This window comes from Megascapheus bottae, unplaced genomic scaffold (assembly GCF_031878675.1).
Source record: "Megascapheus bottae isolate mThoBot1 unplaced genomic scaffold, mThoBot2.hap1 HAP1_SCAFFOLD_53, whole genome shotgun sequence".
NCBI lineage: Eukaryota > Metazoa > Chordata > Mammalia > Rodentia > Geomyidae > Megascapheus > Megascapheus bottae.
In genome coordinates, this window is record NW_028327559.1 from 1,739,842 (window position 1) to 1,803,023 (window position 63,182).

Sequence of the window (63,182 nt, forward strand, 5' to 3'; positions counted from 1 at the left end):
CGTCCCTAGCAAGAGGCACGTGCTGCCGTCTTCAGTGGGGCTGTCTCCTCCTGAACTTTAATTCAGTCCCTGGGGCAGAGTCGCTGCTCAGTAACAACTCCTGCCATCCCAGTTGGGGAAGCTGAGCTGCGGTCCTGAGCTCGGCCTCTCAGGCTCTTCCCTGGACGCCAGCGCCCTCCACCCCGGGCCTTGGCCCCGCTGCTGATGTTTCTCCGGGTTAGACTCCCACAGACATCAGGGCCCGGGCTGGTTTCAGAGCCGCCTGCGGGGTGTGGGGTGCAGTGCCTGTGGATCTCCGTGAGGACAGCGGGGTGCCGGGGGAGCAGGAAGTGGTGAGTGCAGAAGCTGGTCTGCGGTCAGGATCCTGGGCGGGGTGGGGGGCGGATCTGGAAGGCAGGGCCTCAGCTGGGTCTGGTAGGCCCTAGGGGGCCGGGTAGTGAAGAGCTCCTCCAGGTAGTGAAGGGCTCCTCAGCCCTCCAAGGCCTAAAAGAAGGGCTGGGGCGGGGCGGGGCTGGCAGCGGGCACCTGAGTCCTAGGAGTCCTGCCACCCGGTCCTGGCCATCCTGTCTGCTCCAGAGGAGGTGAAGTCACCACAGGCTGTGTGGGGTGGAGGAATTTATTATTTGTAAGAAGGAGCAGGGGGAATGTGGTGTCCCCAGTCATCTGTCCTTTCTCCTGGTTTTCCTAAGAGACTTTTCAGGGCCAAGGGAAGCAGGGTTTAAATCCTCGGACCATTCTGAGTGCTCCCAAGATAAATAATGTGAATTTTCACCTGTCTCCTAAATTACAAAACACATTGGAGATGGAGATCCATATGCACATCTGGTGGTCGTGGATGTTGGAGAGATCTGTTGTCCTCTCTGACATGTGACTGATTTCAGGTTTGTTTTATGATGACGATGTGTTTGTGTTCATGTATGAGTCTGGGCACTAAATTCAGGGCCTGAGCTTTTTCACTCAGGCTGGTGCTCTACCACTTGTGCCACAGCTCCCCTTCCTGCTTTCTGGTGGATAATTGGAGATAAGAGTCTCACAGATGTTCCTGCCCAGTGTAGCTTTCAAATCTCATCCTCCTGAGTAGCCAGGATTATACAGGGTACTTCTGCCCCTGGCAACAGGATGAATGTTGACTTTTAATGGTTACTTTTTTGGGGGAAGGGGGGTCATGAGTCTTGAACTCGGCCTGGGTCCTGTCCCTGAGCTCTTCAGCTCAAGGTGACTGCCCTACCCCCGAGCCACAACCTCACTTCTCATTTTTTAGTGATTAATTGGAGATAAGAGCCTCACAGCTTTTTAGTGCCCAGAGCCACAACCTCACTTCTCATTTTTTAGTGATTAATTGGAGATAAGAGCCTCACAGCTTTTTAGTGCCCAAGCTGGCTTTGAACCCTGTTCCTCAGATCTCAGCCTCCTGAGTAGCTAGGATTACAGACATGAGCTTCTGTGCCAGGCTTTGTGCTTCCATTTCTGTGTCTTCCCGTTAGCCCCTGGAATTCATTTAGATAAATATAATATAGGATCAGAGTAGATGTTGATTTTCCTTCTTTGAACCTTGAGTCATAATTAATTGTTCTTTCAACAAGAGGTGAACTGTTTAAAATTAAAAAATCACAGTTCTGTGTTACTTTTAACACTATTTAAATATTTCAATTAAGAGATACAATGCATTAAAACCAATATCAAAGTGTGTGTCTACAGGAAAACTCTTTAACTATTGTAAATATAATGAATTTTAGAGTAGAAGAGATGGAGTTGACAAAGTCAAAGTATTAAAATTTTCAGTACTATTCCAATAATGGTGGCTCACATCTGTAAATCCATGCTACTGGAGTGTGAGATTTAAGAATCACAATTCCAAGCCTGTTTGGAAGAAAAGTCCATGAGATTCTTATTTCCAATTAACTACCGAAAATAAGAAGTAGAGCCTTGGCTTAAGTGGTAGAATGCCAGACCTGAGCAGAAAAACCCAGGGATGTTGTTCAGGACTGAGTTCAAATCCCAGGACCTGCACCAAAAAACAAAAACAAAAAAGGTGGGGGGAGCGGGCAAAATACTTTCAAAATAACATGCTGAGTTGATGTGTTGAGTTGAAAACTCACTCTTTAAATTAAAAATGTGTGTGTGTGTGTGTGTGTGCGTGTGCATGCATGCACGCGAGCATATGCATGCACATGCACATGGATGCATTCTCAGGCACACACGCGCTTGGGTTCCTGCATTCGTGAGTGTTTATGCCTAATAGCTAGGATAATCGTAGCCGAGGCTATGTGCCCAGCTTGAAGAGCTTCTTTTTTCCTTTTCTTTTTTTGTAGGTCATGGGGCTTGAACTCCAGGCCTGTCCCTGAGCTCTTCAGCTCAAGTCTACTGCCTTGCCCCTTGAGCCACAGCCCCACTTCCAGTTTTCTAGAGATTAATTGGAGATAAGAGTCTCAGACTCTTCAAACTTAATAGCTTCTTTCTGGAAAATAGGCTCCCAAACTGTACATCAGGGATTAATAATACCCCTGGATAACCCCGTGGTGCTATGAGGCCTGAATGTGTTAATTAGTATAAAAAGTGCTTAGAACAATGCCTGGCAGATAGAAAGCCCTCAATAACTCATATTACTTTGATCTTGAAATCACAGGGATCTTGTTTGTGATAGGACAGCCTGGCTGACTTTGTGGTGACCGAGTATCTCTCACCATGGAGGATCAGAGAGATGAGCCAAGAATTGCCTGTCAACCTGGCTTCTTCTGCAGTACGTTTGCTTGTGGCTAATGGAGGTATTCTCTTAAAAAAAAACATCCTTGAGGATTTCAAATTGCTGGCTAACACATTGGTCCTAAAAGTTGATTGAGTTGTGAATAGGTATAAAAAATGAAAACAACTCAGAGGGCTCATATTCTCTTTACTATGCTGAAGTTAGATCTAAAATGCAGTGGGATATGACAAATGATAAAGGAATTCTAGCTACTCACATACAGGGAGACCAGAAGAGAATTCTCTTGAAAGAATCACAAAGGTGCAATACCTGAATACCTTTTCATATTTATATAAAATAATATATGTACTGAAATTAACTCCAAGATATAAAAACAATGGACTTTTTTTTTCCTTTTTTGCCAGTCCTGGGGCTTGCCCTCAGGGCCTGAGCACTGTCCTTGGGTTTTTTTCGCAAGGGCTAGCACTCTGCCACTTGAGCCATGGTATCATTTCTGGCTTTTTCTGTGTATGTGGTACTGAGGAATTGAACTCGGGTCTTTGTGCATGCTAGGCAAGCACTCACTACAGCCAGGTTCCTAGCCTGGTCTATTTTTGTCTGAAAACTTGACACTACTGTCAGCATTAACATCACCACCTAGTGCAGGAATAGGGTCAAATACTGACTGCGTGTAAGTTAATGTTGCACGATCTGTTCACAGGGCAATGACAGGAGGTATAGCTTCTTCATCCCCATCTTCTCTGTTGTTGCTGATGTTTCTGATCCTTTGGAATTCAGTGCTTAGTGTACTGGAAAGGAAGTCATTTTTCTCAGGAGGAATCAAACATATATGTTTCTGCTTCACAGTGTTAAGAGTTTTAGAACTAGAAGACATTCAGCACAACCTACAGATTCTTCTACTACTCTAGTTTTGTGATATTTTGAGGTCTGAATTGGCCAAGCCCACTGTTGTTGTGGCCTGCCAGTAAATTCTTCATTACCATCATCAAAGCCAACATGAATGTTGTGCTCAAAATCAGATGAAGGAGAAATCTTTTTACCTTTTTTTGTTAGTTTTGGTCATGGGACTTGAACTCTGGGCGTGACTGCTGCCCCTTAGCTCTTCAGCTCAAGGCTACCCCCCTACCCATTTAGTTACAGCACCATTTCTGGGTTTTTGGTGGTTAAGTGGAGATAAGAGTCTCATGGACTTTAGTGCCCAGGCTGGCTTTGAACCAAGATCCTCAAATCTCAGCTTCCTGAGTAGCTAGAATTTCAAGTGTGAGCCATCGAGCCCAGGTTTTTACTTTCTTTTTCAGTGCTGGAGAAATGTGAACATAGTTATTCCTGGTTTTTACAAAGAATGGGAGGTGGGGCAGATGTTTCAAATTGATTCACTGATAAAGGATTTTGGATTCACTGATGAAGGATTTTTGCCTCTAGTGCCAAATATAACTGCTCCTCAGGAGGTGTGGTGGTGCTGGAGGCTGGTCTCCCAATTTTCTATTATCAGACATGATTCAGAATTTTGAAAAGATCATAAAAGCCAGCTATCATACTGCTTGATATTTATTTAAATAGGCTGAAGACACTGCATATAAAATTGTTTACAAGAGTCTGTCATCCCAGCCACTTGGGACTCTGATGTGGAAGAATCTCTTGTGCCTAGGACTTTGATGCCATCTTGGGCATTATTAGGACAAGCAGGTGGCAGAGGAGGAAATATCTCTAGTTCCAGCCCTGTTGAAGAGCTCCAGAGGGCCTGGGAAGCTGCCAGAAGAGGAGCAGCATTGGAGCACGGCTGGAACAGCAGCTATACCCCAAGGACCAGATAGGACAGGTCTGGGCCAGAGTGGAAGTAAGACAGCCACTACTGCAAGTGGTCACAACTGTGAGAGCAGTGACCAGATGTTAATTATTCTTCCTCCTCCCCTCGCCCTCTCCCTGTCCCTCCCTATCTCCCTCCTCTTCCTCCTCCCTCGCTTCCTCCTCCTCCTTCTTCTTTTGTCAGCCATGGGGCTTGGACTATGGGCCTGGACATTGTCCCTGAGCTCTTCAGCTCAAGGCTACCACCCTACCTCTTGAGCCACAGCTAGTGGTTAACTGGAGATAAGAGTTTTACAGACTTTAGTGCCTGGGCTGGCTTTGAACCGTGATTCTCATATGTCAGCCTTGTGAGTAGCTATGATTACAAGTGTGAGCTTCCAGGGCCTGGCCAGATGTTGATTCTTAAGTGAAAGGCTGATTAACATCTGACCATGATGGGTCAGATGTTTTCCGGTTTCTGGGTTTATTGATAGAAGGAAACCCAGAAACATAACATTTACATGGATAGGGAGAAAAGAGCTTTGCTTTCTAAAGAAGGCAAAAATAGAATAGAATTGTAGAGAAGGGATGAGAAAAGAGCAAAATTGGTTCTTACTCTAGAAATCCTTTGTGTATTTTGGATACCGAGGTCAGGACTTGGATTTAGGCATTGTCTCTTAGTTTTTCACTAAAGGTGAGCACTCTACCACTTGAGCTACACCTGTATATCCAACTATTTTTTACTACTTTATTGGGAAATAAGAGTCTTACAGTTGGGGATGGTAGTTTGGCCTAGTGGTAGAGTGTTTGCTTAGCATGCATGAAGACCTGGATTCAATCCCTTGGTACCACATACATAGAAAAAGCTGGAAGTGGTGCTGTGGCTCAAGTGGTAGAGCTCTAGCCTTGAGAAAGCCCAATGACAGTGTTCAGGCCCTGAATTCAAGCCCCAGAACTGGCCAAAAAAAAAAAGAAAAGAAAAAAAAATGTAACAGTGGCCCACACTGGCTTTGAAACTTGATCTTGAGATTTGGACTGATTCCAAATTTTTTTAGATTGTGCAAAGCCCGAGCGGTATGAAAAGTGAACTGGACATCTAGTTGGGGTTGGATAACCAACTCATTGGTGTTGTAAACAACACATAATAGTTATCAAAAGTCATGACAAACTCCTATAGTACAGGTTATTGCCTTCAAAGAACAAACACAAGTGGTGTAACAAAAGCCATAAAAAACCTAAAGGACAGCATCTAGGCCCTGAGTTCAAAGCCCCCAAAGAAGTTGAGAACATACAAAGTTATTCCTGGTACAGAGATCCTAAAATATCTTGAAATCTGATAACCAATTGGAGTGTCTTTGATTCTTTTCATAAGCTGTTTTCAAATATTGTCTGAATGCATGGGAACATGAACTCTGCCAGAGTGCTGCCTCTCTGTAGCATTGGCAGGCTGGGGACTGGCAGCCTGGCACCCCTGACTCACCCCTCTTAAACTGTCAATACTCAGGAAGCTCAGTTTGAAGCTCTCTTTGGCATGAAAGTCCATATCTCCAATTAATCACCAAAAAGGCAGAAGTGGAGTCATGACTCAAGTAGTAGAATGCCAGGCCTGCACAAAACAACTTAAGGAGCCGGCCGAGGTGGCTCACACCTGTAATCCTAGCTACTCAGGAGGCTGAGATCTGAGGATCACAGTTGAAAGCCAGCCCTGGCACTAAAGACCATGAGACTCTTATCGCCAATTAACCACTAGAAAAGTGGAAGTGGTGCTATGGCTCAAGGGGTAGGGTGGTAGCCTTGAGCTGAAGAGCTCAGGAACAGGGCTCAGGCCCAGAGTCCAAGCCCTACAATGACAAAACAAAAACAAAAACAGCTTAAAAGGGATAACACTAGGCTGAGTTCAAGACCCACAGGACTGGCTATCTGGTAGGGAAAACATGTTATAGATTGGCCCCTTTAGTGGATAGTGACTATATAGTGAGATGGATTGGGATAAGCCTGAATGCTGTTACAACTGAATTGTCAGCTGCTGGATAATTAAATAATGTTCCCAAACCACAACATATTAGTTGTCACAAGTGATAACAGATAAGTAGAACACAAGTCACAGCCTTCCCAGGTTGTAGGGAGTGTTTCATGACTGGTTGATTTTAGGCCTCTGGAAAAATCTTTCATGGTGGTAAGAGTGGAATAGAAGGCGGTGTAGAGGAACCAGAGTTCCATATCCTGGCTGCTAAAGTTTTCCTCAGTGTCCCATAGAATGACCTGTGCTGTGTTGTACCAGCCCAGTGCTAGTGGTCTCTAAGGCCTTGAAGCATTGCCGTGTTGGTTTCCATCAAACCATGAGCCACTGAGGCAGCTTCTCCCACCCCCTTTTCTTTGTCTTTTTAGTATTTTGTTTTTGTCAGTGTATATGTGTGTATACTAGTCCCGAGGCTTAAACTCAAGACCTGGGCACTGTCTCTTACCATTTTTGCTCTAGACTAGTGTTCTACCACTCAGCCATAGCTTCAACTTTTTTTTGATGATTGAGATATAAGCCTTAATGGACTTTTGTATCTTGTCTAGACTGGTTTCAGATCTCACACCTCAGCCTCTTGACCAGGTAGGATTATAGGCATGAGCCACTGGAACTCAACTGAAATGCTCTTTTGCATCTCCATTTCAGTAGGTTCTATTATGATGTGAGTGGAAGATGGAAAATTTCTTATTCAGGACTTGAGAGTATAGGATGAAATAGATTTCTTCAAATAAATTAGTTGTTTATTTCGGGCTAAATTTACATAATAGAAACAAGTGTGGATTTACTGTGTAGGTGAATACTAGTCCATGCTCACTCTGGTGTGTCTTTATAATCTTTTTCTGTATCCACACTTGCCAAAAGATGAATTACGTAGACATTCTTTATATATATAAATAGTTCTGTTCTGTTTTTGTGGTATCTTTGTTCAGTTTGGCTATCAGACTAATACTGGCTTCACAGAATGTGTGGCAAAGTTCTTTCCTTTTCCATTTTATGGAACATTCTTGATTCTTCTTTAAAGGACTGGGAGAATTCAGTAGTGAGCACATTTATTCCTGGGCTTTTCATTACAGTGAGACTATTACTGTTGGAACTATTATGACCAGCACTAAGGGGCTCAGGTGCTTTCCCTGCAGGTTTCACTTCTTTCAGATCTCACCCATACAGAGGGGAAGCTAGGATTATAGGCATGAGTTACTGGCCCCAGGAGATGGGAAATGCTCATTTCCAGCCAGAACTAGCCAAAAAAAAGATGGCTGGTGAATATTAAATTGTTGACTAGGCAACACAATATATGTGTTTCTTTTGTTGTTGTTAATAAGTTGAATCTCATTTCCAGTTCTGTGGCTTTTAACTCTTGCTTTTGGAATTATTTGTGGAATATTTTAGGAGACTGTGAACTTTGAGGATGTGGCCATCAATTTTACTTTGGAAGAATGGGCTTTACTAAGTCTTTCTCAAAGGAAGCTCTACCAAGATGTGATGGGGGAAACATTTAAGAACCTGGCCTCCATAGGTAAATATTCCCTTACTTAACTGTGAGCTGTTCCTGCCCTTGGTAATGCTGCATGATTTAGAATGAAAAATGGAACATGTAGATGAATATATGACTGTAAATATACCATGATCTCATTATGCCATGAAAAGTGATGTAGTCTTAATATTGTTTCTGTAATATTGAAGGAATCAATGGTTTCTGTGTTTGTATTTTAGAAAAGAAGCAGGGACAAGAAAATAGTGAAGTTAACCAAAACTCCAGGGAAGAAAAAAGGTAATTGCACTAAGCAGAAACAATACTGTTCTTTCAAATATTGTAGGGTGGCAGGAAATTTTTAAACTAAACAGATAATGCAAATACATAAGGATAGAAATTGACTTAATCTTAGGACATTTTTCTTTTAACATGTATACAAGTGGAGTTCCAAAATTTGTAAATTCAGAAGTCTAAAATATGACACTATGGAGACCATTTGGAGAAGACCGTGCAGGCACAGGAGATACTTTTTAATGGTTTAGTGCTTTAAAAAAAGTTCTTAGTTTGTCTGTCTTTTGTTTTTCAGAACTATATTTTTAGAGAGGCTCTATGGATCTGAAGAAGAGGGTCAGTTTAATGAAGCCTTCCAACAGAATGTAGAACATACCATGAATAAGAAAACTCTACCCAGACTTGCATCTTTCAAAAACTATATGTTTGGAGAAACCTTCCTTGCTCCTTCACCCATGGGTATGCCTTTCAGAGCTCACACAGGACAAATATCTTTTCAGTATCAGGACATATCAGTATATGTGGACAGCCACAACACTCATAAAGAATATGGGAGAGCTTACAGGAAATTCCATCAGGGGAAAATCAGCTGTGGAATGCACAATGAGGAAAATCCATTTGCAGCTAAACAATGTGAAAACTCCTTTAGCAGTTTTTTTCACAGACAAGAAAAAATTGACACTGAAGTTAAACACTGCTGTGAAAGTCTGCATTGTAGAAGATCTTGCCCTCATTCTGGTATTCTTCAAGGGCATGAAAGAATCCACCCTGGTGAGAAACCCTTGGCATATGAGCAATGTGGGAAATCCTCTTTTTCTAGTTCTCTTAAAGCACATGAAAGAATTGACACTGTCAAGAAACCCTATAGATGTAAGCAATGTGGAAAAACATTCGCTTTTTCTGGTGCCCTTCCAAGACATGAAAAAGTCACACTGGAGAAAACCCCTATGAATGTATGCAATGTGGGAAAACCTTCCCTTTCTCTAGTTACCTTAAAGAACATGAAAGGATTCACACTGGAGAGAAACCCTATGGGTGTAAGCAATGTGGGAAAACATACGTTTTTCGCAGTTCCCTTGGCAGACATGAAAGAAGTCACACTGGCCACAAACCCTACACATGTAAGCAATGTGGGAAAACATTCATTCTTCTCCATTTCCTTCAAAGACATGAAAGAATTCACACTGGAGAGAAACCCTATGGATGTAAGCAGTGTGGGAAAACATTTGTGTTTCCCTGTTCCCTTCGAAGACATGAAAGAATTCACACTGGAGAGAAACCCTATAAATGTAAGCAATGTGGGAAAGCATTTGTTCTTCCCTACCATCTTCACAGACATGAAAGAATACACTAAAGAGAAACCTTACAGATTTAAGCAGGATGGGAAAATATTTGTTCTCATTATAACTCTGATTACCTAGAGTTATAGGATGAGCCCCTGGCTCCTGGCTGTTTTTGCTCTTTTGAAACAGGATCTCACTATGAGTGTAACCCTGGCTAGCTTAGGGCTAGTGATTTTCCTTCAAGAGGAGAAGCTGTTTCCTCTGTATCCTTACAGTTATCATTGCTATTTGGTATCCTGGGATGAAGAGAGTTCTTGGCATAGACTGCTCTTTTTCTGCAATAATAAACCAATCTAGGATCAGAGCCCCGTGATCCTCTGTACCCTGAGCTTTGGGAGAGTGTAAGTAGCTGTTTATTTAGATACAGGCATCTCCCAAGGTCCCCAGCTGGGGATGGGATCCCTGAGATTTCCAGAAGGAAGTGGGCAGATACCAGCAGCCTGCCTGGAAGATACCAGTAGCTGAGTGAAGGATGGGTGGGTGAGGAGGCATGCCTCAATCTTTTCACTCACTGTAGATCTCACTGTCCCGGGCTGATATGAGACAACAGCATAAAAATATTGCATGCATTTTGTAATACTGAACATGTAACTTTTCTGTGCACACACACACACACACACACACACACACAGAGATATGTGTGGCACCAGTAGTACTGAGGATTGAACTCAGGACTGGGCATTGTCCCTTAGCTTTTGAACTCAAGACTATAGCTCTACCACTTGAGCCACATCTCCAGTTCTGGCTTTTTTACTGATTAAATGGTGATGACTCACAGACTTTCCTGTGCGCCCCTAACCCCTCCCTGCTTTGATACTTAATCTTCTGATCTCAATCTCCTGAGTAGCTGGAATTCCATGTGTGAGCCTCCAGCACCCAGGTTTACTTTGTTTGGATATACTATACCCAAAACTGTAATAGGAACAGCACTGTTTGCATCAAAACAGGCTGGGAGCTGGTGCCTCATATCTGTAATCCTAGTTATTCAGGAGGACTCAAGATCTGAGGATGGCGGTTGGAAGCCTGCCCTGGAAAGAACTTTCATTGAGACTCTTATCTCTAATTGACCAAAATGAGGAGGGAGGAGAGAGAGGTAAAAAGGAGGAAGAAGAACAGACAAAAGAAACATAGAAAAAAAGCAAGTGCCATAAGATGAGCTAAGGCTTGAGTGGTAGAGCAGTACCCACCCCGGCGCCAGGCCCAAGGGGACCCATGCGGGGTTCTGTGCCTCCTGTGCTACACCGAAGGCTGTGGGCCTTAAGGGGCCCTGAGGAACTGGACTCGGCCTGATCCTGCCAGGTGCTGAAGGGAGCAGCATGGCAGAAAGTTGCTGCATCCTCCTGAAGTTCCCAAGTACATCCACTACCCAGAGAGCAGAGCAAGGCGGTTTCCAGTCTAGGAACCCAGGCCTCGTCTCCCACTGTCCCCTATGCAGAGTGGGTGTGCCTGAGAGCGTGGGGGCAGGGCCCAGAGGAAGGGAGTGGGGACAGCACAGCCCCAATGCCAGGGCCTCCAGCCAGTCTGCTAGGGTATAGGGGCGTCCTCACTGACGACCAAGCATAGGACGGGTGAGCTAGATCCTGCCAATCACTGGATGCCATTGGGAAGAGAGGAGACAAGTTGAGCTGCTTCCTATAAATTACTCCCAAAGCTGCAGAACTCAATCTGCCAAACTCCAGTTTTATCTTTTTCTTTGGTGGTCTTCGGGCTTGAACCCAGAGCCAGGGCTCTGTCCTTGAGTTTGTTGTTTTGTTCAATGCTCTCACTTTTACCACGTGAGCCACAGCACTACTTGCAGCATTTTCTAAATAGTTTGCTAGATATTAGTCTCATGGCCTTTCCTGCCCTGGCTGGATTTGAACCACTGTCCTTAGATTAGTCTCCCGAGTAGCTCTGATTACAGGCATGGGCCACCATTGCCCATTTTTAGGGTCTGTTGTGTATGTGCACACACGTGGACGTATGTAATCACTGAAAATTGTTCCTGGTCATGGATGATCATTATCTGGGTGGTGGTGACCCACGCCCTCGTTTGCACTGTGTTCCCACAGGACCCTGTGGACATCTCTGATGTAACATTTAATGCCCACATGCCTGATTTCTCCTCCAGTGACAGGGACATCTCATCCCAAACATCTAGAGTAGGATCAGAATGAAGATAAGTGAACACAAAATTAAAATCATAAGTGTATTCTGAGTGAATTAAACTCAAGTATTTAATGAGTAAGTAAAGTGCATATGCATTTGATTAATATAGCCATACTATTCAAAGGACTTGTATGAAACTGGAACCTGGTAAAATGAGGTAAGTAGGGTTGGGAGAGATGGGAAAGGAGACATTTATCAAGGTGCAGTGTACTCATTAACTGATTTGGTTGAATAAAAACTTCTTTGCACAACTACTTGGAAATAATCACAGAAGAGGGAGCATCAGCTCCTCTCAATCTCACTCTCACTCATCTTGGGATTCCCCTGAGATGGAAAGGTGGTCAGATGTTAGAACTCTCACAGTGACAAGGGGCATGACACTTGCTTGTTGTCTACTTCCTGACCTTCCCTGCATGATGCCTTGAGGCCTTCTCCCTTGTGGTCCCACTCTCGTTCTCCCTCACCTGGACTGTAGTCCTCTTACCCTGGCCAAGCCTTTCTTCATGCCATCCTTCCACATCCCTGGGATATTAGTTTTCCAACTCTGCCATTAAATGCTACCACAAGGAAATCCAAACAGCAGAAATGTATTTCCTCAGACTTCTAGAAGCTATATGGGAAGCTGAGGTTGAGAGTATTGTAATTCTTGGTTAGCACAGGCACAGCTAACAGAGGAAGTGGAAAATAGGATCACTGTGGAGCCACACTAGAGGCAAAAATCAAAATACCTCAAAATATCCATGTGGAAAAAGAGCTTCCTGTATGACTTATCAGTTGAACTGGTAAAAGAAAACTTGAGGCCCTGAGTTCAAACTCCATTGATCATTTCCCCTCCCCACCCCATACACATAGATGAGAACTTGGCTGAGTGTTTCAATGGAGGGTTGTTGGAAAATCTGTGTGCCCATCCATCTATCTATCCAGTGATCTACTGATTGGTCTATCTCCCTGTTTTGGATGTGGACGTATTTCAGATTAATGAGATTTGCTATGTGCCAGTAGCTCACACCTGTAAACCTAGTATTCAGGAGGCTGGGATGTGGGGATTCAGTTTGAAGCCATCTCAGTCAGAAAACTCTAATACTCTTACCCTTAGTTAAGCAGCAAAATTCCAGCGGTGGCACGATGGATCATACAAGCACACTGCTGCTTAGAATAATGAGACATGGGAAAGGGAGGGAGAAAATGCTAGTATTGAAATTAGTATGCACCTAATTCCATAGGGCATTTCCTTTTTGTTTGTTTTTGGGTTTTCAGAGATCAAGTTTTTGGTCTGAGTGGGAGATGTAACCAGACTCTATATAGTAGCCATCTTTACCACACAGCTATGTCCTCCTCCCAAAGCACTGTTTCTTGTCATCAAATACCTTTGTAAAATATCTCTTTGCATTTGAACAATTTGATTTGGGGTGCTGAACAAAGAAGCTTACATTGGATTGGGAAAGACATATCCATTTCTTTCCAAAACACGTTCCAGCCTTCACTGGTTCTCTTCCAAGTTTGAAAATGAAACTCATCTGTCATTCTAAAACTGAATTAATTCCTGGCTTAAACAGTCATGGAAAACAGATGTGTGAAGAGAGGACTTCTTATAAGCAGGCTCTTCTGAAAGCAAAAACTGAGAGGCAAAGGCGTGGAATTTGACATAGTCCACATCCTGCATAGATTGTTTTCCTAGAAAGCACTTCAGGCTGCATGTGCACCTGGCTGCAGCGACTTGACCATCATTTAACCTTGTATTTCTACTACTTAACTTCCAAAGAGAAGAGGAATTGTCAGGGTTTTTAGCCCTCAGTCCCTCCTGACCTGCAGGAGGGATAGGGAGAACACGTCCTGACCAGGACGAGCCCAGAAAGGAGTGGGCCGACTGACTGCCCGCACCCAGCCCTCCCTCACCGGAAGACAATCAGACACGTCAGGGAGACCCGTCAAGGCAGGAACTCGTTTAATGAGGAAGTACATTCAGCTAATATAGGTTGCAGGGGCCTATCAACACAAAGGTGGGCAGCGTGGAGGAGTTCCACATGTTTACTCTCACTCTAGGTCTCAGCAGAAAGTGATTCACAATACCAACGGTATAGCTCAAAGTTAGGCATGTGTTCATACATGACAGCTCATTTCTTTGGGTGGTTATCTGACTCAGTGATGCAGATTCATGGGTCAGCCTGACCCTGCACTCTGCTCCCAACAAGGAACAATTATCTTTTGACCTGTATATTGTTGCCTATTTAGTTTCAGAACTGAAAACAAGGACATACTGATACCGACAGCCTGTCATGTGTATTCTTTATTGTTACACTACTCTAAATTATTTAACAGTCAGATGACAAGTACATGGACTCTGCAGATCTTTACATCAGCACATATGTGAACAACATCACTCATTTAGATGGTACCTGTGAAGAAATTAAACAATACACAAATTTAGTATGAGTAGTGTAGAAACATCATTCTATCTACAGGGCTGAGTATTGAAACCATGGCACGTGCATGCTAGGCACACAGATCTGCTATTCAAGGCACACCTCTACCTGTGCTATCTGTGCCAGGCCTCTCTGCAGTACTGAGGTTTACCTTTAGAAGCTTGTGCTAGAGGAAGCCTGAAAAAGCTTTTGGCAATGCTGCTTCATCATGTGAATCTCTATTGTGCCCTCAACATGGCCAGGAGTGGACTGGTGACCCACTGGCTCAACTGGATGATAATATTACCGGGAGGATGCACACACACATACACAGTCCTGGGACCTGAAATCAGGGCCTGAGCATTGTCCTTGGGCTTTCTCAAGGCCAGAGCTCTATCACTTGAGCCATAGCACCATTCCCAGCTTTTTCTATGTATGTGGTACCAAGGAATCAAACCCAGGTCCCTTGTGCATGCTAGGCAAGCACTCTACCACTAGACCAAACTCCTGTCTCAACTCCCTAAATTTTGACTGAGGATGTAATTTCATTAGAAAACCATCACTGCTCATTTAGCAGTTATAATCATGCCTGATGCCAAGATTTTAACACTTTACCCTCAGTAAATGATGTCTATACACAATTAATTCAGTCAGAAACCTTGGATTTAGGTGATAAAAAAAAGTTTCCATGCTAGATGTGGTGGCTCACACCTTTAATCCTAGCTACTCAGGAGTGCCTAGGCCCCAGAGTTCAAGCCTTGCAATCGATGTGACTGACTAAAAAAAAAAAAAGTTATCATTAAGTGTATAGAAAGGCAGTCAAGTAGCTGGGCACTAGAGGCTCATGACTGTAACCCTAGCTACTCAGAAGGCTGAGATCTAAGGATTGAGGTTCAAAGCCAGCCAAGGCATGAAAGTCCATGAGACTTTTTTCTTCTAATTAACCACCAGAAAACCAGAAGTGGCACTGTGGCTCAATGTTGGAGAGCACTAACCTTGAGGTGAAGAGCTCAGGACAGCTCCCAGGCCCAGAGTTCAAGCCCTATGACTACCACCACCAAAAGACAGACCGCTCAGAGTTCAGGCCCCATGACCAACCAAAAACAAAAAGTCTTGGCCAGGAGCATAGCCTAGTGGTAGAATGCTCACCTAGCATGGATGAAGCCCTGGGTTCTATTCGTTACTACCACATACGTAGAAAAGGCCAGAAGTGGAGCTGTGGCTTTAGTGGTAGAGTGCTACCCTTGAGCAAAACGTGTCCCAGGACCGTGCCCCGGCCCTGAGTTTAAGGCCTAGGACCGCCCCTACCCCACCTCACCCCCCCCAAAAAAAGGAAGGAAAGAATATCATGTGCAAAATAAGGCAGAAATCCTGAGAGTAAGTCCACTGGCAATTGTCAACAACCCAGAAAATAGGAAAAAGGGGACTTCATGGATAGATTCTTTTCTACCACCCGAGCAAAAACCAAATGGTAGCAGGCACTTCAATATGAAACCTGTGTTCCCCAGAGCCGTGATGTAAGTTGGTAGTACAGAAGCTACTTTCTCTGATCCTTTGTAACTGCAATCCTAGAAAATGTGAACCCATTGGAACAGGGTCTCATACACAAGGGATCCTATCAGGGTTTTCTAAGAGTTCTCTTCACTGGTAACTAGAACAGCAAGAACTCCATCTCCACACTGGTGTCTTGGTCATTTACTCAACTTACAAAAGGACAGAATGGCACAGACAAAAGCTGCACTGTTGTGACATTCAAACTAGTTCCCATAAACTTGTTGCCTTGTCTCTGTACATCTTTTATATACATCCCTATATTTGGATATCTGACCTTTTTAAGCAAACCTCTCCCATCATCACTGTGTTCTGGTTCTCTTGAGAACACGGAAGGATTAAATGATTCATAGAAAAATACCATGTGAATTCATACACTTACTTTTTCATCCAAATTAGATATAATTCACTAACAACTTTATATACTGTACATGCATGGGAATATTTCCTGCTTTTTCCATGAAATGAGGCCTTTTACTAAATTAAATGATGACCTCTGCAAAACAAAATTTTTTATGCATGATCAACCAAGAGTTCTTTCCTTATGAACCTATATAATGTTTACTGTGCTTTTGCTGCTTTCCTTATTTTCCATTTCATTAGCTATGTAGGAACTCAAGCTGACATACCACGTGTATTTCTGCTTCCAGGACTCCTCTGCTCCCTCCTTGCTGGTGCTACTCTTGGCTGCCTCTGATTTTTTTTTCCCCAGACCTGGGGCTTGAACGCAGGGCCCGTGCACTGTCCCTGAGCTTCTTTTGCTCAAGGCTAGCCCTCTACCACTTGAGGCACAGTGTCACCTCTGCTTCTGTTTATTTGGGGCTGAGGACTCCAACCTAGGGCTTTCATGCATGCCAGGCAAGCATTCTACCACTAAGCCACATTCCCAGCCCCTGCCTCTCTGATTGATAAAAGGCTCTGCAGTACTCCCATCCAGTGTGATGGTGGGTCTTTCAAAGTAACTTGAGTTGTGTGGTGCAAAGAACGGATTCAGACTCCATTAAGCTATGTTGTACATAAAATCTGTTTCCATTCCCTCCAATAAGTGTTTATTGCATATAAATCCTGTGACCATCTTCATTTAGTCTTGTAGTTCCTAGGACTTGACTTCCAAAGAGAACAGGAGCAATTATCTTTTGACCTGATCTGTTGTTGCCTGTTTACTTTCAAAACTGAAGACAAGGATGTACTGATACCCATAGCCTGTCCTGTATACTGTATGGTTACAATACTCTCAATTGTTCCACACTAAAATGAGCAGCATATGGACTCACCAGGTGTTTGGTTCCAGACAAGATCAGAAGTCATCGTCCCTTTGGGTGCTGGTGTCTTCACTATGAAGAAATTAAACACATACACAAGAATTCAGTCTGCAGCTAGGTAAGTGCTGGTGTCTCACACATGTAATCCTAGCTACTAGGAGGCTGAGATCTGAACATTGTGGTTCAAAGCCAGCCTGGGCACAAAAAGTCTGTAAGACTCTTATCCCAATTAACAGACAGAAAACCAGAAGTGGCACTATGGCTCAAGTGGTAGAGCCCTAGCGTTGAGCTGAAGAGCTTAGGGACAATGCCCAGGCCCAGAATTCAAGCCCCACGACCACCCCCCCTCCAAAGAAAAGTCTGTACAGTGTAGAAGAAAATCATATTTTCCATCTACAGTGCTGAGTATTGAAACCATGATTGTCTGCATGCTAGGCACACGATCTACTATTTCAGCTATACCTCCACCTCTTCTATCCCTGCCAGGCCTTTCTTCAATACTGAGGTTTGATTTCAGAAACCTGTGCTAGATGAAGCTGCATAGGAATGAGTCTAGCTTTTGGCAATGCTGCCTCATCACATGAACCCCTTGTGTGCCCTCAGCATGGCCAGGATTGGATTGATGAGCCGCTGGCTCAATCAGATAGTATTTACTGTGAGGGTTGAGGCCAGATGATAGTAATTGGAAGGCACTCACAGTAGGAATGGCTTTGAAAGACCATTTCCAATTCACCCGCCCAATACAGTTCAAGGGTTAAAGCATCAGCCAGCAGCTCAAGGGAAGAAGCACAATGCCATACTATTAGTGCATGGGCACACACGTGTGTGCAAACACACAAGTTCACGGAAGTAGTTTTGGCTGTGAGTTTAAGGACTTGACACTCAAGTTGCAGTCAAAAAATGCAAATCATATGAGACTGTAAAAAATGGTACTAAAGAGTACAATCAACAAGATGAGGGAAAAAAGGGAAGAAAATAATACAAACCTTCATGGTTCACTTATGTGAAGCACGGAGCTCACCAAACTCACAGGATGAGAAAGTTGAATAGTGAGTTGCAAGCTTACAGAAAAGGAGGAAGACAGGGTGGCTTCTGAGCATGGAGGTTCGGATTAAACAAAATGACCCAAAGTTGCCTCACAGCATAGGCAATGCACCTAACACTACCCAGCTGTACAAAAACAGATATGCTGGCACATTGTATGCTGTGGTTTTTATCCTAATTTTTTAAAAAATCTTAATTCTGGGAGGTCTTCTTTTATGACTAGTTCTCACTCCTTGCTGCAAACCTGTATCATTCTCCAATTCCTAAAATGCAAGGGAACTTTTAACGTTCACAACTAAGAATTTGATTTTAAAAACAATTAAATTTGTTCCGTTTGGTATTGAAGATGCTTTGTAAATCATTCACCTGAGGCCAAACAGGTATGGCTGAAGGGCTTCAAGTCTCTCCAGTAAGAGGTGGTGGAAAACTTTAAGGTTAGTATAATGAACCGCATCAAAGGACATGGCCTATCCTCTCTTGTTTGCTTTCAAGCAGCTCCTTCTTTACTCTCTTCCTTCCTAGAGCAGTATCAAATGTCTTTCTCACCTGTCTCTCATTGTTCCCTTTCTCCATTCTCTTCCTATACACTGGAATAGGCTATTATTCCTCTTTCAAAAAGCTGTGGAATAGAAAGACTATATTCTCTACAGGTAAGGAGACTATTGCTTTCTCCTGCTCCAATCTTGTGTGTCCAAGTGAATGAGCAAACTTTTCCACCTCACTAAAAGTAAAAGATGAAAGCCACCGTGGAGCTCCTCTAGGCAAATAGATGATTTCAGCAAAGGAAGTTCTGGGGCTTGAATTCAGGGACTGGGCACTGATCCTGAGCCTCTCTATGCTCAAGGCTGGCACTCTTAAAATTTTAGCCACAGCATTACTTCTGTTCTCCTGCTGGTTACATTTCTACCCAGGCATGCCTCACACTGTGATCCTCAGATCTCAGCCTTCTGAGGAGCTGCAAATACAGGAGTAAGCCGCCAGTGCCTGGCTCAAATCTAGTCTTAACCAGCTGATCTAAGCAAAAGACCAACATTTAGAAATAAAAACTGGATTAATTTTTTTTTCATCTTGGTGTTCTAGATTGGGCTGTAATCATTAAAATCAGAACACAGGGTCTGGTCATTTTCTGTCTCTTGGACCTAATGCATGTTTCACATCATTTGTGCCAATAAGATAGTCATCAGCGTAACTGTGCTCTTGGTATAAAAAAACTCATTCTTCCGTATTTTTCTTGGTCAGCCACAGGGCTTGAACTCAAGAGAATGGATGCTGTCCATAAGCTTTTTTTTTTCTCAAGACTAGCATTCTATGAGGTAACTGACAGCTTCATTTCTGGCAATTTTGGTGGTTAATTGGAAATAAGAATGTCATGAACTTTCGTGGCTTTGAGCCATGGAGGGGGGAGAGAGAAGAGAAACAGGAGAGAACAAGGAGGGGGGGAGGAAGAGAAAAAGTGGAGAAAGATAGAAGGAAAGGAAGGAAGGAATGAAGGGAGGGAGGGACAAAGAAAGCAAGAGAAAGCAAGCAAGCCAGCCAGAAAGAGAGAGGGAGGGAGGGTGGGAGGGATGAAGACAGAGAGAGAGAGAGAGAGAGAGAGAGAGAGAGAGAGAGAGAGAGAGAGAGAGAGAGAGAGAGAGAGAGAGAAGAGAGAGAGAGAGAGAGAGAAGAGAAGAAGAAGAAGAAGAAGAGAAGAAGAAGAAGAAGAAGAAGAAGAAGAGAGGAAGGAGGAGGAGGAGGAGGAGGAGGAGGAGGAGGAGGAGGAGGAGGAGGAGGAGGAGAAGAGGAAGAGGAAGAAAAGAAAAAGAAGAAAAAGAAAGAAAGAAGAGGAGAGAAGGAAAGCAAGAAAACAATCACGGAAGCCATGAACAGCCCCGGAGGAACTGGAATCAGCCTGATCCTACCTTGCAGTGAGAGGAGAAGTGTCCTCCTAAAGCTACCAAGAGCATCCTTTAAGCTGCCAGCATGGCGATTACCAGTCTAGGAACCCAAGGCCTTGTCTCCCACTGTTCCCTGTGCAGAGTGGGCGTGCCCGAGAGCGTGGGGGCGGAGCCCAGAGGAAGGGGACAGGGACAGCACAGCCCCAGTGCCAGGGCCTCTGGCCAGTCTGCTAAGGTCTAGGGGCTTCTTCACTGAGGGAACAGCATAGGAAGGCTAGAGCCTGCCAACCACTGGGTGTCATCGGGAAGAGAGGAGACAAGATGAGCTGCTTCGTATAAATGAGCTCCTGAACTGTAGCGCTCCTCTTCTAAAGTACACTTTTGTTTTTGTGTGTTGGTCCTGAGGCTTGAGCTCAGGGCCAAGGCTCTGTCCTTGAGCTTGTTGTTTTGCTCAAGGCTCTCAACCACTTGAACCACAGCTCGACTTCCAGATTTTCTTAGTAGTTTGGTGGAGATACAAGTCTCATGGCCTTTCCTGCCCTGGCTGGATTTGAGCCGAGGTCCTCAGATCTCAGCATCTTGAGTAGCTATCAGTACATATGTGAACCACTGGCCTCCATCTGGAAGTCTGATTGTGTGTGTGTGTGTGTGTGTGTGTGAGTGTGTGTGTGTGTGTGTGTGTGTAACCATCTAATATGTTATTCACTGATGATTATTTTCAGGGTGGTGGTGACCCATGCCCTCATTTGCACTGTGTTCCCACAGGACCCTGAGGACACCTCTGTTATAACATTTATTTTTTTTATTGTTGGAGTGATGTACAGAGGGCTTACAGTGACATTGATCAGGTAGTGGTTAAATTGCTTCTTTTTGTGTGTGTGTGGGGGGGGGGTCATGGGTTTTGAGCTCGGCCTGGGCACTGTCCCTGAGCTCTTCAGCTCAAGGCTACCTCCCTACCCTTGAGCCAAGCCCCACTTCACGTTTTCTAGAAGTGAATTGGAAACAAGAGTCTCAGGTCTTTTTGTGCCCGCACTGGCTTTGAACCTTGATCCTCAGCTCTCAGCCGCCTGAGGAGCTAGAATTATAGGAGTGAGCCCCCGCTCCCCCTCTCCCCCCAGTGTACCTTGCTTCTTTTTTTTTCAATATTGTCTCCAATTTATTATCTTTTCCACAGTACAAATTTTTCACAAACCGTAAGTCCTTTGCAGTTATTCAAAGTCTGTAAACAAGGGTCTGAATCCCCACACTCCCCACCTCAGTTTCAGCTTGTGAATGTTTTAAGTCCTTCAATCAAGCTTTAGCTCTTCCATTCACATAAGGAATCAAGAGGTTTCTCTCCTTAAATTATTTATATTTTTATCATACAGCCTGAAATGCAGTAAATCCCAGTGAAAGCCCTGGGGAAAACAAAACATGATCTTTACAGCAGGACTCGAACCTTTATATTAAATGCATTTTGAAGAAGCATCCCATAATAAAAGCATGGGTTGGGCCGGGAGTTTGGCCTAGTGGTTAAAGTGCTTGCCTAGCCTGCATGAAGACCCGGGTTCGATTCCTCGGTACCACATACATAGAAAAAAAAAAGCCGGAAGTGGTGCTCAGGCTCAAGTGGTAGAGCTCTAGCCTTGAGAAAGTCCAAGGACAGTGCTCAGGCCCTGAGCTCAAGCCCAGGACTGGCAAAAAAAAAAAAAAAGCATGGGTTTTCGTTTCCAGAAATCAAGTCAATTAGAAACCCTAGTTTCTACTTAAAAACCCATTTTGATCTAAAAGTGAAAACAGTCCCCTATCCACAGTCATTTTACAAACTCTATACAGTTTAACTTGCAGAGATTTTTTTTTCCAGTCTGGAAAACAGTAGTGCAATTAGTTTTACTTCTTTTAAGTTATATAGTCCATCATGTAAATAGCTCTGTGGAAAGATAAGAAGATGCTCTGGTAAACAAGAAATTTTTGCAAGCCCATGCTGGCTTACTAGTCCATTAAAGCTTGTAAGTCCATAGTGGCTTTCAACAAAATATTGTATATACATCACCATCAAAAATGCAGAAATAAATAGGCAGGAAATGACTGTAAACTGTCTCATCTCTTAATGATTTTTCAGTAATTGGCTTGATGAATTGGCTCTGTAGTCACTTAAATAAGCAGACAGTAGACAGTTGCCTTGCAGGACATTCCACTATGGCATCCAGTTTCGAAAGCCCCAATGGAGTTAATTGCAGTCCTAAAATTAAAACAAAAATAGGGAGTAGAGGATGGATGGGAAAAAAAGTGTACAGGTGCTACCGAAATGGAATCCCAACAAAACAGCCAGGTAGGTCACTTAGACTTCTTCTTAAAAAGGCTTTTGATTTTTGATGGCGTTTTGCTTTTCTCTCCATTATGACAAAGGTCATGGGGGATGCTGCTTATCCTGGTAACACTTGGGGCTTCCTGAACTGGTTTGCTTTCATTGCCAGTGGAGGAACATGATGTGCGACGAGGTTTAGGCACCGGGATGCCACTAGAGAGCTGGTTCATGCTACAGGACTTCTCCAAGATGCCACTGTACACTTTGCTTGCAGGACTGAAGATCATACTCTTCGTTTCTGTCAGACCTACACAATCAGGAGGGCCCCGGGAGAGATCTGCCGTCACGGGTGAATCTCCTCTGGAAGAATCCTCTAGGGAGAGCTCAGAGCTCATCTCTGGATATCTTCCGAGGAGACACTGGTTGGTATATCTCGAGGCTTGGGGGAGGAGATTGCTTTCTTCCAATGGAAGAGTTGAAGGAGTCACATTCTGAAGCTGTGTCTGGCACTTCCCATTGCTTTTCGGCAGTGAAATAAATGGCCTCCTCCTCTTCTTCATTCCGATAGAGTGCAGGGCAACTTGACACTGAGAGGATGTCTGGATCCGGGGAAGGCAATGAGTGCTGGGGATGCTGAGGCAGGTGAGGATAACGAGGATGGGCTGGATGAGGAGCATGTGGAGGAAGCTGGGCTCGCTGGGACTGTGGTGAAGAGGGCACAATGCTAGGGCGAGAGGGACACAAGCTGCTGCTTAGGGCTAAAGATCCAGCAGGTTTAGCCACAGTCCCAGGAAATGGAGACAGGATTGGGGGTGTGTCTTCATCTAAGTCATCAACCCCTCCAGCAATTGGGTAGGGTGGAATGGAAACTCGGGGCAGCACTACCCAGCTGTGATCTGAATAAAGGGAAGAGGTCAGGCTGGGGAGTCCCGAGTTATGGGCTACCTGAAAGCCACAGATCTTCTCAATCTGTTGCCAGCGAAAAAGTCGTTCTCGTAAACAAGTTGTCAACTCTGAGAGAGCTTTCTTTGCTTCCAGAATCTTGTGATCTACTTCATCTAGGGAGGAGCTATGAGCAACGTGCAGCGTCCCAAAGACGGTGCTTCTCTTCTTTTTAATTTTTTCTGCCTCATCCTCAGCGATAGCTAACTGCATTTCAGCATTCTGTCTTTTGATGTTGTAGTACTGTACTTCTACTTCATGGGTTAACTAAAGCCATTTTTGAAGAGCATCTGGAACAGTCCAGCTGCTTCGCAGTTCAAATTCTTTTTCAGCCTTTTTTAGAGCCATGCGAACCTGCTCCAATTCCTGCTCTGCATACTGACATCTGCTCAGTTCACACTCAGCTCCTTCCCTGAGCTCTCTCAGCCCACAGGCCTCCTCCTTGGCATAATTGATTTCATCCATCATTTTGTGCTCTAGATTTTGCTTCTCTACAGCAACATTTCTGTTTTCTTCCTGTGCCTTTTCAAGCCTCTCTTGTAAGTCCGTAAGACTTTGTTCTGCAGTTTGTAGACTCTAAGTCTCATCATTTTTGCAACATGTTCTTTTGATGTCTTATTCTGTGTACAAGCAAACCAGCATCCTCCAACACCAATTAGAATAGAAACTGTGAGAATAAAATCCTTCATCCAGTTATGAGGTGGACGTGTCAGAGGTCCAAATAAAACCACATCCAAGGCCTTGAGCTGTAGTTTCTGTCTGTGACTCCGGTCATTGATTTTCAACTGAGAAATCATAAATGAAAGCTCATGTACTGCGATCCTGGGAAGTGTTGTTCCTTTGACATTATTGTCTCTAAAATTCTTCTCATATTGTGGGAGTTCCACAAATTCTATCAACCACTGAAGGGGCTCTTCAAGGGTCCAGTTATGAACTTCCGATGCTTTCCATCGCTTCCACAAATCCTCAACAGTAATAGGCTTGTCTTCTCTGTGCAGATGGCTATGCGTATTAGTCGCATCTTTATACTTCATATCTTCTCTGATAAATTCAGCGCCTTCCTCTACTTCAATCCCACCATCTTTGTCATCATCCATTTGTTTATGGATCGTCTGAAGAGCTTCCAGACTAAATCTGTCTTCTTCTGTGAAGCATGGTGGACTCAGTGACATGCAGGGATCTGTCAGCAGCGCCTGGCAATCGCCCACCACTGGCGCTGGAGAAGCAGCCGCCCTGGCCGAGCCACTCAACCGTTGCCCGCGGAGGTGTCTGGGCACCAGGTCGCATCCGTCCATGGCTCCGGCCACCAGGAGCCCGAACACCAGCAGCGCAGCCCAGTGCCGCCCTGGCAGCCAGCCCGAGGCCGGGGCCAGCGTCCTGGAGGGATGCGGGGCGAGGGGACCGCGGGGCGGGCGGCGGCGCCCCGGCCTCCGGCCACTCGCTGGCCCTGCCAGGCGCCACCATGGCCGGCGACTCCGCGGGCCGCCCCCGCCACCCCAGACGCTGCCTCCCGCTGGACGCCAGTCTGGTCCTCGGGATGCCTGCGGCCTCTGGAGCTCGGGTCGTGGGTCGCGGCTCGCGGAGGCGTTCATTGGCTCCGGTACAAAACAAAACAAAAAAAGTGGGTGGGAGGCAGAAAGGCACCGCGTCTCCCGGCCATGCGCGAACTCGCGCTGCTGCCCCGGCGACACCGGGATCCGCTGCTCTGGCGCGGCTCAGCTCCAGCCCAGCACCAGCACTGCAGCCATCAGCGCAGCCGCACATTGCCCCCCCACCCCCTCCAGCCCGCGCCTGTGGTAGTACCATGCTTGGCCAGGATGCCTCTGCCCCGCACACTCTTGCTAGCACACCGATCCCCGCCCTGTACCTTGCTTCTTGAACATTGTTATCCCTTCCCAGGTTTTCCCTCCCTCAACTCCTCCCAATCCTCTTGTTTTTCATTTATCTTCCCTTTGTTGTAACATATAACGCCTACTTGCCTGGTTTCTCCTCCAGTGAGTGCCTCAGGGACAGCGACAGAAACATCCTATCCAAAGCATCTAGAAAGGGGTCAGAATGAGGCTTTGTAAACACAAAAATAAGTGAATTAAATTCATACGTATTTTGTGACTGAATTAAACTCAAGTATCTACTGAGTAAATAAAATTCATAAGCATTTGATTAATAGAGCCATACTATTTAATGCAATTGTATGACACTGGAACTTGAGAAAACTGAGGGGAGTTAAGTATGGTTGAGAGAGATGGGGAAGGAGAGAAGAGGTGACTTTTATCAAGGTGTGTTGTACTCATTAACTGATTGGTTGAATCAAAGCCTGTTTGTAAAACTACTTAGAAATAATCACAGAAAAGGGAGCATCAGCTCCTCTCAATCTCACTCTCACTCATCTTGGGATTTCCCTGAGATGGAAAGGTAGTCAGATGTTAGGCCTCTCACAGTGACAAGGGGCATGATACTTGCTTGTTGCCTGCTCCCTGACCTTCCCTGCATGATGTCTTCTCCCTTCTGGCCCCACTGACTACCTGGAAGCCTGTGTTTCGTCTGTGCTGCAGATCCATGTGACACAGTCCCCTGGGGACATCCTGGTGTTCCTGACTGGACAGGAGGAAATTGAGGCTGCTTGCAAGATGCTCCAGGTTTGCTGCTGCCAACTGGGCTCCAAAATCCGGGAGCTCCTGGTGCTGCCCATGTATGCCAACCTGCCCTCTAACATGCAGGCCTGAATCTTCCAGCTCACACCTCCTGGGGCCCGAAAGGTGGTTGTGGCGACCAACATTGCAGAGACTTCACTCACCATCGAGGGCATCATTTATGTCGTGGATCCCGGGTTGTGTAAGCAGAAGAGCTACAATCCCCGCACAGGCATGGAGTCACTCACTGTCACCCCCTGCAGCAAGGCCTCAGCCAATCAGCGTGCTGGGCGAGCAGGTCAAGTAGCTGCAGGCAAGTGCTTCAGTCTGTACACAGCCTGGGCCTATCACCATGAGCTGGAAGAGACCACAGTGCCTGAGATCCAGAGGACCAACCTGGGCAATGTTGTGCTGCTGCTTAAGAGCTTAGGGATCCATGACCTGGTGCACTTTGACTTCCTGGACCCTCCACCATATGAGACCCTGTTGCTGGCTTTGGAACAACTGTACGCTCTAGGAGCCCTCAATCACCTTGGAGAGCTCACCATGACTGGTCGAAAGATGGCAGAGCTGCTTGTGGACCCCATGCTATCTAAAATGATCTCGGCCTCTGAGAAGTACAGCTGTTCAGAGGAGATCCTGACAGTGGCTGCCATGCTTTCTGTCAACAACTCCATCTTCTACCGGCCTAAGGACAAGGCTATCCACGCTGACAATGCCCCTGTCAACTTCTTCCTCCCTGGTGGAGACCACCTGGTTCTGCTAAACGTGTTTACACAGTGGGCTGAGAGTGGCTACTCCTCCCAGTGGTGCTATGAGAACTTTGTACAGGTCAGATCCATGCCCTGAGCCCGGGATGTGCGGGAACAGCTGGAAGGGCTCTTGGAGCATGTGGAAGTTGGGCTGAGCTCCTGCCAGGGGGACTACATCCGGGTCCGCAAGGCCATCACTTCTGGTTACTTTTACCACATAGCACGGCTGACACCTACTGGCTACTGAACAGTGAAGAAAAGGCACGAAGTGGTCATTCCTCCCATCTCCTCCCTCTTTAAAGAGCAGCCGCCCCGCTGGTTGCTTTGCCATGAAGTTGTCTTGACCAGCAAGGCATTCATGAGACAGGTGTTGGAGATTGACAGCAGTTGGCTTTTGGAAGTAGCTCCCCACTTCTACAAGGCCAAGGAGGTCGAAGATTCCCACACAAAGAAAATGCCCCCCAAAATAGGCAAGACACGTGAAGAACTGGGCTAGAGAAAAGGACAAATGGGAAGGAACACAAACAGATCTTGATTCCAGCACCTTTTCTTTCTGTACATTGTTTAATTCCTGTTAAATAAAATTATTTTTTAATAAAAAAAGTCATATTGCGTCACATGATATGTCCATTTTTTTCCTGCTCCCTTCAGTCAGGAATTCAGTTGGTTTGGGGATCATAGATGTGAATTTTGCTTTTCCATTTGAAAGTAGGATCAGTAAGGACTGTAAGGATTTGGAAAGAAATGGGTAGGTATTTCCAAGCCAAGAATAATGTCTGCTGTTCAGCACCCACAATCACCAAGAATGCTCAAATTGCTCCATGCAACAAGATATTATACAAAGGAATTTGATGACAGGAAGCAGTGCTTTGGGCTGAGGGCACAGCTGTGTGGTAAAGACTGCCTAGCACACAGAGGCCCTACCAAAAATTGAACTAAATATCAGAAAAGAAAAGAAATTGCATACTAATTTCAGCACTAGCAACCTTGTTAAGCACATTTGAGGCTGTTCATTCACGCATTGACCTATTGATCCATTCATACCACATAACCACCCATCCATCCATTCAGCTCTCCATCCTCCCATACAGCCAATCATTCATTATCCATTTCTCCATCCATCATCCATCTTTCTATCCATTCATTTGTTGAGGACATTTTGCAAATACATAAGAGAGAACGAAGGCTACCCTGGTAGATAGGGAAAGTGGTACAATCTGTATTAATTTACACAATAGCCACCAGCCACAGATAGCATGACAGAGTACAATTAGTTCCATTGAAATCAAATGAAAATTTCAGGGGGTGCTTAACTACAGAACTTACATTGGATTGGGGAAGACTTATCAATTTCTTTCCAAACCACAGTCCAGCCTTTACTGCTTCTCTTTCAAGTTGAAAAACAAAATTCACATCTGAAATTCTAAAACTGCTTTAATCCTTGACTCAGGCAATCATGGAAAAATGGACATGTTAGGTGAATAAAAAGGCCTTGAGCTCAAGTGCCAGCACTGCTACCCCTCCCCCCGAATATGTCATGAATAGAAATGTAGGTGAAGCCCTATGGTAAACAAGGACAAGGCCAGGACTTTGATTTCCAGGAAGAACACACACACACACACACACACACACACACACACACACACACACACTTCTCATAAATGATTCTTGGTTATCACTAACTCATGTTTGGCTAATGATGTGCTGTAAAAATAACAGCTAGATTTCAGTGAATGCTTCCCCTAATATAGAAATTCTTTAATAAAACTGTCCTTGTCTTCATATGCTGCTTTAGAATGTGTAATAGTATGCTTACAGCTTATAACACCTCAGGCCTCCTGTGTTTTACATGTTAGGTACATTTCCTTAGCAGCTGTAGTTTGATGGTTTAAATAGATGTAAGACTTTTACATTTGGCAACTTACAGTAATGTCTTTATAAAGATAAGATCAAAATTTACTGGTCGGCTCCAGTTATTTTGTAAATGGCAAGTGAGAAACTTTATGCATATGGGCAGATAGTGTGAGTGATATTTTGGGTTAAGGTAGGAAGATGTCAAATTCGAATGTAAAGATCCTGTCCAAAGTCCACAAGAATGAGCTGGACTGCTTCTCTGGGCATGACTCAGCTACCTCCCAGGCCTCTTACTCTCTTTCTCACATAGTTCTTCCCGAAGGGAGACTCAGGTAAAGCAGCCAGATGGCTAGTGCAGGTTGGCAGCAGACTAAGAGAAACTGAAAAGAAGACTTTGAATTTCAGTAATTGTATCTCTCCCCTCTCCTTCTCCTTCTCTCTCTCCCCCTTTCCCTCTCTCTCACCGTCTTCTTCTCTCTCCTCCTGATTCTTTCCCTCCTCCTACTCTTTCCTTAATGTGGCACCAATTGAGGACCTAAGGCACTTGTTTGTCTTTTTTCACTCAACATTAGTTCACTACTAATTGAGTTACATTTTCACCCCTAGCTTTTCTTCTGGCTAATTGGAGATGTGAGTCTCATGGACTTTTCTGCTGAGGTAGGCTTTGAACCACTATCCTCAGCCTCCAGAGTAGCAAGGATTATAGTTGTGAGTCACTGGAATCAACAACTGTTGTGTTTTCACATTGAGAGTTAATTGTAGTCCTAGTTTGTACAAAAAGATTGTAAAATATTACTGATAAATTATTAACCCCAAGAAAGCAGCTACTCTCATTTATTTGAAATAGAAAAATCAAATTGCCTGACACTGGTGGCTCATGTTTGTGATCCTAGCTACTCAGGAGACCGAGATCTGAAGATCGAGGTTCAAAGCCAGTCTATGCATGAAATTCCATGAGACTCTTATTTCCAATTAACCACTAGTGTACTAGTCTTGAGCAAAAACTTCAGGGACAATGCAAGGCCCTGAGTTTAAATCTCAGTCCTGGCATATATGCCCAAGAATTATGACAATGTAAATATCTGACAGTAAATCACTACTTTTAGTTAGATTTGTTAGACAGAATAGGTGAGAGGTTTTCAGTGCCTGATAAATTTTTTTATTAGGTAACACATGCTTTTGCAATGGTAGATGTTGGAAATCAAGTTTCCATTCGTGAAACAAATACCTGAGAGTGAACTTCTAAAGAGGAGAGGCTTTGCAGGACATTGATGGCTCACACCTGTAATTCTAGCTGCCCAGAAAGCTGAGATCTGAGGATCACAGTGCAAATTGAGCTTGGTTTGGAAAGGGTATGAAACTCTTATCTTCAGATAACAACAAGATGGAAAGAACCAAAAAGAACAGAAATCCTGGCCAAGTTTGAGAGATCAGTGCTGCAGCTTCAAGAGCTATTTCCTGGCAACCAGCTGGTTTTCACCCATCTTCTTCCAGATGGTTTACCAGAGTTCGGCTGGCTCTTGCTCCACTGACCTTCCCTCAGAGCTCAGTGAGGATGCCCCTACCAGCTGGGCTGGCAGCCTGCAGGTGGACTGCAGTCCATGCAAGCCCCGCCCCACGGCCCCACCCACCCGCGATTAGACACGCCCCTCCTTCCCAGAGGACCATGGGAGCTGCTTGCCTGGAATCCCTGTGGAAAGCACAGTTGGAGGCCGAGGGACAGGAGCTCTTGGTAGACCTACTAAAGGAGCATTTGGAGTTTGCTCGTACATTGACTTTAACTTAAAATATGTACTTTAGAATTTAAACGTTTATTTATATATAGTTTACTTATAACTAATAATTTGTTCATTCATTTTGTGGGTAGTGGGTCCTGAACTGGGTTGGGGAAAGGTCTGGGTTTTCTTGCTCACGGTTAGTGCTATACCATTTGAGCCACACTACTTATGGCTTTCTGGTGGTTTATTGAAGTCTTATGGACTTTCCTGACTGGGTTGGCTTCAAACCATTATCCTGAAGTCTCAGTCTGCAGAGGAGCTAGGGTTACAGATATAAGCCACTAACAACCGGCTTAAAATATTCTTAATAAATAATTTTGCCATTTTCCATATCCCATCGTTTCAGTCAAGTGAAAACTTTAAAAAAAGGTTGTTACGATTTTACCCAGAGGATTGATTTGACAATTGTAAATTAAATTGATGAAGAGGTCATCATTGAAATTTATACATCACTTTTTCTATCATAAAAGATTAAAATTTCTGGGTAAAATGGAAAATTATGTTTTCAAGATAGTCAAGACTGTTTTTGTTACAGTTTTAGGTACAGAATATGAACATTTGAAACTAGGCTGTGTACTTGGGCACCTCATTCCTGTAATTCTAGCTATTCAGTAGACTAAGAGCTGAGGATGGTGATTTGAAGCCAGGCCAAGCAGGAACGTCCATAGTTAACCAGTAAAAAGTGAAAAGTGGGGCAGTCGCTGCTTGGGGACGCGGTGGCGCGGGGGCTGCGTTCTGTGCTCAGGGTTCGCTGTCACCGCCAGTCCCTCTCCGGAGCCCGGGCCCGATTGGACGCGCGCCCGTGCGTGTGGCGCGTGACCAAGACCAAAGATGGCCATGAAGTGAGGTCGTGCAAAGTGGCCGATAAAACGGGCAGCATCACCATCTCCGTGTGGGCTGAGGTCGGCAGTCTCATCCAGACCGGGGATATCATACGGTTGACCCGAGGATATGCATCTATGTGGAAAGGATGTCTGACACTTTATACTGGAAGAGGTGGTGAACTTCAAAAAATTGGGGAATTTTGTATGGTTTATTCAGAAGTGCCAAATTTCAGTGAACCCAACCCAGATTATCGAGGACAGCAGAACCAAGGGGTAAATAATGAGCTGAAAAATAGTAATACCAGTACAGGTACATTTGGACCAGTGGGAAATGGTGTTCAAACTGGCCTCGAATCAAGGGGATGCCAAATTTCATATTCTGGTAGAAGCAATGGCCGGGGACTGACCTATCCACAGCTATCAGGAGCAACTAATAATCACACAGTCATGACCACAATGAGTAATGGCAGGGATCCTCGGAGGGCCTTTAAAGGATGACCTATGCCAAATAGTCACATGTAGTTTTTGAACTACATGACCTACTTGAACACATATTGCACTTTTATTTATTGTTAACTGTGAAACGTATGTCCTTTATTAGTTTTCTTTTACATTTTTGGTTTGTTAAGACAAGTGGTTGATTTTTATAGCAAAACTGTTAAGCTACTCAAGTATCCTATTGAAGAGTAAGAGCTCTCTGAGAATTAGGGGCATTTACTTAGAGCAAAACTATTGGATATCCTCTTTTAAAAATCTGTACCCATTTTAAGGGTGAGTTACTTGAGATATTAAGCTTTATAGCCTCTGTGAGTCTATCTTCTGTATATGTTTTTGTAATATTTGGCATAAAGTTTAATGGGATATTTTGTTTTAAATCCAGCTGTTTACCAGCTAAAGCAACAACCACCAAAAATGAGAAATTTGATCAATGCTAACAGCCATTTTGACTCCAGGAATAACTGACTATATTGACTGCTATTAAGATTTTCCCTAGCACTGAATCATCTAGAATTCTTGAGTTGCCCCCCTCAATTTATCGTAATTATGGAATAAAAGTAATTATTTTGTAAGAAAGTAAATTTTCTGTGCTTTCTGTAATGTGGTACTTTTAACATTTGTTTTTAAAACTACTTATTATGTTGGGGGAAAATTTAAAACTAAGGCCTTAAGTATTTAGTTTTGAAACTACCATGTAAAATATTAAAATGTAGTTTGGAGGAGTTGTAAAATCACAAACACTGATTATTAAAAAAAGTATAAGTAGATATAATGAAGGTGATTTAAATTGAATCCATGTAGCAATTAGCAGTCTTAAGTTGCCCTGGTAGTTAACAGCCTTCAGTGAAAGTGCTAGGTACTTCCCTTTATTTCAGTTGTGTGTATGTGTCCTAATTTTGGAATAGATTGACATTATAAGCAAAAGTTACATGACTCTCAAGAGTGGGTTGCAGCTTTATTAAAAAATGTTAACGTGTACTTTATTTATATGTTACAAATGAGACCCACTTTTACTTTTTATTATATGGGTAGATAGCTAGTAACTTTTTTCCTTTGTTAAAGTTTCGCCTCCTCTTTTGAATAAAACTTGTATTAATATTAAAAGATCTTTCTAATTTTTACTCTTTTCTATGACAACAGTGGAGAGCCTATACATCTTCCTGACATTATAACATTAACCTGGAGACTATTTAGTTTTATATCTGTTGTCTTCCCCCCTCCCCCTTTTGTTGCTTTTTCCTTCCTACCTCAAATCATACAATAAAGTCATAGCATTTTAAAATTTAAAAAAAAAGTGAAAAGTGGAGGAGAGTGGCTCAAATGGTAGAGCACAAACCTTGAGATAAAAGCTACAAGGCAGCACTTAGGGCCTGAGATTGTGTCTATACCAGCACCTTCCCCACCAAAAGACCACCATAAAACATAAGTTGTGTGACATCTAATTACTATACAGGTCACAAATTCATATTTCTGCCTCCAGAGTAGCTGAGATTAAAAGCATGTGCAGCACATCCAACTTCTCCTTCTTGCTTTCTTTGCTTCCCTCCTTCTCTCCCTCCTTCTTTCCTTCCCTCCCTCCCTCCTTCTTTGCTTCCCTCCCTCCCTCCCTCCTTTCTTTCCTTCCTTCTTTCCTTCCTTTCTCTTTTTTTTCTGTTTGTGAGACAAGGTCTGAGACACAGATAGCCTAGCTAGACTTGAATTCTAGATCCTTCTGTCTCAGCTCTCTGGGAGTTGTTAAGACAGACAAGCTTCACCATACCTGACCTGTTCTTATTGTTACCTACTGTAGTTTAGTTTTTGCCTTTTGTAGGACCTTCTATAAATATAACTCTGCATATTGCATGGTTTCATATAAAACTTCCAAGATACTTATAAATTATTAATAAACCCTCTGCATTCTTTTTTATATTTTGAAATAGTACTCTATTACATAAACATTCCCCATTTTGTTTATCCATTATCACATTTTATTCATCCATTTATCCCCATATTTATTTATCCATGGACATTGGATTTATTTGTAATTTTGGGTTTGTGATGAATGTAACTGTTATGGATATTCTTTTTCTTTTCCTGTTTTCTCTTTTGGTTTTTTTTATACATAGTGGAGTTTGAACTCAGAGGCTTGTGCTTGCCAGGCAAGGTTTGGGATTGATTAATTTTTTGTGGGGGGGAGGTAGTCATGGGGCTTGAACTCGGCCCGGGCACCGTCCCTGAGCTCTTCAGCTCAAGGCTACTGCCTTAAGCCAAGCCTGACTTCCCATTTTCTAGATGTTAATTGGAGAAGCATCTCAAGTCCTTTTGTGCTGGGGCTGATTGTGAACCTTGATCTTCAGATCTCAGCATCCTGAGTAGCTAGGATTATAGGCATGATCCACTGTGCTTGGCTTGGGATTGATTAATTTTTTAACTGATTGAGCCATACCCCTAGTTAGGTTTTCTCTTGTGATTGTCTGAATAGGGCCTTCCTTTATCCCAGGCCATCCTGAACCTCTATCCCCCTATTTATGCTTCTAACTGAACTGGGATGACAGCATGAATCACCACGTCCAGCTTTTTATTGTTGAGATGAGGATCACAGTGCAAATTGAGCTTGGTTTGAAAAGGGTAGGAAACTCTTATCTTCAGTTAACAAGAAGATGGAAAGAACCAAAAAGAACAATTTAGAAGACATGAATAGAGATGAATATGAAGAAAAAGAAAAACTAAAATCATAAAAATTGTCACCATCCCAAAATATTAACCACTAACTTACATCCTTCAGTAACCAGATGGTTTGCTGATATATTTGAATGTTAATATGTTCAGATGATTGCTTCCTAAATACAAGTACTGCTGGGGCCAGCCGGCAGTGAACCAGGGTTCACAAATTGGGATTCCTGAAATAGGGGGCAGGGACTAGGAAAAAATAGAAGAGAGACAAACAGATGGGGTTTGGGAGGGCTACAGCCCAAATTAGGAGCCACAGCTTAAGAAGACAGTAGCCCAAGACTGTAGCCCAGTTTATTTCCAGTTCTGACCTTAAATACACTTGTTTAAACTAGGGAACTGCCAGTGGCTACATTCGTACAAACAGTATCAAGTCTCAAATAGGTTGAATGAAAAGCGATCAAGTCCCAAATAGGTTAAATGAGAAGCTATCAAGTCCCAAACAGGTTAAATGAGAAGCTATTGACACAGCCCAAAATCATGATAAGAGCTTACTTCCTTGTGTACTCAATTGTGCGGGTCCAAGGTCACTGACCCCACAGTCACGGTTACTGACCCCACAGTCGGTCCCCAACAAAGTACCTATGTGCAGATATAATTATAAAATCTACTGCCTGTCTGTCTGTCTATCTATCTATCTATCTATCTATCTATCTATCTATCTATCTATCTATCACCTGGTACTGGTATTGAGGCTTGAACTCAGGTCTTGTCTTCCTGCTTTCCTTTTTTCCCCAATGTATTCCTGGGTGCTATGATTCTGTATATCAGGAAGTTGTGTCTAGACATAGGTGTTTGGATTACTGGTCAGTGGGTCCACATCCTAAAAAGACATATTGGTTGTACATGATCATATATATGAGCCCTTGTATTCATGTACTTTTTGTTTCACATACATGCTTCTCACATTTTCCTGTCCCATTGCTGCTAAGAGAGGAAGTACAAGCATCTTGTCAGAATGTGATCCCTACATCTCCCCATGGCTCATTGCTCATCCCATTATTCTGCAGACTTCTTCCTTTGTTCTTTTAAAGAAGTATGCTGCTCAGTCCTCTGAGGCTGCAAGTCTAACAACACAAACTGCAGAAAAGGCACTAGTGTTAAGTGAGGAATCCAATTAAGTTCTAAAATGTTAGTTGACAGAAATTTGTAGTCATCTTCTTTTGAACCACAATCCTCAGATCTCAGCCTCCTGAGTAGCTAGCATTCATTACAGGCATGAGCCACTGTGCCCAGCTAGAAATTTTCTTCTTAATGCAAATCAAAATAACATTGAGATTTCACCTCACCCCAGTTAGAATGGCCATTATCAAAAAATCAAATAACAACAGACGCTGGTGGGAATATGGCCAGAAGGAAGTGCTACTATACTGTTGGTGAGAGTGTAACTCCTTTAACCACTCTGGAAAGCAGTATGGCGATTCCTCAAAAGACTAAACCTAGAGTTCCCCTATGACCCAGCAATTCCCCTCCCTGTCATTTACCCACTAGTCCAGAAACAAGGCCATACAAAAGCTACTAGAGCAACGATGTTCATCGCAGCATTATTTAACATAGCTAAGATATGGAACCAACCCAGATGCCCCTCAGTATATGAATGGATCAAGAAGATGTGGTATTTATACACAATGGAATTCTATACTGCCATCAGAAAGAATGACATCACCCTGTTTGTAAGGAAATGGAAAGACTTGGGGAAAAAAAAGCATATTAAGTGAAGCCAGACCCAAAGGAACATAGGCTCCCTTTGTAATAATTAGTACACATCTATGCATCTCCTGGCAGAGATCAACAGCTCAAAAGCTAAGTGCATCTGACCATATAGGATGAAATTAAACAAAATGAACTCTAGGATATGGAAACAGAGGTTTATCTTTGTGATTGTTGTTATGAAGTTATTTCTTTTCTCTTTTTTTTCCCTTGTGGTTAATTTTATGTGGTTACTGTATCTGACTTTGTTACCTGGTGTATTGTATATATGTTTGTATACCTGGTGTATTTGAAAAAGAGAAGGGAAGGAAGAAAACAAGATGATTGGGAGGGAGTGGGGGGAGGGGGAGGGGAACAAAAACATGAGAAGGGGTATCAATGTTGAAGAAGTAATATTCCCACTATCTGATGGATGTAACTGTAACCTTTGTATACATTATCCTGAAGATAAAATGCAATAAAAATAAAAAAGAAAATTTTCTACTTAACAGATTGACTATTACATTAAATGATCAATCAAATGATAGATAATAAAGGTAAGCTTAGAAGGTAGATCCAAGGAATAATTACAATAGCATATTGAATTTGCCTTTTTCTTTATAGGTCAAAAGCTACCTTGTAAATTGACCATTTTTTATCATCAAATTCTATGAATGCCACAGAATGGGGTTCCATAATGAGTTTCAATAGGGCTTACAGGAGGAAGGAAATGATAATGAAGCTCACTCAGAGACAATGTACTAAATCCAGGAAAACAAAGTTTGTGTATAGAAATGGCTATGGGCAAATGAAGAACAACATTTTTTTGCTAGAAATGTAATAAATTATTCCCTTAGGTGTCACGCTTAATGTTGAGAAAGCTATTTGGAAAGAGTCTGATCACTGGACCAAAATACAATCTTAATTCTACATGCTCACAAGGCCATTCCTTTCTGATCTTGTCAGGGTAAATAAGACAGTATAAAACTCCTTACCAGCAGGAAAGGGAAAAACCATCTAAGGAAATATTGTCCATTCTGAGAGTTATAGATACAGTGAAAATTTGATAAAGAATTAAGCTAACCTCAAAGAATGTTAGTGTGGGCATCTAGGAGGAAAAGGAATCCTTAATGAAGGTTACAAATGGTAGACTAAGTCTCTAATGAGGAAAAGACTTGCCAAAGTAATAGAAGAAATACTTTGGGAAAATACCTATTGTTGAGGTGAAAGAAATTGGAACAAGGTGTTTATAGGTTATTCATGTGAAGTACACAATAACGTGCACCTTAAATTTGCTCATTTTGGTGTTTTTTTTTTTTTGCCAGTCCAGGGTGTGGACTCAGGGCCTGAGCACTGTTATGTGGTAACTAGGAATTGAACCTGGGTCTTCGTGCATGCTAGGCAAGCACTCTACCACCAGACCAAACTCCTGGCCCCTCATTTTGATATTTTTTTTAATGGCAGTCCTGGTGCTTGAACTCAGAGCTTGGGCACTGTCTTGAACTTTCTCAAGGCTAATATTCTACCACTTGCGCCACAGCACCACTTCTGGCTTTTTCTATGTACATGGTACCAAGGAATTGAACCCAGGGCTTCTTGCATGCTAGGCAAGCACTCTACCATGAGGCTATACTCCCAGCCCTCATTTTGGTATTTTGTGCCTCTCTCTCTCTGTCTCTCTCTCTCTTTGTCTCTCTGTCTCTGTCTCTGTCTTTTGCCAGTCCTGGGGCTAGAACTCACAGCTTGGGCATTGTTCTTGGGCTTTCTCAAGGCTAGCACTATATCACCTGAGCCACATCACCATTTCCAGCTTTTTTTCGGTGTATGGGATACTGAGGAATTGAACCTAGGTCTTCATACATGCTATGTGAGCACTAGACCATTAGAATACTACTGCTCCCAATTCCAGCCCTACTGTTTCTTTTTATTCTGCTAGCTTACTTGTGTCAAATTAAGAACCAAAATGTTTCTGTGTGTGCATCTTACATGATACTCAGTATATATTTAAATGATGAAGATCTAGGTCATTGAAGTAATACCTGAAGGAAAAATAAAAGTATTCCAATAAGAATTACATTGAACACTTGAGGAAATATACTTTTGTTATTTCTTATTTAAGGATCAGTGTTTTTTTTGCTGTAAATACCATGATTTATCTGACTTTACAGGATGTGACTCAGTATATTGCATCAGAAGAGCAAGACAGTTGTGAGGAAACATATCCATCCTTTGGTATGTTCATTATTTATATTCTATCTTCTCGTATAAGTGGGTTTTGTATTTTCAATAATATAGCCAAAGGAATTTACTTCCAAGACTACCCTGAACAATTAATAGGTCAAATCAGCAACTGCTATAATTATTTTTGCAAGTATGAGTACTTACTAAAACACTTAAGAAATATCAGCATCATATTAAGTATGATCTTTAGAGTTATGCTCAAAATGTGTGATTGATTTGTGCTTCTGATAATAAATATGCCTCATGTGATAAAAATTTAAATCCAAATCAAAGACTGACTAATTAGTCAGAATTAAGAATCCTATTTTGTCATTAACCCTTAGCTTCTTATCAAAGGGAAATAATTCTTAATGGCTCCCAATTCATAATTTCATATTAAAATCATTAATGCCAAAGACTGGAACAGAAATATATCATGTGGTATGCGTACCTTCAATGTGTGGATTGAGGGAGAGAAGAGTCTGACATGTATCTGAAGGAGATGATTGGGAAGGGTGCTGAATATTACAAAAAACCCAGAATATTTCATTTTAATGAATTGGATCAGAAAATACAATCACATTTTTATAGACTGATATAAATATAGCTTAGCATAGATTCACACTGGACTTTCTGCTGTGAGTATACACAGATGAAAGACCCTGTATAGACTATAACCAAGTGGAAGAAAACCATTAATCCATATATCCAATAGAAACTTAGAAATCATGGCTTCATGCCATGTTAAAATTGTGTTGTGTATTCAAAACTGAATCAGTTTCCCTTTCTGAATAGTTACCTATGGAGACACCATCAGGAAACAAACCATGCATGTTTGCATTGTATTGACATGACAGAGAAGGAATCTGTCAGCAAAGAATTTTTAGCTCTAGAACCCCTTCCAGTGAAGATGTTGAGAAGGATTTACATTTCCTTTGTTCCTGAGATGGAAGCCAGAAGGAAGAAAATTCCCTACTCAGACAACAGGTTCCCTAATATGACATTGATCCTCCATGGAAAGAAAGCTGACAGACGAGTGAATCTCTAGGAGGATCATCATCCAGGGAGACGAGCAGAGCACGCCTACATTCATCATTTTATCCTGACAGTCAGGGGCTGAGCAGGTGTCAGCTAGAAAGATACCATTATCCTGGCATCTACATTGTTATAATGAACAGAAAGGAATGACAGCGGGAGGACAAGGAGATTTCTCACATTTAAGAAGCAGCTCTTCTTGGGCTAGGAGTTTGGCCTAGTGGTAGAGTGCTTGCCTAGCATGCATGAAGACCAGGATTTGATTCCTTGGTGCCACATACACCCAAGTGGTGTTTTGCCTCAAGTGGTAGAGAACTAACCTTGAGGAAAAAGCCTAAAGACAGTGCTCAGGCCCTGAGTTCATGCCCCAGGACTAGCAAAAAAAAAAAAAAGAAGTAACTCTTCTTACCATATACAGCTTATACTTTTGTTAATCAAGAGGCTGGGAATTGGTAGGTCCAGGTTCAAAGCCAACCCATCACAAAAGTCTGGGAGACTCCCTATCCACAATAAGTAGTAAAAAAAAAAGGAGGCAGACAGTGTACCTCATGAGGTAAAGGCCAAGTGTGGTATAGAAAGGCGAGAAAGAGTAAGAGAGGCCCTCAGTTTAAAGGCTGAAACCAGCTAAATCTGAAATGCAAAGAAAGAAAGATAAAGGGATTAAGCAAGCAACTGTCCTTTTGCCTTTTTTTAAAGCTTATTATACTTTTTTTATTCACAGAGGAAAGCTGTAAATGGTATTTTCTTCTGTTTTTGGCTGTTGGGCTTGGATTCTGGGCTTGGGTGCTGTCCCTTAGCATTTCAGTTTAAGACTACTGCCCTACCCCTTGGCCACAGTGCCATTTCCCATTTCCTAGTGGTTAATTGGAGAGAAGAGTCTCACAGTCTTCAGGGTCTTTAGTGCCTGATCTGGCTTTGAATAGAGATTCTCAGATCTCAGACTCTTGAATAGCTAAGATTACAGGCATGAGACACTGTGCTTGGCTGTAGTTTCCTTCCTTCCTTCCTTCCTTCCTTCCTTCCTTCCTTCCTTCCTTTCTTTCTTTCTTTCTTTCTTTCTTTCTTTCTTTCTTTCTTTCTTTCTTTCTTTCTTTCTTTCTCTTTTCTTCCTTTTTGTTTTTTGCCAGGCTTACGACTTGAACTCAGGGCCTGAATACTGTCCTTATATTCTCAAGGACAGTGTTCTAGCCCTTGAGCCACAGCACCACTTCCACCTTTTTCTATGTATGTGATACCGAGGAATCAAACATGATACGTGATATGGGATAGGCAAGCACTCTTACCAATAGGTCAAACTCCTGGCTCAAACATAGTATTTAAAGCTAATGTACAATCTAAAATATATCAACAACTCAAAAAATTGAATCACTCCAAAACTAATCTCCAAAGTAACAACCATCCCATTAAAAAATGGGCCAAAGACTTAAAGAGAGTCTTCTCTGAACAAGAAACAAAAATGGCCTATAGACACATGAAGAAATGCTCAACATCTCTGGTCATAAAAGAAATGCAAATCAAAACAACTCTAAGATTCCACCTCACTCCAGTTAGAATGGCCAGGATTAGGAAAACGAATAATAACAGATGCTGGAAGGGATGTGGCCAGGAGGGATCACTACTACACTGTTGGTGGGAGTGCAAACTCGTTCAACCACTATGGAAAGCAGTGTGGCAGTGCCTCAAAAGGCTAAACATAGAACTCCCCTATGACCCAGCAATTCCACTACTTGGCATTTACCCAACCATCCAGAAACAAGGGCATACTAAATCCACTAGCACAACAATGTTCATTGCAGCACTATTTACCATAGCAAAGATATGGAACTAACCTAGATGTCCCTCAGTTGATTTTGATCAACAAGTTGTGGTATTTGTACACAGTGGAATTCTATGCTGCTGTCAGAAAGAATGACATCACCCCATTTGATAGGAAATGGAAAGACTTAGAAAAAATCATATTAAGTGAAGTAAGCCAGACTCAAAGGAACTTAGGCTCAATGGTTTCCCTCATTCATCATAATCAGTAGAAACCTTGGGCTCTACTAGCAGAGATCTGCAATAGAGCAAAATCTTGATATGTAAGGCCATATAGTATGAAGGTAATTGAAAGGACCTCCAGGATATTGAAACAAAAGCCATATAATGAATGATTGTTGTCCTTAATGTACTATGTTGTCTCTCATCTCCTTTGCTGTCCCTTGGGTACCTCATATTGTTACAGTATCTCACTTTGTTATCTGATATATTGAATTTATTTGTATTTGGTTATTTGAAATTTGATAGGGAAGGGGGGAAAACCAAGACGGGTGTGGGGTGTGGGGGGGGAGGGTAATGGGTACCAAGACATGTGAAAGGGTATCAATGTATGTGAATTAATGCACCTTCTATCTGGCAAATATCATGTAACCCTTTTATTAATTACAATAAAAAATTTAAAAAAAGAAAAAAATAAAGCTAATGTACAGAAGAAAATTTCCATTGAACTCTCTCACATGATTTACTGCTTTCCTGCCAGAGAAAGCTTTTCCTTAATAAACAGATTAATACCCTCTTGGGTCCTTTTGTATCTAGGAAAATACTTGTTTTTCTTCTTGTTGGTGTTGCTTGTTGGTCATGATCCTATGGCTTTAACTCAGAGCTGGGCACCTACATGTTTTTGCTCCTGGTTAGCATTTGAGCCACAGCTCCACTTCTAGTTTTTTGGAGGTTTGTTGGAGATAAGTCCCATAGACTTTGATTCCTAAGCTGATTTCAAGCAGGGATTCTGAGACCTCGGCTTCCTGAGTAGTTAAGATTACAGTTGTGAGCCACTAGAGCCCAGCTGATGATACTTTTTCTTTTGCTTAATTCAGTATTAGGATCCCTCTGATTATATCAATATCATCTTTTGAGACATAAGCAATTTTTCTTCTAGAAAGTGTTTTCATATTTTATTTCTAGCCCAGTGAAGATATTAGTACTTAAAATATGTATTTGATACTCAACTATAGTAGTTTAAGTTAAATAAAGAATAAACACAAATATAAAAGCTCTGATTTTCTCTGTATGATGACTTCAGTGTGCAAGATGGAGTTTTAATATCTGTGAAAACTACTTTTATTTCCTCTGGCATCTGTTAAACCACATCTTGTAATTTTTGGGGGGTGGGTCATGGGTCTTGAACTGGGCCTGGGCACTGTCCCTGAGCTCTTCAGCTCAAGTTTACCACCCTACCCTAGGTGTTGTCCTTGAGTTCTTCAGCTTCCCTACTCTTGAGCCAAGCCCCACTTCCCGCTTTCTAGAAATTAACTGAAGATAAAGTGTCTCAAGTCCTTTTTGTGCTGGGGCTGGCTTTGAACCTTGTTCCTCACATTTCAGCCTCCTGAGTAGCTAGGAGCTGATGTAAACACCTGAGAGTCTTTTATTGCAAGCTTGAGCCTGGGCTCCTAATCATCAGCCACACAGCAGGTTAGAATTGAGAGCCCCGACCCTTCAGTTAGCAGGGGTTTTTTTAGTAATTTGACCATAAGGCACAAGCTGGCCATATGCAAGAGGCCAATAAAATTGTAACATTTCCACCTGGTTTCTTGCCTTTGTTCTTCTGTCAGGAATTTACAGCCCACAGCTTACTCAGGAAATTAGGGGGAAATCTAGAGAGGGGTCTGTTCAGTCTACTAGATTCCTTCTTTTTTTTTTTTGCCAGTCTTGGGCTTTGAGCTCAGGGCCTGAGCACTGTCCTTGGACTTTCTCAAGGCTAGAGCTCTATCACTTGAGCCTCAGCACCACTTCTGGCTTTTTTGTATATATGTATGTGGTAACGAGGAATTGAACCCGGGTCTTCGTGCATGCTAGGCAAGCACTCTACCACTAGGCCAAACTCCCAGCCCTAGATTCCTTCTTAGAGAGGATACTTTCTGGCACTAATTTGATCACTGTGTGTGTGTGTGTGTGTGTGTGTGTGTGTGTGTGTGTGTGTGTGTGTGTGTGTGTAGTAAGGCTTGAAATCCAATCCTCAAAAACTTGCTTGGTTGTTTACTTATGGCTGGCTCTGTACCACTTGATCCTCTACTTTCTAGTTTTTTGATGACTAACTGAAGGTAAAGTTATTCTATATTTACCTACCCCTGGTAGCTATGAACCAAGATCCTCTGAGCCTCTTGAGTAAATAGGATTATAAGAGATGAACTACTGGCATGCATATCTATTGGCATGGGGTTTCTTTCTTTTATTCACTTGTAAGAAATGTCAGAGGAAAACAAATGACTTATAATTAGGACTACTCAGATAAAACACTGATGTTTAACACATGGGTTAACATTCGCTATGCTCATCAACCTTCCGTATGATTTCAATCTTTTATCTCTGTAATGTGTAATTAGATTTCTTGAGCCCTATTTTTGGCAATAATTAGATCACTTACAAGAAAGTTGGTTCTTCCTCTCTTGGTTTTATAAATTTTTGGATATTTCAGGGCAGGATTTATGGAGTGTTAATTTTGCCCTGCTGTAGCAAGGCATCTCTGATGTCCTCTGTTCTGTAAAGACATCACTTCCTGGCAGTGTGTGAACAATAGGTAGTTTCCTGTCATCTCTTCATGTGTTTTATTCCTCAATGTCAGGCTCCTTTCTGAACACACGTGATCCACTGCTCCGTTACATCTGCAAGGGGGTCCTGTGTAGCTCTCCTGGATTTCCCTCATACCACTCTGAACACTCCAGTGCGCTGTCTCGTGACACTCATCCTCCTCGCTTCCATCAGCCTGTTTTACTCACCATTGCATCTTGGGAACTTGGAGTATGCACCACCTAGCTCCCTTCTTTCTTTGCCTTGGTCTGTGCATTCACTGACTCCATTCTCTCAAATAGGTTGTCTTCAAAGTGCTTTAATGTGGTTTGCTTGAATATTTTTGGATTGGCTTCATACAGAAACAGAGCTCAGTGAAGCTTACTCCACCTTAGGTAGAAACAGACTGCCATGAAGCATCAGTAAATATTGTAGACTGGATAAATGCCAGTTCATACTCTGTCTTCTTGCTTCCTTTTTAGTGTTTAGCTATCAATGTAGCTATTTTCTTCTGGAAAGTACTCCTGTGCCTAAAGAAGGTCAATTCCTAGGAGAAAATGCATTTTATTCCAGCATCTAGTGAATCGATAGTGGCCATTTTTCTGCCTTTCCATTGCCCTAGTCTCTAAGGTAACCCAGAACAAGGATGTAACTCATCTACCTACAGATCTTCATGTAGTTGTTTCCTGAAGTAGAACCTCTTTATGCACTTGGACAGAGAGTGGATGTGAAAATATGTGTTCCTTTATAATAAAAAAATAACCCAACCTGACATAGCTTTTTCCCTTGTTTTCTTTCAGGTTGGTTATTTCAGCCAGAATGCACTTCATTCATATGTAAAATACATATGAGAATATGCTTGGGAAATATGTGGAGATGCCAAGACAAGGAGCAAAAAAAAAAGCAAAGAATATGTTATCACAGTTACAGTGTGAAGAACAGGAAGGAGAATTTTGTCATTTTGAGGTAAATGCCTATCTATATGTAGTGTTTGACAGTTTGGGACAAGTTAGTTTACCACTGATACATGTAATGATTAAAGGCATATTTCTTAAATCACAATTTTAATGACTTCCTAAAAGGAGAATATACTGAGATCTCATTGTAAAGCAAAACATTTTGAATATGCTATTTGTTGATGCTGCCAGAAAAAATATTCTGTATATAAATAATTTTATATGTTCCTATTTAATTACTTTCAACAAATATTTTTATGTATAGGATTATAAAATTGAAACATGATTTTGATCAATATCTCAAAAATACTCATAGAAAGAATCTTCATTCACAGCTCCTCAGCACTCAGCCATGTTATGACATATGTCCAATATTACTAACACTATGGATGCAAAGGCATTTTTCATTTATTCTTTTGTTCTGGTTCTCAGAAATGCAAGTTCCTTAGGAGTTCTTTATTGACTAATGAAATGCTGGTATTTGTCCTTGGCAAACTTCACAGGACTGTGGACAGCATGAAGGAGGCCATTGAAGGAATTTCCTTGGTGATTGCACACACTCAGTCTCTTGCCCATACTCCTGTCACAAGGCCTAGCAGCGAGGGCTAGTTTACAGAAAAAATTCCACATGTTGCAGAATTGAAGGGAAGTTTCTCTCCTGGAGAAACCCATGTGACTTCTTCCTCAAATGCATACACTTCAGTTGAGAGCCTGGACCAGTACCTGAGCAGGGTCAGTTGCGTCAATGTTTTCCACTGGCTTGCAGTATTTGAATGATTATTCTTCAGTTTTTGACATCCTGACTTGTTTGACTGCCTTGTATGTATTCAGTTAAGATTGCTACCATTCAGTGTTCATAAAAGAATTGGAGATCTTGGCATTTTTTAAAACCTCTAGGTCTCATTCTGAATTGCTACAGGTTTTTTTTTTTTTTTTGGTCATGGGACTGGGTGTTGTCCCTGAGCCCTTTCAGCTCAAAGCTAAAGCTCTTGCCCTACCCTGGAGCCCCAGTGCCACTTCCGATTTTGTAGTCGTTAATTTGAGATAAGAGTCTCATTGACTTTAGAGCCTGAGCTGGATTTGAACCGTGATCCTCAGATCTCAACTTCCTGAGTAGCTAAGATTACAGGCACGAGCCATGGTGCCTGGCCAGCTGTTTTTGTTTGTTTGTTATTGTTATGTCTTTTTTGTTCACAGTGGGGCTTCCAGTATCCTCCATACTTGTGTTCTCCATTCGTGGGATAATTTCAACAGTTGCTCTGACTTTATTAATGTTTATCAGATAGTATACTGAAGAGCATTTTATACATGTCCCATACCTTCTCTTGTCATGTCCTCACTCCCCACTGCTGCCCTTACCGCAAAAGGTCCTCTTGTACATTCCTATTATTCATCTTTAAAGTCTAGATTTACAAAATGGAGAGAAAATGTGACATTTGGCTCTCAGTGTGATGTATTTGGCTTAGCATGATGAGTTCTCCTATCCATTGTCCCCATAATGAGTTCACTCCATTTTTAGAGCAGACTCATTCCTCATTTTGTCCACATATAGCAGTTTTGTATATACTCATTGATGAGTAGGCAATAGTTTTGATTCCTGTGTTTCAACATTTTTGTTGTTGTTGTTGTGAGACCAGAACTCTGGGCCTGGGCTCTTTCCCTGAGCTCTTCAGCTCAAGGCTAGGGCTCTAACACTTTGAGCTTCAATGCCACTTCCGTTTTTCTGGTGATCAATTGGAGAGTACTGTGCCATGTATTTCCTACCTATGCTACTTTGAACTGTGATCCTCAGATCTCGTCTCCTGACTAGTGAAGATTGCAGGCGAGAGCCACTGGTGTCCAGCTTCAACTCTTTTGAATAGTGCTAAAATAGGCACAAAGGTACGATGAGAAAAGTTATGTTTTGTGTAACTTGACTCCATAAGGATATGGAAATTAGCATATTTTAAGTTTCTGTGGAAGCGGCATCTGAACTGGTTTGGAAATGAACACTGCTGTCGAGACACATCACTGGCCATGCTCACCACCTGCGTGATTTCACCTCACAAAACCTGATTGTCCTGCACCATCTCAAGCTTACCCTCCATGCTGGAGCTCATATGCTTACAATTGAATGTCAGCAAATAATTTTATGGACCTGTAAACTTTAAAAATGAACTCTGTTTCATGAATAAAATTGTGTCAATAAAATTTTGTTCAAACACAAAATCTTTTTCTATGTGGTTTTGTTATTGTAATATATAGTGGGTTTACAGTTATATTTGCCAGATAGTAGGCGCATTACTTCTCACACACTGATACTCCTCATGTTTTTGTCCTCATTCCCCTTCCCCACCCGATCATCTTGTTTTATCCCCTCCCATTTCTTATTTCAAATAAACAAATAAACGTATGTACATTATGCCTGGCAACAAAGTCAGATATTATAATGATATGAGATTAACCAAAGGGCAACAAAAGAGAAGAGAAATAACATAGTACATTAAGAACAATAATCACACAAGATAAAGCTCTTGTTTCCATATTCTGGAGATCCTTTCATTTAGCCTCATCCTATATGGCCTTATGTATCTAGGTTTTGTGCGATTGTAATACTCTACCAGGAGAATCCTAGGTGCAAACACAAAATCTCTAAATTGTAATTTTCTTGACAACACTTTCACATTAATTTTTTTAAATAACATTTATTGCTGTAAGTCTTTTGGGTGTGATGGTAGATTTCACTTAAGTTCTAAGCAAATAATTGGATTTTACTATGCTACAGGTCAAACTTCCTGTGCCACACTTGTGAGCTCTATACCTTTGTCTTTAAATTCTCACTGTCTTGCCATCACTAGAATGCCTGCTGGATAAGTGAATATTAATAACTTCTATGTTAGGTATTGTGGGAAACCAATATGAGTCTGGGGTCTAACAGAGTTATACTCGAAAGGCCTATATTGAGGACAAAGGGTGAAGAGTACAATCTGCCTGCCTTCATGCAAGGGTGGAGTAACCTTTTTTGCCTAAATTCTCACAGGTCATGACAGTGTGCTTTGAAAGTATTCCCAGACTTGTTTGGTTACCCTCTCCCTCCAGGAGATAGATTGGCTGAGAATAACTTGATAGTTGAGACTGGATGAGTCTTTATACAAACAATAAGTCTTCTGAGAATTCTTGTTATTATTCAAGTATGGAACTGTAGCTTGATTGCCAACATAAGCAATTGCTTTCTTGTACTAAGGTATAAAATAGACAAGCTGTTTAATAAAGTTGTCAGATGCAGCAATTGTTCTGGCCCTCCCAAACCCCTCTGTCTCTGTCTTATTTTCCTTTCAACCTCTCAGCCCTACTCTTCGAGGACCCTTGGCCGGGTGCCTCCGGCAAGGTATGGCGAGTGTAAGTTATCAATGTGTTTCTCCTATTTGGATTCTGCACTTACTGTTCTTCTCTCATCTATAGACGTCATGTAACCATTTCATCCCACCTTATGATACAAACCCGGTAAGTTTCCGTGTATGCACACCTGGAAATGCGCAGACTGTGACACATGCCAGGCACTGCTGGGTGTGTGAGAGTACACTGATGATGGTTTTGCTGTTTATCCAGTGTTGAATATTTCTACACCAAGATTAAAAATTACAGAAGCAAAATATTTATTGGAACACATAGAGAAATATGTTATCTGTCCCAGTTGTTAAAGTAGCCATTTCCATCAGTGAGCCTTGGCTCAGAACTCTGATGGGATTCTCTAGATGTTTGAACATACAGAGAAGTCACACAGGCCTGTGTTAAAAATGAGATTCAACCATGTCTTCCTACTCAGCTCATTTCCACACTGGTGCCCAAAGCATGTTTTGATATATAATTCATGAGATCCGGCTAGGGAACACGATGTTTAGAAATCAACAGGGAAATTTGAACTTTCTTCAAGTTAATGAAGAACATAATACTGAGCAGCACACTCACTTCAATATGGAAGTTACAAGTTGTTTTCCAAGAGGTACAAGACATGGGAGTATGGGCAGTATGCCTGAGAGACAGGAGTGGAGTGGGGGTTGGTTAATGCTATCGAGATGAGGTTGGTCAGATGCAATAGCCCTTAATGTTTTAAAGCAGCTTCCACAAAATAATGAAGTAGAAGTAAGGCAACTTATTTGAACTAATCAGATAATTTTGAAACAAAAAGTAGGAGTAATTCTGAATCTTTTCTTAGCACCAATCAGTGACATGTGGCTAAGGTCACATAGAAATGCCAAGGATACAATCAGATCACTACCTTAATTTGCAACAGTCAAAAAGCATAATATAGCTAAAAAACTAGAAGAAAGGTTGATGAATAGTTCTTTCCTTATGACTATACACTAATGTTTCCTGTGGTTTTGTGGCTTATTTTCTAGTTCACTTAATATGTGGGATACAAAGCTCATTTATCATCTGCATCTCTGCTTCCATGATGCTTCTGTTCCTCCCTGCTGGCACCACTGTTGGCTCTCTGTCCAGCCTATCTGATTGATAAAGGATCTGCAGAACACCCATCCAATATGGTGGTGGACCTTTCAATATAACAGAGTTGTGGGGTACAGAAAACTGATTCAGGCTCCATTAGCTACTCTGTATGTGAAGTTTATTTCCATTCCCTCCAATAAGTTTGAGCTGCATACATGTACTGTGGCCATCTGCATTTGACCTTGTAGCTCCTCCTACTTGACTTCCAAAGAGAACAGGAGCAATTGTCTTTCCACATAGTCTACTGTTGCTTATTTTCAAGATTGAATATAAGGCTTTACTGTTATTGATACTCAACTCATAATACTCAACAGCATAATGTTGAGTATTATGCTGATACTCAACAGCATAATGCTGGACGGGAAAAGCACAGTTCAAGACTTCAAGCATTAGCAAGGAATACAGAGTCATGGGGCATAATGTTATATAAGCAATGTGCATGCATGCACACACACGCACACAACACACACCCACTATAATTTCTTTGAGAATGTGATTTCACTAGAATACCCAGTCACAAAACTATAATTAACGATTTTTCTTGACATAGTTGTTGTTCACATAATTGTCCTCATTATCCATGCTAAAGAATGAAATTATAGTCAAATACCATGTAAATTCATTCGACTTACTTTTTTCACACACTTTTACTTCAGTTTATCTAAGCACCATTTTAAATGGTGCGTATGAAGAAGGATATTTCCTGTTTTTTTCATAGACATGAGACTCTACAAAAGCAAAGTTTTATGCTACATTGATGAAAATTTCTTTCCTTGTTAACCAACCCAATGTTAAATGTCCTCTTGTTTAAGCCATTTTAAAGCTAACATACTTTGTAGGAACTTATGTCCTTACTCCACATCTAAAATTCTGCTTCCATGTTCCCTCTTCTCACTCCTTGCTGTGCTAATGCTTCCTGTCTGACCTGCCTATCTGATAGGGAAAAGCAGCTGAAGGATAGAAGCAGGACCCTCATCAAATGGGGCAGTCAGAGTAGGAGAATTCTTTGGTATTAAGTGTTGATCCTGGGTTTGTTTGCTCCTTTGTTTCTTAGGGCCTTCTCACTTCAGTGGCTTGTGACTTCCATATATCCATTGTGGCAATCTTACTAAGCATTGTGTTTGTTAGTAGTTGATTTCACAACAGACCATAAGCAATTATCTTTTGTCCTTTTCAATTGTTTTCCATTTATTTTTGTTGTATGAGAACTCAGTCAGTGAAAAACAGAGAAGCCAGATTTTGAGAGGCAGAACTGGGAGTCTTTATTGGAGAGCCAGTGACTGCAGGGAGACTTCTGTTCAAAGACCTGCAGCCTAGCATAGAGCTTGCACAAAGCTTTTAAAGACAAAAAACACATGATTTGGGTGAGGAGCAGTCATTCTCTGGAGCCAATCTTCCCTAAAGCCAAACAGCATGACATCTCCATATTCTCTGAAGACAAGCTCTCCTAAAAATGGCTTGTTTCACTTTGAAGGTTTTGTAGCTGGATGAAAAGCTCTTATCACCCAGCTTGATGCCAGGATGGCTGTGAGAACAAGGTGATGGTGTGGAGACCCAGTCTCCTTATTTCATTTTGACATCTGAAAAAATTTCATGCAGATATTTATGGGCTGTTATGCATCCTGTATATTCTTATCATATTCCAAAATGATTAAACACAAATGACAAGTTAACTCAACAATGATCATGTCTAGTTGAGGAAGTGACAGTGGCTGCAAACTAGCTGTTTTCACCATTAACAAATTCAACACATACATGAAAAAAGAATCTGGAAGTAATTATGGAAGAAATCGTACGTCTGTCCATAGTGGATTGTCCACACTAGTGTACCCATGGCCTTGAGCGTGTTTGGTATGTGCACTGCCACTTGAGATCCATCTGTAGCTCCTCCTCCCCACCACTGTTTTTCTTGGGTACTGAGATGGCAATTCAGGGGCCTGTAATAGACATGCTCTCAAGATAGAGTCACTATTTCACATGTGCTTGATTCTTCAATGATACCTTTGTGCTTTCTCCATACTTTTGATCTTGAGCATCCTGCTGTCTGACATGTAAAATAGTTTCTACTCTTATGCCTGAGGCCAGGGGAAACAATTTTGAAGGAAACTCAGGGTAGACATGTGTCAGCATACAAATCCAATTCTTCAGCAAAATGGTGCCTGGAAGCATGGTGCCTGATTTAATGCATCAGCCATGAGGTAGAAGCGAGGATATCTGCAATGCCCTAGGGAAGAATTTATAGTGGAAGAATACAGACACATGTGCACACACAGAAATACCTCAGGACTCTAGCCTTTCCCATGCTGGCCATGCATGCACCACATCATCTCCTGTCAATGTCTTGCTGGTGTGTAACTCCTGACTCTGAGCCCTCTGTTCATCTGTCTCTGTTTTTAACGTGGTGCCACACCCAAGGGAAACTTTATACCTTCTGGCTAGTCTCTTCCCCCTCTGAAGATGTATGAATCGGAATTTGACAGTCAGCTGGAGAGAGCTGGAGCACACTGGGATGCCTTCCATCCACTTCCTCGTTCCCTCTTTGACCTCAAGAATCATATGTCCTTCTAGACTCCCTCTGTGTCTTTACTGGGTTCCCTGCACATCCTTACCACACTCATTTCCTTTAGCCTCACCCTGTATAGGTTCATTGCTTTTGAGCGAATGTGATTCTCTGCTAGGAAAACCTAGATGTATACTAATGATTACAAATGAGGCACACCTTGGGTCTGGCTTACTTCACTCAATATGATTTTTTCCAAGTCTTTCCATTGCCTTAAAAAATGGGGTGATGTCATTCTTTCTGATGGCAGCAGAGAATTCCATTGTGTATATATACCACAATGTCTTGATCCAGTCTTCAACTGAGGGACATCTGGATTGGTTCCATATCTTATGTATGGTAAGTAATGCTGCAATGAACATGGTGGTGGTACTAGGTTTAATATGTCCTTTTTATGGACATTTGGGAAAATGCCCAGGAGTGGGATTGCTAGGTGATAATGGAACTGAACATTAAGTTTTTTGAGGAATTGCCACACTGTTTTCCAGAGTGGTTGAACAAGTTTGCATTCCCACTCACAATGCAGTTTACATCACTTCTGGCCACATCCCTACTGGCAATGGTTACTATTTGATTTCTTGATAATGGCCATTCTAACTGGAGTGTGGAGGAATCTCAATTGTTTGGATTTACATTTCCTTCTTTTTTTCTTTTTTGCTACTCCTGGGCTTGAGCTCGGAGCAGAGAACTGTCCTTTGGAATCTGTCAAGTCTAGCGCTCTACTACTTGGGCCTCAGCACCACTTCCGGCTTTTTTTTTCTATGTATGTGGTACCGAGGAATCAAACCAAGGTCTTCATGCATGCCAGGCAAACACTCTACCACTAGGCCAATCTCCTGAGCCCTACATTTCTTTTTTTGATAAGAGATATTGAGCATTTCTTCATGTGTCTATTGGCCATTTTATTCATATATTTTTATTGTAATTAATAGAAGGGTTACATGATATTTGCCAGATAGATGGTGCCTTAATTCCCATACATTGATACCCTTTCACATGTCTTGGTCCCCATTTCCCTCCCCCCACCCCCACCCCTCATCTTGTTTTCCCCCGTTTCCTATCCAATTTCAAATAACCAAATATAAATATATCCGATATATCAGGTAACAAAGTGAGATACTGTAACACTATGAGATAACCAAGGGACAGCAAAAGAGATGAAAGATAACATAGTACCTTAAGAACAATAATCATTCATTATATGGCTTATGTTTCTATATCCTAGAGATCTTTTCATTTAGCGTCCTACTCTATGACCTTTTGTATCAAGGTTTTCCTCTATTGCAAATCTCTGCTAGGAGAGCCCAAGGTTTCTACTGATGGCCATTCTTATTTCCTCTTCAGAGAAGTTTCTCTTTAAGTCTATGACCCACCTTTAAATGGAATCATTTTTTTTGAGGATTTGTTTTTAAGAGAGTCAATATTTTGAGCCATTAGTATATTTTTGATATGAGGTCCTTGTCTATTGTATGGCTAGTGAAGTTCTCCCATTCTCTGGGCTTTTTATTTGACTTCTAGCTATATGCTTTGCATATGTAACCAACCCAGTTACTGCAGTCCCATTTGTCCAAACATTCTTTATTATGTTGTATTTCTGGGCCTTTATTAACCTGTGCTAAGGAGCCCTAGTGTGTCTCTTATTTATTCCTGTAAAGTTTCCAGGGTTTCGGCCTTTACCTCAAGGTCTTTGATCCATTTGGAATTAATTCTGGTGCAGGGTGATATATAAGGATCCAATTTTGGCTATGTACAGGTGCTTAATTAATTCTGCCAGCACCATTTGTTGAACAGGCTATCTTTCTTCCATTCATATTTTTGCTCCCTTATCACAGATTAGGGGCCATGGGTATGTGCGTTAATTTCTGGGTCTTCAGTCCTAGTCCATTGGTCCTCTGGCCGGTTCTGGTACCAATACCATGTTGTTTTGATTAGTATAGCTCTGTAATGGAGTCTGAAGTTTGGTATTGATATTCCCCTAGCACCAAACATTCAGTCTCAGCTCTGTGTACCTTCATGCTGCAGGAAAAGAAATAAAATGTAAGCTAATAGAATGTAAGAGAAGGGCTGCCTCCTTTCCTTGAAAATCTGTTCAGGGCACTTTCCCCAATCCTCTTTGCAGGTCCTGGAGACTGCTACCCACCTAGGAAAAGAGAAAGGTCATGTGGTAGGTATTCTTTTTTTTTCTTTTTTATTGTAATTAGTAAAAGCGTTACATGATATTTGCCAGATAGAAGGTGCGTTAATTCACATACATTGATACCCTTTCACATGTCTTGGTACCCGTTTCCCTCCCCCCCACACCCCCACCCATCTTGGTTTTCCCCCCTTCCCTATCAAATTTCAAATATCCAAATACAAATAAATTCAATATATCAGATAACAAAGTGAGATACTATACCATTATGAGATAACAAGGGACAGCAAAGGAGATGAGAGACAACATAGTACATTAAGGACAACAATCATTCATTGTATAGCTTTTGTTTCACTATCCTGGAGGTCCCTTTTATTAGCTTCACATTATATGTCCTTATGTATCAAGATTTTGCTCTATTGCAAATCTCTGCTAGTAGAGCCCAAGGTTTCTACTGATTATGACGAATGAGGGAAACCATTGAGCCTAAGTTCCTTTGAGTCTGGCTTACTTCACTTAATGTGATTAAGCTGGATCCTTCTTTGTCACCCTGCACTAGAATTAACTCCAAATGGATCAAAGACCTGGAGGTAAAAGCTGACACACTGAAAACTCTACAGGAAGGAATCGGAGATACACTAGGCCTCCTTGGCACAGGTCGAAACTTTCTTAATAAGGACCAAGAATCACAAAAAATCAGAGAAAGGCTGGATAAGTGGGACTGCATTAAACTGCAGAGCTTTTGCATGGCAAAGGACATAGCAACTAAACTAATCAGAAAGCCTACAGAGTGGGAGAAGATCTTCACCAACCAAACAACGGACAAAGGCCTCATATCTAAAATATATCAACAACGCAAAAAAATTGAATCACTCCAAAACTAACCCCCAAAGTAACAACCATCCCATTAAAAAATGGGCCAAAGACTTAAAGAGAGTCTTCTCTGAACAAGAAACAAAAATGGCCTATAGACACATGAAGAAATGCTCAACATCTCTGGTCATAAAAGAAATGCAAGTCAAAACAACTCTAAGATTCCACCTCACTCCAGCTAGAATGGCCAGGATCAGGAAAATGAGTGACAACAGATGCTGGAGGGGATGTGGCCAGGAGGGATCACTACTACACTGTTGGTGGGAGTGCAAACTCGTCCAACCACTATGGAAAGCAGTGTGGCAGTGCCTCAAAAGGCTAAACATAGAACTCCCCTATGACCCAGCAATTCCACTACTTGGCATTTACCCAACCATCCAGAAACAAGGACATACTAAACCCACTAGCACAACAATGTTCATTGCAGCACTATTCACCATAGCAAAGATATGGAACCAACCTAGATGTCCCTCAGTTGATGAGTGGATCAACAAGTTGTGGTATTCGTACACAGTGGTAGGTATTCTTGTGACCAACATTCTTCTTCCCATCTTTCTCCTTCTCCACCAACCAAGGTGTTCAAAAGTCATTGTAAAGAAAACAGGAAGGAGATTAGGAATGTAAAGAAACAGAGGGAAGTTAATAAAGGAAGCCTTGGGAAAGGAAGCAAGGAAGAAAGGATTTGGGAAGTAAGAATTAGCTGAAAAGGTTGTTTCCAAGGAGAGAAAGGAGGAAATGAAGACTACTGGATTGAGTAAGGAGCAGCTGGTATGAGTATGTCTTGGTTTGAGAAGGTAGAGCTTATTAGTAAAGTTAGTGAAGATGGTATGCAAGAAGAGGAAAAATGGAGTTTCCACACACCCCTCCACAGAACTACTGCTGCCACAAGTTTCCCCCCAGAGGAAGCTGGGGAGAACTGGTCAGGTAAGAGGGGATGTTAAATCCCATACAGAGTCAGTTAGTGCTTCCCATTTCAAAATTAACCAGAGTCCAGATATCAAAAGTACAGACTTCATAAGCATGCCTATCTAATACTCATTCCTATCTGTCTTTTAACTGGGAAGGAACACATATCTACTACCTATTAGTTCTATTTATACCGAGTCTACCATCCATATTCTTTACTCCAGAAAATGACCAAGGCCTCCCACCGGGCCCATACCATTCTAATCCAGTCACAGATTCTGACTGGTTATTCTTAACAAGTCCACTATGCTGTCCTCTAGCCAGTGGCCACATGTCACTCAGGAGTAGTTAGGGACATACCTACCAATGCAGAACCACCTACAACAAAGGGGACAGGAACCAGCCAAGACATTCAATTCTTTCTTTTCTAGCCTGAACTGATGACTCTCCTTTCTTCTGCCATTTATGAGTGCGCTAATTATGCTTGGTCTTTTTTTTTCTAACTGTATGGCTCCTGCCTTGTCCTTTCGATTTCATCCAGAGACAAATAGGGGCGTTCACCACAGAGGAACTGTTACTGCAGCCTTCTCTGGATGGGATTACATTTCTGCCTTCTACCCTTGAGGTGGATGCCCCTTGTCGGCGGGAAGTAGACAGAGAGAGTCTGTGCTCCTTAATAATGATCAAAAGGCTGGGATGTTAGGTGGTCCTGGAAAATGGCCCCTTGCCTGAGTCGTCTCTCCTTGACAAACTCCACCAAGACTCCTTCCCCTTAGTTCTCTCTCCCAGCAAAACTGCACTTGGCCCTCCCTAGAAATCCTATTACTCAAGTTAAGTTTTGGGGACTAGATTGCCTTCTTGATTTGGTGATGATATTGAGAGTGTCTCCAAACCTCCAGAAAGCCACAACTGAGTTAATGATCAGACAGCACATTGGCCTGATCAGGGTTTATGCTCTCTCAACCACATATGTCCAAGTACTTTGTCTTCCTTTTGTAGAAATCATAAATAGTTCATGTCAGTTTCTGGAAAATTGACTTGGGGTCAATTTATCTCATTTTCTCAATGAGGTCATGCCAAATGGCTGTATGTCTTTCCTCTCTCTCTTTAGTAGACATAATGGTTTGGGTAGCACTGCCCAGTCTGTTGGAGTCTCATAGAAGGAAATTTTGCCTAAAAATCATAACAATTGGGTAGCTGAGATGAAGTGGAAAACCAAATACCCAGCAAGAATGTAGCAAGCAGTAGACACTGAGGGGTTGGGGTGGGGAAGGGTACAAGGAAAGAAATGCACCTTGTCCTGGATAAAATGTTATTATTGCTGAAGAAAATACTCTGGGGTCGGTAGAGTGGCCTGGTGGTAGAGTATTTGCCTAGAATACAGATAGGCCGCATTCAGTCCCTCTGTACCACATACACATAAAAAAGCCAGAAGTGGTACTGTAGCTCAATGGCAGAGCAGTAGACATGAGCAGGAAGTGTCCAAGGATAGTGCCCAGATCCAGAGTTCAAGCTCCAGGACTTTCAAAAAGAACAAACACTATAAAGTACTCGGTCATGGGTCCCAATAAATTCCTGAGTTGCCACTCTGGTCCATAATTGTTTAAACATTTCAGGCTGCCCTGCAGTTACCTGACATAGTCGCTAGATGGTGATATGCTCATGAACTATTGTGCATGCTCCTTCCAGCCTGCTCAAGGACTCAAAAAACTGTGTGTGTGTGTGTGTGTGTGTGTGTGTGTGTGTGTGTGTGTGCGCATGTATTCATGGTGGAGGGGTAGAACTCACAGCGTAGGCATGCCCCAACTTTAGCTACAGCTAACAGATTATTTCTTTGGGGGGTGGGCAGGGGAGATAATTAATTGGAAATAACAGTCTTGTAATCCTCTTGCCAGGATGGGCTTCATGCAATAATCCTAAATTTCAGCTTCCTGCGTAACTAGAGTTACAGGTGTGAGTCACTAGCAACCACTGAACTATGGGTTTACAGATGTAAACGTGAGGCAGGGGTGGGGCGGGTGGGAGGGCTGTTGTGTGACATCCTATAGGAACTCTTGTCTACCATGCCAAAGGGTGGGGGGTTAAAAATTAGGAATACAAATTGTTTAGAGGTATAAGCTGGGACTCACAGGAGCAGCCTGTAGCCAACTAGTAACCAAAGGAAGGAACCTGAAGTACTGTATGTGAGCCCTAGCCATCAAGAACAGAAGAACAAGAACAACAGGGTTGGGGAGGCCATATACTGCTGGGGAGCCTGGGTGGGCATCAAAACTACGTAGTGTGGAAGATGAACAGACTGTGATCATAGCTAGTTACCTGATTGATGGACTGATTCTTCATCAATGGACAGGGCCATAGAGGTCACAGAGGAGGGGATGCCTTGGGGCAACAACAGGAAGATCCTGGGAGTTCCCAAGCAAGACAGTGAGAGAAGAAAACTCTGCTTTGGGGAAATGAACCTAGCCTTGAACCAGTATCTTCTAAGCCTGATTTGGGGAAGGGAAAGCATGATTGATCTCATCTTAGTAAAGTGGACAACTTGACTCATACACTGTCGGGCACTTTCCAGAGCTACCATAAACCCTCTGCGGTGCAGTTGTTTCCAGGAAGCATCTGCCTGGGACTCCATCTCCCCATGTCCTCACCCTGCAGACAGAGGAGTCAGGTAAGTGAGAGTGAGCTGCCCAGCATGGGCCAGCATGACTAGTCTGACCCCTCTTCACACCTCGTGCTCACACTTCCTTTCCTCAGCAGGGCCTCAACACACTGAGCAAGGCTACAAACATGGCTACTCAAAAGACAGCCCACAGAATGGGAGAAAATGTTTACCCATTATACACCTATGAGGACCTAATATCAAGAATACACAATGAGATCAAGAATCTAAACCCCCTTCAAACCAACTCAAGAAATGGACAAATGTGATGCACATATAACACTGGTTAATAAACACACGAGTAAATGCTAAACATCTCTAGTCATAAAGGAAATGAAAATCAATCCAACACTGACATTGCATTTCACTCCAGTAAGATTGGCCAAATTCACGAATATGAGTAGCAATGAATACCAAACAAATGAAGGGAAATAGAACCTTACTAAACTGTTGGTTATTATTATTAAATTATTACATCATTTTGTCAATAAATGTTATTAATAATAGATGTAAATAATTTATTGTTAGCATTAAACCATTTTTAAATTTACAACATGTATTAAGCACCATAACAGAGGTAAAGAAAGTTTTGGTAGTTCCTAAATGTTCACTTCCAATGTATGTAAAGAAGCCTGTGACATTTGGGTAAATGCCAAGGAGTGGAATTGCTTCCTCACAGGAGAGCTCTATGTTTCATATGAAAACCACTAACTCCATAATGTTCATTGAAGCACTATTTACCATAGCAAAGATTTGGAACCAACCCAGATGTCCCTCAGAATATGATTGGATCAACAAGATATGGTATTTATACACAATGGAATTCTCTGCTGCTATCAGAAGAATGATATGGTCCCATTTGTAAGGACATGGAACAACTAGGGAAAAATCATACTAAGTGAAGTAAGCCAGACCCAAAGGAAAATAGCCTCAATGGTTCCCCTCATTTGTAATAATTAGCACACATCTAATACTCTCCTAGCAGAGACTAACAATATTGCAAAACCTAGATACATAATGTCATATAGAATGAGGTGAAATGAAAGGATCTCCAGGATATGGAAACAAGAGCTTTATCTTGTGTGATTGTTTTTTTCTTACTGTACCATGTTATTTCTCTTTTATTGCTCTTTGGTTAATCTCATATTGTTACTGTATCTGATTTTGTTACCTGGAATATTGTATATACATCTATTTGATTGTTTGAAATAGGAAAGACAAGGGGGGAAAAGAAGATGATTTGGAAGGGTGGGGGAGGGAAATGGAGACAAAACATGAGAAGGCGTATCAATATGAGAAGTCATGTGCCTACTATCTGGCAAATGTAACTGTAACTCCTCCATACATTACAATAAAAATATAAAAAAAGCCTATGACAAAGAAAAGAACCACTAGTTATTTCTTTCTGGCCTGTGTCCCTCCCTCACTCCCACTCTTCCTTCCTTTACTTCTGTCTTTCTTCATTTACTAGTTTAATTACTTGTTAACTGTTTCGCCTTCCAAATAGTAAATAAAAACAAAGTAGAAGAGGGAAGGGGAATGAAGTATCCAAGGCAGTTTTGTTCTTGACTTTGAACTTGTGACACATGATGAGTAAATGTTTTTGCAAGAAGAGAGCAGAGCTTGGTAAAGAGGTTCACACCTCTAATCCAAGATAGGAGGCTGAGATATGAGGATCATGCCTTGGAGCGAGCTGGAGCAATGATATTAGAAACTCTTCTCAGGAATAAGCACCAAAATCTAGAAGATGATGTGTCACTCAAGTGGTAGATCCCCAAATAAGAGAAAAAGAAAGAGAAAGTACAAGTTCTGGTGATTAGGAGGGGATAAGAGTTAAGGGTAGGAGCAGGACAGAGGGGGGATGAGGAGTAGCAGCAGGGGGTGGAGAGAAGAGATGAAGAAATAGAAAACAGAAAAATGGAGAGAAATAGTAGATAACAGAACAAGTTTACCTAGAATTGAATTACTCTGAGCATCTGAGTCCACTCAGCAGCACCCCCTAGAGTGAATTTACAAATACTCTTCCCATGGGAATCAGAGGCTTTGGTAGGGATGACTCCAGGGCTACACCCTGTTGAATACAAGAGCATTGGTTACTTGTGGTGCTAGTACAACCCAGATGTGTGCAGGAAAGGATGAATGTTTTGGGAGACTGAAATCAAAACGGAGAAGGAAACAAACAATGACAGGCAGAGGGGAGGGCAGAGGAAGATGGGTCACAAGACCACCTGAGGGAGACATGTCTGGAGGCAGCAGCTGCTGCTCCACCTTGAAACCGGACACTCCCACCATTGGCTGTGTGTCCCAGGTGGGCTGTTCAGCACCCAGGGAGGAACCAAGATCATCTAGGGCTGCAAATTCCCGATGCAGTGAGGAAAATCAGCTGTGCCCAAAATTCACCTCAGGGAGCTGCCAGCCATTCCTGGGGTCACTGAAAGGTAGGACCGATAAGTAGGAGTGGGCTTCTGCTGGGGCCTTGGGGAGGGTTCACCCGAAGACAGGACCTAGACTGGACCTGGACTTGCTCTGGGGCGGGTCTACCTGAAGACAGGGCCTCTATTGGACGTGGACTTGCTCTGGGGCGGGTCTACAGGAAAACAGGACCTGTATTGGACGGGGACTTGCTCTGGGGCGGGTCTACCTGAAGACAGGACCTGGACTGGACGTGGACTTGCACTGGGGCGGGTCTACAGGAAGACAGGACCTGGACTGGACGTGGACTTGCACTGGGGGCGGGTCTACCTGAAGACAGGACCTGGACTGGACGTGGACTTGCACTGGGGCGGGTCTACAGGAAGACAGGACCTGGACTGGACGTGGACTTGCACTGGGGGCGGGTCTTCCTGAAGACAGGACCTGGACTGGACGTGGACTTGCTCTGGGGGCGGGTCTACCTGAAGACAGGACCTGGACTGGACGTGGACTTGCTCTGGGGCGGGTCTACCTGAAGACAGGACCTGGACTGGACGGGGCGGGTCTTCCTGAAGACAGGACCTGGACTGGACGTGGACTTGCTCTGGGGCGGGTCTACCAGAAGACAGGACCTGGACTGGACGTGGACTTGCTCTGGGGCGGGTCTACCTGAAGACAGGACCTGGACTGGACGTGGACTTGCTCTGGGGCGGGTCTACCTGAAGACAGGACCTGGACTGGATATGGACTTGGGCAGGGGCGGAGCCTCAACCAGGATGTCACCGATGCAGCCTCAGCTGGATGCTGGGACACTGGGAACATTCACTTCCGGCTCTTGACGGCCATTTCCTCCAGCTGCACCTAGGGGACTAAGTTCTGTCCCCATGACCTTCCTGGGGAAGGAGTGGCAGGACTCCTTTTCACCCTCGGGGTTCCCGGCAGCCCGGGTCACCTGTCCTGCCGGCAGTTTTGAAGCGGCCTGGAGCCCACGAGCACCCGGCAGCGGCCTGCGTGGGGGGGCCCGGCCCGCCGGTCCACTTGGGCTGTCAGAGCCCAGGCTGCACAAGAGGTGACCGCTGCTCCTGGAACCTCCATCCTACAGGGGCTGCCGGGCTGGCCGACTGGTGGGGCCAAAGGCCCAGACTTGCTGTTCTCCAGGCCTAGGAGTTGGTGCCTGCCTGACCCAGTGGGCCGCCTGCAGTGAGAGAAGAGGCATCTAGGCAGTGCCAGACTGGGGGATTTGCCTGGCGGACCTGCCGAAGTTATTCCATGGCCTGGCCTAAATTGCTGCAGCCCCAAGAGCCCCAGGGTTCTGGAAACATGGGGAAGGGGCAGGAAGGACTGTGAGTGAAGGGATGGAGGCCAGCCCCTCTTCTTCCCCAGATGAAGAGCAAGTATGCCAGATTGTCTCCCTGTAGCATTTGTATTCAGACTGTGGTCTGCCTGGACTGGCTTCCAGAAGATTTGACCCTGGCCATGCAGCTGCTAATACTGAGTCCTGAATTAAGCAAGAAGAAGAGGTGATGGAGGCCAGGTTCAACGACGAGGGAACGCATGAGGGACAGGAACAGGATTTCTGGAGGCCATCGTAGTTGTCCAGGAGTGGTCTGTGTGTTGAAGCAGAGCATTCAGTCTTCACAACCTCAGGTATTAGTAAATTGTGCATTCATGGAGAGCCTAGCATGCATCACTTACACCATCAGATGGGAACTAGTTACCACCCTTAGAAGCGTCACTGAATGTAGATTTTTCTACATGTTCACTGCAAGCTAATTCATTTACCCTGCATTTCACTTTTTTTTTAACATTGATTTTTACATCCTATTTCAAATGTCATGTTTAACAAAGGGAATGTCAATATACAGTCACTGGCACATAGATTTTAGAACATAAATAAAATTAAGCTGAGTCTTTGTGTGGCATAGATAATATTAATCTATGTAATAAAACATTATTCTATAGAGTATATTGCCCATCATAGATTTTTATGTCTATGTAGTTATGTTTATATATACAGGTTAATGTACTTTCTTTACATTGTCAGAGTGAGGAAACTATCACTCCATATCACACATAATGAAACCCCATACCTAATAGCAGTCATATTTCCTGTTCTTTTCCTGACTCTCCATCAGAGCTATAAACAACTACTAATGTATCTGTGTATTTGCTTTTTCAGACTTTTCATGGATTGTTTTTCTTAGTATGCTTTGGAAGCTCCTCCTGGTTGTAGTATGTATCTATATATCTATTCTGCACTCTTTTGGATGGTCAATACCCCATCGCATAGACATGGCATATTTCAAGCATTCATTTGTGTTGTTACTACTTTTTGGGTGGTTTGAGTGATACAGCAGTGAACATTTGTGGATAAGTGCTTTCATTTCTCTTGGGTATGTACACAGCTTACATTAGAAGTATTGAGTCCTATGGTCACTGTGAAGATCTGCCTCATTACATGCATTTTCCAAAGCAGTTGCATCACCTTGTAGTCTTGTTCCCAATTCTTCCCCATGTCTCTTGTCAGCCTTCGGTA

General features: G+C 42.6%; 1 protein-coding gene and 3 pseudogenes across 3 annotated transcripts; 3 read left to right on the forward strand and 1 right to left on the reverse strand.

The window, feature by feature from the left end:
- Window positions 1-801: 801 nt before the first annotated feature.
- LOC150039678 (uncharacterized) lies at window positions 802-12,172 on the forward strand. 3 transcript variants are annotated; one of them, XM_090327666.1, is made up of 5 exons: window positions 802-881; window positions 2,627-2,740; window positions 7,899-8,025; window positions 8,223-8,280; window positions 8,570-12,172. In XM_090327666.1, exons 2-5 carry the CDS (start codon window positions 2,702-2,704, stop codon window positions 9,693-9,695), a joined length of 1,350 nt encoding a protein of 449 aa, XP_090183792.1. In that variant the 5' UTR covers window positions 802-881; window positions 2,627-2,701; the 3' UTR covers window positions 9,696-12,172. The 3 variants fall into 3 exon arrangements, with proteins under 3 accessions (XP_090183792.1, XP_090183793.1, XP_090183791.1); XM_090327667.1 differs by lacking the exon at window positions 2,627-2,740 and having other exon boundaries at window positions 865-881; XM_090327665.1 differs by lacking the exons at window positions 802-881; window positions 2,627-2,740 and adding an exon at window positions 6,857-7,091.
- Window positions 12,173-22,191: 10,019 nt separating this feature from the next.
- Window positions 22,192-24,283, reverse strand: LOC150039679 (stromal interaction molecule 2 pseudogene; annotated as a pseudogene).
- Window positions 24,284-25,631: 1,348 nt separating this feature from the next.
- On the forward strand, window positions 25,632-27,075 carry LOC150039680 (pre-mRNA-splicing factor ATP-dependent RNA helicase DHX16 pseudogene; annotated as a pseudogene).
- A 3,558-nt stretch (window positions 27,076-30,633) lies between these two features.
- Window positions 30,634-31,466, forward strand: LOC150039681 (SOSS complex subunit B2 pseudogene; annotated as a pseudogene).
- The last annotated feature ends 31,716 nt before the right edge of the window (window positions 31,467-63,182 follow it).

Bases quoted from the DNA above. Each gene is read 5' to 3' on its own strand.
- LOC150039678 (XM_090327665.1), top strand. From the start codon at position 7,032: ATGGACTTTTGTATCTTGTCTAGACTGGTTTCAGATCTCACACCTCAG. The intron at 7,092-7,898 runs GTAGGATTATAG...GGAATATTTTAG, and splicing joins CACCTCAGCCTCTTGACCAG to GAGACTGTGAACTTTGAGGA. The intron at 8,026-8,222 runs GTAAATATTCCC...TTTGTATTTTAG, and splicing joins TAAGAACCTGGCCTCCATAG to AAAAGAAGCAGGGACAAGAA.